The 72089-nt window shown below is 41.3% G+C and overlaps 4 protein-coding genes across 4 annotated transcripts in view; 3 read left to right on the forward strand and 1 right to left on the reverse strand.

The window, feature by feature from the left end:
- LOC122673435 (rho GTPase-activating protein 20-like) overlaps positions 1–2997 on the forward strand; it is a 5240-nt gene extending 2243 nt beyond the window's left edge. Inside the window, exons 2-3 of the mRNA XM_043871227.1 lie at positions 1532–1641; positions 2160–2997. Of these exons, the coding sequence (XP_043727162.1) occupies positions 1532–1641; positions 2160–2397 (348 nt within the window). The 3' untranslated portion in view covers positions 2398–2997. The remainder of the gene's footprint in view (positions 1–1531; positions 1642–2159) is intronic.
- LOC122673214 (rho GTPase-activating protein 20-like) lies at positions 2895–11603 on the forward strand. The gene is made up of 4 exons (XM_043870740.1): positions 2895–2948; positions 3862–4000; positions 9448–9617; positions 11409–11603. The coding sequence occupies exons 1-4, from the start codon at positions 2895–2897 to the stop codon at positions 11583–11585; spliced, it is 540 nt and encodes a 179-aa protein (XP_043726675.1). The 3' UTR covers positions 11586–11603.
- A 9853-nt stretch (positions 11604–21456) lies between these two features.
- Positions 21457–59017, forward strand: LOC122673215. Its single transcript, XM_043870741.1, has 16 exons — positions 21457–21462; positions 24821–24982; positions 28350–28459; positions 28979–29165; positions 30360–30498; positions 35919–36088; positions 37881–38042; positions 41412–41521; positions 42040–42226; positions 43421–43559; positions 49015–49184; positions 50977–51138; positions 54508–54617; positions 55135–55321; positions 56517–56655; positions 58860–59017. Exons 1-16 carry the CDS (start codon positions 21457–21459, stop codon positions 58988–58990), a joined length of 2271 nt encoding a protein of 756 aa, XP_043726676.1. The 3' UTR covers positions 58991–59017.
- A 5700-nt stretch (positions 59018–64717) lies between these two features.
- LOC122673550 (cAMP-regulated phosphoprotein 19-like) lies at positions 64718–66244 on the reverse strand. Its single transcript, XM_043871436.1, has one exon. The coding sequence runs from the start codon at positions 66203–66205 to the stop codon at positions 65867–65869; it is 339 nt and encodes a 112-aa protein (XP_043727371.1). The 5' UTR covers positions 66206–66244; the 3' UTR covers positions 64718–65866.
- Positions 66245–72089: the final 5845 nt, after the last annotated feature.

Here is a 72089-nt window from a genome sequence, read left to right on the forward strand (position 1 = left end):
AGAGATCCAATAGCAAATACCCACAGCATATTCTGCATGAGTCATGTCCTGGCTTAACCATACTCAGTCTCACCAATCGATTCTACAGCACAGGGTCCAGGAGAGAGAAGAGACACACTCTCCAAGTGCATGTAGTTTGGTACACAAGGCAAAGGCCTGCTGCATACTCCCAGACTCCCAGAAGCCAAAGCCAGCTGAGGTGGTTGAATGGCATCACCAACTCAATGGACATGAATTTGAGCAAGACCCAGGTGTTGGTGATGGACAGGAAAGCCTGGTGTGCTGCAGTCCATGGGGTCCCAAAGAGTAGGACACGACTGAACGACTGAATGGAAATGGAGTGCTTCCTCCTTCCAAATGTACTGTGGGCACTCCATAAAAAGCATAGTGAAAACCTAATGACCATGATTGGGTACTGTATACCAATTACAAGAAAAAGTATGAGAGGACTGCGACTTTGTACATTATCTTTGTACTCTGTCCTCAGTACTCAAAAGAGTGCCTGGCACAAACAGCAGCTCAATAAGTACTGAAACAAGTGAACACTGACTGGATTATAATCACGACAGTTGCCCAGAAACACTGCCTGAACAAGATACTATTAAGAGAAGTCAGGCTCTATATTAAGACCAGTGGAAGCAAGTTGTGCCTTTGAAACTGGCAAGGCAATACAATCATTTCCCCTCAGTCTTGCACAACAGTTTACAACTTCAACTATTTTAATAGGCCCCATTCTATGATACTAAGACTTGTTCATCAGTGATGAACTTTCTAGGCCTCCACTTAGGAAGCTTACATTTGCATTTTCTATCCCACAGGTGTGAAGTTGCAATGTATCTAAATTCTCACTTTCCTCTTTGGGGAGGATATATTCCATTCAAAGAGTTGTAAGGGTAACATGTTGTTTACCCTTTGGGGCTTTTGATTTATTTCTAACACCTGCTACTTAAAAGTCTGTAGGACTGAACTTTTATATGGTTTAAAAAAAAAAAAAGATTGAAGCTATTATGAGACTAGCTTTTCCCCAAAGAGCACATATACCTCAAGTTTTCTCTTAATATGTGTATAAGAGCATGTAGGGCTGTACTTTTGTTTGTTTTATTTCAGAACTTCTCTTTCTTGAATTCAGAGCAAGCACTGTGTCTTAAGTAAACAAACAAAATGGGTATGTGCCTTTCTTTTCAAGAAACTAATAGGATTTAGGATGAGTTATCACCAGACCTTGCCAGTTTGTACGAATGTGCTAACATGAACACAAAGAATAAGTTCCAGGTGATAGAAGGAGCTTTAGCTTCATTCTCACTACAGCCCAAACTCTCCTTTTATGCATCTAATTTTAGTTGGGGAAAATCCAACCAGCATTTATGGATGTGCAAGCCTGTGGAGAATCACAGCCAAGCTCTGTGTGAATCAGTCTGCGTGGCTATGAAGGAACCACGGACTGAACTGAATTTGTCAACTAACTATTTTCTTTGCAACTTCTCCATTGAATTTATCATAAGACTAATATATATTTTTTGATCTATCTAAGGATTTTCTTCAAAATATTCCAGGAAGCATATTTTCAGCCACTCTCTATGATAAATGGCTTGATGTTATTGATCAAGGGAATGAGGAGGAGAAAATAACTGCGACCCAGAGGTAATGATGCAATTTTCTCAACTCTGAGAAAATACAACCAACATACTCTTAGGAAAATATCAGCTTATGGTTACAGCTGTGTCCACTAAAATAATGACCAGTATCAAAAGGTTTCACTTGATCATACCCATGGAAGCCAGTTTGAAAAGAGATGCACGCCTTATTGGTGACATTGTAATTGGTGTTTTTCTGCTAATCTTATTAATATGGAATGCTTGACCATTTTACACCTTCTGAATACACGAAATCGTTGGAGATGAAATCCATTGGTCTAAAAAGAGATGATAAAGAACCAATCTGCCAGCGGTATGATCTTAAATACAAACACATAACTAACCAGAGCAGTTCTTACCTGGCTCAGGAATTAAACTCGGTGAAACATTTTTGTGTGCATTCATGCCTGGAACTGTGAGAATGGACTGTGGACATGGTATAAAAAGAAGTATTTTGTTCTCTGTATTTCCACTTACTGAGCAAAATGACTCGCTTTATTGATAAGTGCCTTTTTCTGTCATTAGGCTTCTAGACCAGCTGCCAAGAGCCAATGTAGTTTTTCTGCGATACCTTTTTGGAGTGTTACACAACATTGAGCAACATTCCTCATCCAATCAGATGACAGCTTATATTTTATCAGTGTGTATGACCACAAGCATTCTTGGTCTGCTTAATTCTGGCAGCACAGCATTCGAAAACTTCACCAAGAAGGTAATGAGAGCTCTCATTTTTATGCCTTGCAGGGCAGAGTCCCCATTTTGAACCTGAAGTCTGTGGTATTAACTCTGGTGAACCAGATGTTTAAAGTGCACTTTTTAATTACACTGCCTTGGACTGGCAGAGGCCTGCTCTGGTTGGGCATGGGAAGGTGTGTTGCAACTGAGAACAGTCGAGTCACTTCTCCTTTGCCATCCAAGAGATTAAACAATAGAGAGATAAGAGTAGGATGGTATGATAGAGAAGACCCTGGCTTTGGAGTCTGAGAACCAAGATTCAACTCTCAGCCTAATCACTGAGGGGTGTACAAACCTCCAAACTATGATTTCATCATTACACAATGATGACAACACCCAATACATCTGGTCAGTCTCGGCACATCTTAGGCGGCCTGGGCAATATGAGCACCCAAGGTTCCACACATACCGGCCTCACTCTGCCAGTTCTGGCTCATTCAGGAAAATACTTGGCTTCTATTGTGTCTCTGCTAGAGGATGAGGAGGCTAGTAAAATATTTCAGAACATCCTGACAGAGCCACAACATGCCTAAGAAGATCACAGCTCTTTTCCAAGCTCCCCTGGACAGCAAGTGTGAGGCAAGGCAATGCAGTTAGACAGACAGACATGTTGTCTCTCCAGATGCTTTCTTCCGTCACAAACCCTGCCACCCTACACGGAAACTTCTGCTACCCACGTTTCAGATAGTTCTTCACTGAACTGAATTTCAAAATTTGTGTTGCATTTGATGCTTTATCAAGTTTAATGAGATGGTATATATAAATTCTATCTCAAGAAAACTAGAAAAAAGTTCAATAAAAATAAACAAAACTTAATAAGAAAATATACATTTTTGTCCCAAACATCCTATGTAGGCTACTTAAAAATCATCCTAGTGTTAAGCATGTAGCAATCATTACAAAATTTTAGCTATCAGACTAGGCCACATATTATAACTTTAGTCCACCGACGAAAAGAATTTTAAAATTTGTGTCCCAGAAATACAGAACAGACTTTTGAACTCTGTGGGAGAAGGTGAGGGTGGGATGTTTCAAAAGAACAGCATGTATACTATCTATGGTGAAACAGATCACCAGCCCAGGTGGGATGCATGAGACAAGTGCTCCAGCCTGGTGCACTGGGAAGACCCAGAGGAATCAGGTGGAGAGGGAGATGGGAAGGGGGATCGGGATGGGGAATAAGTGTAAATCTATGGCTGATTCATATCAATGTATGACAAAACCCACTGAAATGTTGTGAAGCAATTAGCCTCCAACTAATAAAAAAATTGAAAAAAAAAAAAAAAATTTGTGTCCAAAGTACTCTTGAAAGGATTAGTTATTTCTTAGAAAAAGCTGATGCATATATAATATATATATATTTTTTAAATCAAGTGAATTTTTCTGACTTCTTTTGCATTTTTTGTGAGAGCCAAGATTCATGTATGAAATGTGATTTACTATTAGGCCATATGTACAGTAATACCCCATTTTTTGCCCCTCTGTGTTACAGATTTCTTTCATACAATTTCTCATTGAAAACTGTCTCAAGATATTTGGAGAAGATATCACGTCTCTCTTTGGACCGAAATCAGTGAGTTGTGATAACAGTGATAGCACTGACATCACTGATAACAGTGAGAAGGTTGCAGGTACGTGAATAATGTAACTGGCTTTGATGCAAAAGACAGCAAGGCTGCCAGGGTCAATGGGAGATCTTGGAGTCCAAAGCACATTCTAAGGGCAGTAATTTCCATCCGCTCCAAGACATGGGAAGTTTCCCACTTGTGAGATCAAAGAAAGGATAAGACTGTTCTGATTTCAAGAAGCTACTAATACAGCTTTAGAAGACATCATGGTTCAGTTCAGTTCAGTTGCTCAGTCGAGTCTGACTCTTTATGATCCCAAGGACTGCACTGACCCCAACTCCTTGGGGTCAAGGGCTGCAGCGTGCCAGGCCTCCCTGTCCATCACCAACTCCCGGAGCTTACTTAAACTCATGTCCATCGAATCAGTGATGCCATCCAACCATCTCACCCTGTCTGGTCCCCTTCTGCTCCTGCCTTCAATCTTTCCCAGCATCAGGGATTTTTCCAATGAGTTAGTTCTTTGCATCAGGTGGCCAAAGTATTGGAGTTTCGGCTTCAGCATCAGTCCTTCCAATGAACACCCAGGACTGATCTCCTTTAGGATGGACCGGTTGGATCTCCTTGCAGTCCAAGGGACTCTCAAGAGTCTTCTCCAACACCACAGTCGAAAAGCATCAATTTTTCAGCACTCAGCTTTCTTCACAGTACAACTCTCACATCCATACATGACCACTGGAAAAACCATAGCCTTGACCAGACGGACCTTTGTTGGCAAGGTAATGTCTCTGCTTTTTAATGTGCTATCTAGGTTGGTCATAACTTTCCTTCCAAGGAGTAAGCGTCTTTTAATTTCATGGCTGCAATCACCACCCGCAGTGATTTTGGAGCCCCAAAAAATAAAGTATGACACTGTTTCCACTGTCTCCGCATCTATTTCCCATGAGGTGATGGGACCAGATGCCATGATCTTAGTTTTCTGAATGTTGAGCTTTAAGCCAACTTTTTCACTCTCCTCTTTCACTTTCATCAAGCGGCTTTTTAGTTCCTCTTCACCCTCTGCCATAAGGGTGGTGTCATCTGCATATCTGAGGTTATTGATATTTCTCCTGGCAATCTTGATTCCAGCTTGTGCTTCTTCCAGCCCAGCGTTTCTCTTGATGTACTCTGCATATAAGTTAAATAAGCAGGGTGACAATGTACAGCCTTGACGTACTCCTTTTCCTATTTGGAACCAGTCAGTTGTTCCGTGTCTAGTTCTAACTGTTGCTTCCTGACCTGCATACAGGTTTCTCAAGGGGCAGGTCAGGTGGTCTGGTATTCCCATCTCCTTCAGAATTTTCCACAGTTTATTCGAGCGTGATCCACACGCTCGAAGGCTTTGGCATAGTCAATAAAGCAGAAATAGATGTTTTTCTGGAACTCTCTTGCTTTTTCGATGATCCAGTGGATACTGGCAATTTGATCTCTGGTTCCTCTGCCTTTTCAAAACCAGCTTGGATATCTGGAAGTTCTCAGCTCACATATTGCTGAAGCCTGGCTTGGAGAATTTTGAGCATTACTTTACTAGCATGTGAGATGAGTGCAATTGTGCGGTAGTTTGAGCCTTCTTTGGGATTGCCTTTCTTAGGGATTGGAGTGAAAACTGACCTTTTCCAGTCCTGTGGCCCCTGCTGAGTTTTCCAAATTTGTTGACATATTGAGTGCAGCACTTTCACAGCATCATCTTTCAGGATTTGAAATAGCTCAACTGGAATTCCATCACATCCACTAGCTCGGTTCGAAGTGATGCTTTCTAAGGCCCACTTGACTTCACATTCCAGGATGTCTGGCTCTACGTGAGTGATCACACCATTGTGATTATCTGGGTCATGAAGACCTTCTTTGTACAGTTCTTCTGTGTATTCTTGCCACCTCTTCTTAATATCTTCTGCTTCTGTTAGGTCCATACCATTTCTGTCCTTTCTTGAACCCATCTTTGCATGTAATGTTCCCCTGGTATCTCTAATTTTCTTGAAGAGATCTCTAGTCTTTCCCATTCTGTTGTTTTCCTCTATTTCTTTGCATTGATCGCTGAGGAAGGCTTTCTTCTCTCTCCTGGCTATTCTTTGGAACTCTGCATTCAAATGGGAATATCTTTCCTTTTCTCTTCTCTTCTTTTCACAGCTATTTGTCAGGCCTCCTCAGACAACCATTTTGCCTTTTTGCATTTCTTTTCCATGGGGATGCTCTTGATCCCTGTCTCCTGTACAATGTCACGAACTTCCGTTCATAGTTCATCAGGCTCTCTGTCTATCAGATTTAGTCCCTTAAATCTATTTCTCACTTCCACTCTATAGTCATCATGGATTTGATTTAGGTCATACCTGAATGGTCTAGTGGTCTTCCCCGCTTTCTTCTGTTGAAGTCTGCATTTGGCAATAAGGAGTTCATGATCTGAGCCACAGTCAGCTCCTGGTCTTGTTTTTGCTGACTGTATAGAGCTTCTCCATCTTTGCCTGCAAAGAATATAATCAATCTGATTTCGGTGTTGACCATCTGGTGATGTCCATGTGTATGTGGTGATGTCTGGCAATGTCTTAGGTTAGGGCTTTTCTCGGGACAGTTCTCTTTCTCTCTCTCTGGCTATCCCACAGTCCGGGTTGCTATCTCACATTAGCTCCCTCAGATTGCCCTCGGGGCATTCAGGCCCGGTCCTTACTCTAAGCAATGCAGCCCATGCTTCCCGGTTCAGCCCCCACTTGCTGGTGGTGGATGCCAGCGTCTGGGCTACTTTTCTGCTGGGAGTTGCCGTTAGGCACATAATCTGTGGGTTTTATTTATTTATATATTTACTTTTCCTCCCGGTTATGTTGTCCTCTGAGATTCCAAAACTCCCCACAGACCCGCTATGAGAGTGTTTCCTGGTGTTTGGAAACTTCTGCTCTTTTAAGACTCCCTTCCCAGGACGGATCTCTGTCCCTGCCTCTTTTGTCTCCCTTTTTATCTTTTATATTTTGTCCTACCTCCTCTCAAAAACAATGGGCTGCCTTTCTGGGTGCCTGATGTCCTCTGCCAGCATTCAGAAGTTGTTTCGTGGAATTTGCTCAGCGTTCAAATGTTCTTCGGATGAATTTGTGAGGGACAAAGTGGTCTCCCCGTCCTATTCCTCTGCAATCGTAGGACCACCCCTGAGACTTGAACTCTCGAGTCTATCTCCACAGCAAGCTCACTTTCCATTCTGCTTCAGAGCCAGGCTGCGAATGGAACTGGACTAAATATTTATGTGTTTGTTTTTTTTGTTTAAATCTTTCCTCTCATTATCCCTGCTACCCTGCTACCATTCCAATATTGTCCCATTTATATTTCTTCCTCTGAATAAAATGTCTCACTAACTTAAGAAGTATTGGGGCCAGAAGAGAATTTCTACTTAAAGTATTTTTATTCTCATAATTGTTATTCTATACCCACAAAGTTTCAACATTTCACTTTTTAACATTCAAACCCTAATTTGACCATGAGGAAACACTAACCTAAATCTTGTTAGGATTGTTTAAAAAAGATGAGGTTATAAAGTTAAACTGTTTACCAGTCCCTGGCAACCCACTCCAGTATTATTATCCGGGAAATCCCGTAGACAGGAGCCTGATAGGCGACAGTCCACAGCGTTGCAAGAGTTGGACACGACTGAACAACTGAGCACCATACTTTTCGTGGCTACAGTATGTACGTTTATTGGTCACAGAGCCAACAAGAACTCTAACACCAACCAATGAGGATTACGAAAGGGCCATCTAGGCCTGAAAATAAAAGTATAGGGCTTAATGTCTATTTTGCTTTCCGTCTATGCTCATAGGGTAGCTGGACGTATAGCTTTGTAGCAACTGATGGAGCGTTCTTCCTGAGCATTCTTATTAAAGCTGAACAATGAATGAATACATTTGGAATCCATGAATACCTTTGGGTGGTTTTAGAAATAATATAATCAGGTTAAGAGCAGGGAAACCAGGATGCATTAAGCAACTCAACCCATATAAACATGTATCCTTTTAACATTTGTACATATTAATTAGGAGAATCTCTTCCTGAATTTAGGAATGCATTTGCTTTCTTCATCATCTCCTTTTAAAATGATGGCGGTATGATGTCAAGGCAGGAAGAGCCTAAGGCAAAGTGATGACATTCCTTCAGGAATGCACACCTTCTGGAGGCTGCAAAATCAAATGGAGAATGGAGGTGGGGTCTGCTTGTGGGGGAGCTGACTGATGTCTAGGCTGCCTTAGGCCCTTTGAAGGAGGGAAATTACCTTTATTAAGGCTGCTATGTGACATGTCTTGCACGGAGTAGTACATTATGTTATGTAGTCCAGCGAGGTGTAAGTAGCATCATTTATGTTAAGTTGGAGCAAACTGAAGCTCAAAGAGCTTCAGGTAACTTATCCCATTAGGAGGCAGAATGGGAGCCTTCTGGTTCTCTCACCCGGCACCACAAGTGGCTCACCCACTTGAATGGACATGGTGATGCACTCACTATGTCTCAGAAAAGCCAAGTGGATGGGCATTTTAAAACATGTGGTTACATTCTTCTGTTTATTTTTCTACAACTTGGCTCCTCTATTGACTTCTGTAGCTGGCTATTTAGGCAGGTTATTTAAGGAAATATTAAGCAGGTTTATTGAGCAAATATCAGGAAAACATTTATGGCTGGGCACGAGAAACTTTGAACTCAATTTTTCATTGCTGATCACTCTTTCTTGGAAAAGCCCTTCATTGCATTCCTTTGACAGGGGCTGTTGGTAGTTAAAATTCATCTTTGGGTTAGCTGAGGAAGGTGTTACAGAAAAATGGCCACCTGTAATCTTACCACATAGTCTGCATTTAATGACTACTTCCCAAGGACCGTGCGGGCAGGAAGTCATCCTTGGAGCTGACTGAGGGGTGTGGCCTCCCAGAGAAGAGGTCCAGAGGCTGACTGAAACACAGGGTCAGGCAGGATGTCTCATGAAAGGCGATTCTTTTCATGATAGAAAATTGGGCATGACTGGGTACTCAGAAAGCCAAACAGGAAATTGAACAGAGGGAGGAAACTTACTACAAAAGTAAATGATAACCAAATGCTGCTTGATTTGAACGTTAAATATGTTTGGCTTTTAAAATGAGATCTGATACCAGAATCCACTGATAATACTGAACATTAGGAAACCTGTATAGCTACAGGTTAAGTGCCTCATGACACAGGGCAAAGGGAATAGACAGCACTGTCTGGGGAACACTGTCACAGGGAGAATCAACCCTGAGTCTGATCCCGCCTCTAGGTTTAACTACTGGTTTGCAGAATATGGGGAAGAAGAACATGTTAACACTACAAGGAGGCAATTAGTCTGTTTCAGAATGTGGGGAATTCTATATAACAAATGGTTCCGTTTCTCTCTTTGAGCCACTGCAATGAACATGCTGCTGACTCTAAGGGGTGGAAATCAGGCTAAATAAGCTAAACTACTACTAGTGAAAATCTCTCTCCTATATTCGATTCAGACAAGAAGACAGTTAGCAAGAGTTCTGTCAAAACCTGGGCCTTTTGGTGTAGCTCCAGGACTCGCGAGGACAACCAACACCCACCTCTACCACCCACAAAGCCAAAACAGCTCTTTGGAGCTCCTCTTGAGGATGTATGTGATAACGACAGCCTGCCCACCCCAATTCTGGTAGGTCTTATTTTGGTTTTCTGTAACCCTCCTGAGGAGGGGAGTTCTGAGAGATCAAGTGTTCTCTTCCAAATCTACCCCCAAATGAAGAAGTCTGGCTTTGTCTGATAAGTTTCATAATATTACTTCAAAGAATAAGGTCTGATTTAGGTACTGCAGAGTTACAAGGCAAATACCAGATGAAAAGGTACTCTCATCCATTCCACTGATTTCAACAAAGACCCACCTATACTGGCTCAGGCCAGTTAAAATGGACTCTGTAAGGTAAGGGAGTCAGAGAAGGCGAGGTTGGGAGAAAGCATGAGACCAGCACTTGACAGGAACAGATCACCTTTAACGAGGCGAGAAGGGGCAGCAGTCAGAGGAGTGAGCTGCTGCACCACCCCAAGAAAAGAGTGAGCATCTACAGGCCTGTATGTGGAAAGCCTCTGTCCTAAGGGGGCCTGTTCGCCAAGGTTGTTCAGAGCAGTTCTCTCTCACACAGCTGGGGCAAGGAATTTCGGAGACCGGCCAGAGGCTGGGACCAGCTGGGATCTGGGCGTAATCAACCTAATGTCCATGTTTTTCTTCGGGTGACAGAGTTCTTTATTTTGCATAGAACGGTGGGGAGGACCTGGAGGGGAGTTTTAACTCCAGGCTATTTTGAGCTGTGTAACTTTCCTTCAGACTCTGTGTGTAAGAATCTCTGAGGGTCCACTTCATCCTCATATGGTCTCCTGGTCTCCTCCCTTGAAGTCGACACTCGTCTCAAGTCTCCTTCAGCTGAGTCTACTCCGCCTTATGACTCAAAATGTCTCACACGGATTTGATTTGTAACTCTAGTGTTTAAGCATAAAGTACTCATCCTCTGGCAAAAAATGAATCATTTGAGCCTGACAGAATGTGTCAAAAGAAAGCCACAGAGTTTGGACTGTGCTTTATCAAATTAGTACATTGAACTGTAAGCATTAACACTTGTTCACTGTCCACTATCTCTCCAAGCACTATACTAGATGCAGGGAATTTTATGGTAGATATGAAGAAATTTGTCATCCAAGTTATGTGCTAGCACTACCCCAGACCTGTGTCTTTCACAGAAAATTTAGGGGGCAGCTATGATTATCATCACCCCCACTTCATAAATGAAAAACAAAAGAGCCTCACCCAAGTATGTGCTATGCCTAAAGTCTCACAGTGGATAAGTAGCAGAACAGATTCCACATTCCTTGAAAAACCTGGCTCCAATATCTGTTATCTCTCTACTCTGCAGACAGCAGAGGATATTAAAGTACAGAAAAAGGAACTAGAAAGGCTGATGAGAAAGAAATGTGGTCAGAGAAGGAGGAGAGGCATATTGAGCCTGATTTTGAGGGGAGGGAATACAGGAAATAGGAATGAATGGGGTGGACAGTCCCTGAAAGGGGAATACACAAATGGAGCATGAATATGGCAAAAAGATTTCCACACTTAGGGAAGAGCATCTATAACAGGGAATAATGAGAAAGGAGCGGTGAAGGAGGAGAGGGTGAATCTACAAAGGCCTCAAAGCAGAGACCTTTAACACGGTAAATTCACTAAAACGGAAGTCTGATTACACAAGTGTTTAAAATGTTTCACGGTATGAATGCCAAATCGATTGTTGGGTAGAAAATATATTTAGAGACACTGAAGAAAAAATTTCAAATTGACTTCGGTCCAGTTCTAGCACTGTACCCTCATACACCACAGCTCTGTCGAAAGAGGAGCAAGCTTGTGCTCTGGGCTTGTAGATATGAAACGTCCCATACTTTTCTTTTCTTTCCTTCCCTATAGGATATGCTTTCCTTTATCAACAAAAACGGGCCGTTCACAGAAGGCATCTTTAGAACATCAGGCAATATACAGTCACGCAGGGCCCTAAAGGAGAAACTAAACTCAGGGGACAAAGTGAACTTGGATGATGAGTCCATTCTTGTGGTAGCATCCACCTTAAAGGTAAGGAACGTTTGAGCCTTATCCACACACAGAGGAAATCTGAAGCTGTATGACTGGTCCTTCATTATGACTGCCCAAGAAACATAAGAGGTGTAAGAGAGGAAGGATTTGAAAAAGTGAAAAACACTTCACAAAGCCAAAATTGAAGGAAGGTACCCCAAATATGATAAGCTCCACATATTAGATATTTTCCTTTTTCATTGCACATCTTGACTCCTGAACACTCCATGCAAAAGAATAATAATAAATTTCAGAATACACACTTACACATAGAGTGTTTACCAAAACAAGCTTCCTGCTTTTGATGACTTCCTCATCATCTTTTAACGAAGGCAGCATTTCCAAAATAAAATTTACATTAAGCTTTTGGAAATACTTAACAGAAGTAACTTCCCAAGGGGCTCAGACAGTAAAGAATCCGCCTGCAATGCGGGAGACCTGGGTTCGATTCCTGGGTTGGAAGGATCCCTGGAAAAGGGACTGGCATACCGACTCCAGTAGTCTTGCCTGGAGAATCCCATGGACAAAGGAGTCTGGCAGGCTATATAGTCCATGGGGTGGCACAGAGTCAGACACGGCTGAAGCAACTCAGCATGGATGCAAGACTGATGGTTACTTACTGTGGTAAACTCGTGTGTGTGTGTGTGTGTGTGTGTGTGTGTGTGTGTGTGTGTGTGTGTGTGTGTTAGTCGCCTAGTCGTGTCCGACTCTCTGTGATCCCATGGACTGTAGCCCACCAGGCCCCTTGGTCCATGGGATTCTCCAGGCAAGAATACTAGAGTGGGCTGCCATGCCCTTCTCCAGGAGATCTTCCTGATTCAGGGATCGAACCTGCATCCCTTGCATCTCCTGCATTGGCAGGCAGGTTCTTTATCACTAGCACCACCTGGGAAGCCCATTTGTCTTACAGGGAATCGAAAAATGCTTAGTGAGGCCACCAGATTCTCTGATCATTCATCATCCTTCCTTCCCCTGTCTCTCAACGCCTTTTACTTTAAAATTAGAGTAGGGATGACTCCACCATTTGTTCCTCCTTTGATCTCTCTTACCATCTTCAACACCCTTTGTTAATATTTGTATGTTTAACCCACCACCCAAGGTTACAGTTACATGGTAACCAGTTTTTATTACATGCCTCATCTTATAAATCTTATTTTTAAAGTGAGTGCAACAGTCAAAATCAGTTTGGAATTTTGAAAATTCAACAGATTCATACAAAAAATAGACTGAGTTTGAAATGATACAGCTAAATCACAAGTGTATAGTTAAATTTCTACCAGGGCAATAATAGAACAGGAAAAAAATTTAATCAATTCATCTTGATACTTGTTAGCAGCTATGAACAAAATTATATTGATGTAGTAATAACTACAGACAGGTTATTAAAATTATCATAGAAACTAAACATATGGTCTTTCCTTGTCCCCTATTAATGTTCGATTCTATGATAACAGCAACACTGCAGATACCACTTAGAGTTGACCCCTACTGCACGTGCACCATAATAACACACACTAGGTGTGCAAACAGCAAGTAGAGTGCTACCCTCTATAAGGTGCACCCTGGGGACTGATTTGAGTTCTGAGCAAGATTTACTAGGCTCTTGCCTATTTCCATGCTCTAAGCACAGACTAGTAAGAGGGTGGCTACTTATGGGTACAGGTCTTACACAATCCCAAAGTGTTCTTTCCCTAAAGTTGATTGATCTTGGTGGGGAATCAGACTTTGCAACCTCAGCCTTGATAATACCATATGTCAAAGCCACCACAGAGTTGGTCTAAATCAGAAATGAATACATAGACAGAACCACATTGAGTTTTCCACTAAACTGTCTATAAACAGAGATCCAATAGCAAATACCCACAGCATATTCTGCATGAGTCATGTCCTGGCTTAACCATACTCAGTCTCACCAATCGATTCTACAGCACAGGGTCCAGGAGAGAGAAGAGACACACTCTCCAAGTGCATGTAGTTTGGTACACAAGGCAAAGGCCTGCTGCATACTCCCAGACTCCCAGAAGCCAAAGCCAGCTGAGGTGGTTGAATGGCATCACCAACTCAATGGACATGAATTTGAGCAAGACCCAGGTGTTGGTGATGGACAGGAAAGCCTGGTGTGCTGCAGTCCATGGGGTCCCAAAGAGTAGGACACGACTGAACGACTGAATGGAAATGGAGTGCTTCCTCCTTCCAAATGTACTGTGGGCACTCCATAAAAAGCATAGTGAAAACCTAATGACCATGATTGGGTACTGTATACCAATTACAAGAAAAAGTATGAGAGGACTGCGACTTTGTACATTATCTTTGTACTCTGTCCTCAGTACTCAAAAGAGTGCCTGGCACAAACAGCAGCTCAATAAGTACTGAAACAAGTGAACACTGACTGGATTATAATCACGACAGTTGCCCAGAAACACTGCCTGAACAAGATACTATTAAGAGAAGTCAGGCTCTATATTAAGACCAGTGGAAGCAAGTTGTGCCTTTGAAACTGGCAAGGCAATACAATCATTTCCCCTCAGTCTTGCACAACAGTTTACAACTTCAACTATTTTAATAGGCCCCATTCTATGATACTAAGACTTGTTCATCAGTGATGAACTTTCTAGGCCTCCACTTAGGAAGCTTACATTTGCATTTTCTATCCCACAGGTGTGAAGTTGCAATGTATCTAAATTCTCACTTTCCTCTTTGGGGAGGATATATTCCATTCAAAGAGTTGTAAGGGTAACATGTTGTTTACCCTTTGGGGCTTTTGATTTATTTCTAACACCTGCTACTTAAAAGTCTGTAGGACTGAACTTTTATATGGTTTAAAAAAAAAAAAAGATTGAAGCTATTATGAGACTAGCTTTTCCCCAAAGAGCACATATACCTCAAGTTTTCTCTTAATATGTGTATAAGAGCATGTAGGGCTGTACTTTTGTTTGTTTTATTTCAGAACTTCTCTTTCTTGAATTCAGAGCAAGCACTGTGTCTTAAGTAAACAAACAAAATGGGTATGTGCCTTTCTTTTCAAGAAACTAATAGGATTTAGGATGAGTTATCACCAGACCTTGCCAGTTTGTACGAATGTGCTAACATGAACACAAAGAATAAGTTCCAGGTGATAGAAGGAGCTTTAGCTTCATTCTCACTACAGCCCAAACTCTCCTTTTATGCATCTAATTTTAGTTGGGGAAAATCCAACCAGCATTTATGGATGTGCAAGCCTGTGGAGAATCACAGCCAAGCTCTGTGTGAATCAGTCTGCGTGGCTATGAAGGAACCACGGACTGAACTGAATTTGTCAACTAACTATTTTCTTTGCAACTTCTCCATTGAATTTATCATAAGACTAATATATATTTTTTGATCTATCTAAGGATTTTCTTCAAAATATTCCAGGAAGCATATTTTCAGCCACTCTCTATGATAAATGGCTTGATGTTATTGATCAAGGGAATGAGGAGGAGAAAATAACTGCGACCCAGAGGTAATGATGCAATTTTCTCAACTCTGAGAAAATACAACCAACATACTCTTAGGAAAATATCAGCTTATGGTTACAGCTGTGTCCACTAAAATAATGACCAGTATCAAAAGGTTTCACTTGATCATACCCATGGAAGCCAGTTTGAAAAGAGATGCACGCCTTATTGGTGACATTGTAATTGGTGTTTTTCTGCTAATCTTATTAATATGGAATGCTTGACCATTTTACACCTTCTGAATACACGAAATCGTTGGAGATGAAATCCATTGGTCTAAAAAGAGATGATAAAGAACCAATCTGCCAGCGGTATGATCTTAAATACAAACACATAACTAACCAGAGCAGTTCTTACCTGGCTCAGGAATTAAACTCGGTGAAACATTTTTGTGTGCATTCATGCCTGGAACTGTGAGAATGGACTGTGGACATGGTATAAAAAGAAGTATTTTGTTCTCTGTATTTCCACTTACTGAGCAAAATGACTCGCTTTATTGATAAGTGCCTTTTTCTGTCATTAGGCTTCTAGACCAGCTGCCAAGAGCCAATGTAGTTTTTCTGCGATACCTTTTTGGAGTGTTACACAACATTGAGCAACATTCCTCATCCAATCAGATGACAGCTTATATTTTATCAGTGTGTATGACCACAAGCATTCTTGGTCTGCTTAATTCTGGCAGCACAGCATTCGAAAACTTCACCAAGAAGGTAATGAGAGCTCTCATTTTTATGCCTTGCAGGGCAGAGTCCCCATTTTGAACCTGAAGTCTGTGGTATTAACTCTGGTGAACCAGATGTTTAAAGTGCACTTTTTAATTACACTGCCTTGGACTGGCAGAGGCCTGCTCTGGTTGGGCATGGGAAGGTGTGTTGCAACTGAGAACAGTCGAGTCACTTCTCCTTTGCCATCCAAGAGATTAAACAATAGAGAGATAAGAGTAGGATGGTATGATAGAGAAGACCCTGGCTTTGGAGTCTGAGAACCAAGATTCAACTCTCAGCCTAATCACTGAGGGGTGTACAAACCTCCAAACTATGATTTCATCATTACACAATGATGACAACACCCAATACATCTGGTCAGTCTCGGCACATCTTAGGCGGCCTGGGCAATATGAGCACCCAAGGTTCCACACATACCGGCCTCACTCTGCCAGTTCTGGCTCATTCAGGAAAATACTTGGCTTCTATTGTGTCTCTGCTAGAGGATGAGGAGGCTAGTAAAATATTTCAGAACATCCTGACAGAGCCACAACATGCCTAAGAAGATCACAGCTCTTTTCCAAGCTCCCCTGGACAGCAAGTGTGAGGCAAGGCAATGCAGTTAGACAGACAGACATGTTGTCTCTCCAGATGCTTTCTTCCGTCACAAACCCTGCCACCCTACACGGAAACTTCTGCTACCCACGTTTCAGATAGTTCTTCACTGAACTGAATTTCAAAATTTGTGTTGCATTTGATGCTTTATCAAGTTTAATGAGATGGTATATATAAATTCTATCTCAAGAAAACTAGAAAAAAGTTCAATAAAAATAAACAAAACTTAATAAGAAAATATACATTTTTGTCCCAAACATCCTATGTAGGCTACTTAAAAATCATCCTAGTGTTAAGCATGTAGCAATCATTACAAAATTTTAGCTATCAGACTAGGCCACATATTATAACTTTAGTCCACCGACGAAAAGAATTTTAAAATTTGTGTCCCAGAAATACAGAACAGACTTTTGAACTCTGTGGGAGAAGGTGAGGGTGGGATGTTTCAAAAGAACAGCATGTATACTATCTATGGTGAAACAGATCACCAGCCCAGGTGGGATGCATGAGACAAGTGCTCCAGCCTGGTGCACTGGGAAGACCCAGAGGAATCAGGTGGAGAGGGAGATGGGAAGGGGGATCGGGATGGGGAATAAGTGTAAATCTATGGCTGATTCATATCAATGTATGACAAAACCCACTGAAATGTTGTGAAGCAATTAGCCTCCAACTAATAAAAAAATTGAAAAAAAAAAAAAAAATTTGTGTCCAAAGTACTCTTGAAAGGATTAGTTATTTCTTAGAAAAAGCTGATGCATATATAATATATATATATTTTTTAAATCAAGTGAATTTTTCTGACTTCTTTTGCATTTTTTGTGAGAGCCAAGATTCATGTATGAAATGTGATTTACTATTAGGCCATATGTACAGTAATACCCCATTTTTTGCCCCTCTGTGTTACAGATTTCTTTCATACAATTTCTCATTGAAAACTGTCTCAAGATATTTGGAGAAGATATCACGTCTCTCTTTGGACCGAAATCAGTGAGTTGTGATAACAGTGATAGCACTGACATCACTGATAACAGTGAGAAGGTTGCAGGTACGTGAATAATGTAACTGGCTTTGATGCAAAAGACAGCAAGGCTGCCAGGGTCAATGGGAGATCTTGGAGTCCAAAGCACATTCTAAGGGCAGTAATTTCCATCCGCTCCAAGACATGGGAAGTTTCCCACTTGTGAGATCAAAGAAAGGATAAGACTGTTCTGATTTCAAGAAGCTACTAATACAGCTTTAGAAGACATCATGGTTCAGTTCAGTTCAGTTGCTCAGTCGAGTCTGACTCTTTATGATCCCAAGGACTGCACTGACCCCAACTCCTTGGGGTCAAGGGCTGCAGCGTGCCAGGCCTCCCTGTCCATCACCAACTCCCGGAGCTTACTTAAACTCATGTCCATCGAATCAGTGATGCCATCCAACCATCTCACCCTGTCTGGTCCCCTTCTGCTCCTGCCTTCAATCTTTCCCAGCATCAGGGATTTTTCCAATGAGTTAGTTCTTTGCATCAGGTGGCCAAAGTATTGGAGTTTCGGCTTCAGCATCAGTCCTTCCAATGAACACCCAGGACTGATCTCCTTTAGGATGGACCGGTTGGATCTCCTTGCAGTCCAAGGGACTCTCAAGAGTCTTCTCCAACACCACAGTCGAAAAGCATCAATTTTTCAGCACTCAGCTTTCTTCACAGTACAACTCTCACATCCATACATGACCACTGGAAAAACCATAGCCTTGACCAGACGGACCTTTGTTGGCAAGGTAATGTCTCTGCTTTTTAATGTGCTATCTAGGTTGGTCATAACTTTCCTTCCAAGGAGTAAGCGTCTTTTAATTTCATGGCTGCAATCACCACCCGCAGTGATTTTGGAGCCCCAAAAAATAAAGTATGACACTGTTTCCACTGTCTCCGCATCTATTTCCCATGAGGTGATGGGACCAGATGCCATGATCTTAGTTTTCTGAATGTTGAGCTTTAAGCCAACTTTTTCACTCTCCTCTTTCACTTTCATCAAGCGGCTTTTTAGTTCCTCTTCACCCTCTGCCATAAGGGTGGTGTCATCTGCATATCTGAGGTTATTGATATTTCTCCTGGCAATCTTGATTCCAGCTTGTGCTTCTTCCAGCCCAGCGTTTCTCTTGATGTACTCTGCATATAAGTTAAATAAGCAGGGTGACAATGTACAGCCTTGACGTACTCCTTTTCCTATTTGGAACCAGTCAGTTGTTCCGTGTCTAGTTCTAACTGTTGCTTCCTGACCTGCATACAGGTTTCTCAAGGGGCAGGTCAGGTGGTCTGGTATTCCCATCTCCTTCAGAATTTTCCACAGTTTATTCGAGCGTGATCCACACGCTCGAAGGCTTTGGCATAGTCAATAAAGCAGAAATAGATGTTTTTCTGGAACTCTCTTGCTTTTTCGATGATCCAGTGGATACTGGCAATTTGATCTCTGGTTCCTCTGCCTTTTCAAAACCAGCTTGGATATCTGGAAGTTCTCAGCTCACATATTGCTGAAGCCTGGCTTGGAGAATTTTGAGCATTACTTTACTAGCATGTGAGATGAGTGCAATTGTGCGGTAGTTTGAGCCTTCTTTGGGATTGCCTTTCTTAGGGATTGGAGTGAAAACTGACCTTTTCCAGTCCTGTGGCCCCTGCTGAGTTTTCCAAATTTGTTGACATATTGAGTGCAGCACTTTCACAGCATCATCTTTCAGGATTTGAAATAGCTCAACTGGAATTCCATCACATCCACTAGCTCGGTTCGAAGTGATGCTTTCTAAGGCCCACTTGACTTCACATTCCAGGATGTCTGGCTCTACGTGAGTGATCACACCATTGTGATTATCTGGGTCATGAAGACCTTCTTTGTACAGTTCTTCTGTGTATTCTTGCCACCTCTTCTTAATATCTTCTGCTTCTGTTAGGTCCATACCATTTCTGTCCTTTCTTGAACCCATCTTTGCATGTAATGTTCCCCTGGTATCTCTAATTTTCTTGAAGAGATCTCTAGTCTTTCCCATTCTGTTGTTTTCCTCTATTTCTTTGCATTGATCGCTGAGGAAGGCTTTCTTCTCTCTCCTGGCTATTCTTTGGAACTCTGCATTCAAATGGGAATATCTTTCCTTTTCTCTTCTCTTCTTTTCACAGCTATTTGTCAGGCCTCCTCAGACAACCATTTTGCCTTTTTGCATTTCTTTTCCATGGGGATGCTCTTGATCCCTGTCTCCTGTACAATGTCACGAACTTCCGTTCATAGTTCATCAGGCTCTCTGTCTATCAGATTTAGTCCCTTAAATCTATTTCTCACTTTCACTCTATAGTCATCATGGATTTGATTTAGGTCATACCTGAATGGTCTAGTGGTCTTCCCCGCTTTCTTCTGTTGAAGTCTGCATTTGGCAATAAGGAGTTCATGATCTGAGCCACAGTCAGCTCCTGGTCTTGTTTTTGCTGACTGTATAGAGCTTCTCCATCTTTGCCTGCAAAGAATATAATCAATCTGATTTCGGTGTTGACCATCTGGTGATGTCCATGTGTATGTGGTGATGTCTGGCAATGTCTTAGGTTAGGGCTTTTCTCGGGACAGTTCTCTTTCTCTCTCTCTGGCTATCCCACAGTCCGGGTTGCTATCTCACATTAGCTCCCTCAGATTGCCCTCGGGGCATTCAGGCCCGGTCCTTACTCTAAGCAATGCAGCCCATGCTTCCCGGTTCAGCCCCCACTTGCTGGTGGTGGATGCCAGCGTCTGGGCTACTTTTCTGCTGGGAGTTGCCGTTAGGCACATAATCTGTGGGTTTTATTTATTTATATATTTACTTTTCCTCCCGGTTATGTTGTCCTCTGAGATTCCAAAACTCCCCACAGACCCGCTATGAGAGTGTTTCCTGGTGTTTGGAAACTTCTGCTCTTTTAAGACTCCCTTCCCAGGACAGATCTCTGTCCCTGCCTCTTTTGTCTCCCTTTTTATCTTTTATATTTTGTCCTACCTCCTCTCAAAAACAATGGGCTGCCTTTCTGGGTGCCTGATGTCCTCTGCCAGCATTCAGAAGTTGTTTCGTGGAATTTGCTCAGCGTTCAAATGTTCTTTGGATGAATTTGTGAGGGACAAAGTGGTCTCCCCGTCCTATTCCTCTGCAATCGTAGGACCACCCCTGAGACTTGAACTCTCGAGTCTATCTCCACAGCAAGCTCACTTTCCATTCTGCTTCAGAGCCAGGCTGCGAATGGAACTGGACTAAATATTTATGTGTTTGTTTTTTTTGTTTAAATCTTTCCTCTTATTATCCCTGCTACCCTGCTACCATTCCAATATTGTCCCATTTATATTTCTTCCTCTGAATAAAATGTCTCACTAACTTAAGAAGTATTGGGGCCAGAAGAGAATTTCTACTTAAAGTATTTTTATTCTCATAATTGTTATTCTATACCCACAAAGTTTCAACATTTCACTTTTTAACATTCAAACCCTAATTTGAACATGAGGAAACACTAACCTAAATCTTGTTAGGATTGTTTAAAAAAGATGAGGTTATAAAGTTAACCTGTTTACCAGTCCCTGGCAACCCACTCCAGTATTATTATCCGGGAAATCCCGTAGACAGGAGCCTGATAGACGACAGTCCACAGCGTTGCAAGAGTTGGACACGACTGAACAACTGAGCCCCATACTTTTCGTGGCTACAGTATGTACATTTATTGGTCACAGAGCCAACAAGAACTCTAACACCAACCAATGAGGATTACGAAAGGGCCATCTAGGCCTGAAAATAAAAGTATAGGGCTTAATGTCTATTTTGCTTTCCGTCTATGCTCATAGGGTAGCTGGACGTATAGCTTTGTAGCAACTGATGGAGCGTTCTTCCTGAGCATTCTTATTAAAGCTGAACAATGAATGAATACATTTGGAATCCATGAATACCTTTGGGTGGTTTTAGAAATAATATAATCAGGTTAAGAGCAGGGAAACCAGGATGCATAAAGCAACTCAACCCATATAAACATGTATCCTTTTAACATTTGTACATATTAATTAGGAGAATCTCTTCCTGAATTTAGGAATGCATTTGCTTTCTTCATCATCTCCTTTTAAAATGATGGCGGTATGATGTCAAGGCAGGAAGAGCCTAAGGCAAAGTGATGACATTCCTTCAGGAATGCACACCTTCTGGAGGCTGCAAAATCAAATGGAGAATGGAGGTGGGGTCTGCTTGTGGGGGAGCTGACTGATGTCTAGGCTGCCTTAGGCCCTTTGAAGGAGGGAAATTACCTTTATTAAGGCTGCTATGTGACATGTCTTGCACGGAGTAGTACATTATGTTATGTAGTCCAGCGAGGTGTAAGTAGCATCATTTATGTTAAGTTGGAGCAAACTGAAGCTCAAAGAGCTTCAGGTAACTTATCCCATTAGGAGGCAGAATGGGAGCCTTCTGGTTCTCTCACCCGGCACCACAAGTGGCTCACCCACTTGAATGGACATGGTGATGCACTCACTATGTCTCAGAAAAGCCAAGTGGATGGGCATTTTAAAACATGTGGTTACATTCTTCTGTTTATTTTTCTACAACTTGGCTCCTCTATTGACTTCTGTAGCTGGCTATTTAAACAGGTTATTTAAGGAAATATTAAGCAGGTTTATTGAGCAAATATCAGGAAAACATTTATAGCTGGGCACGAGAAACTTTGAACTCAATTTTTCATTGCTGATCACTCTTTCTTGGAAAAGCCCTTCATTGCATTCCTTTGACAGGGGCTGTTGGTAGTTAAAATTCATCTTTGGGTTAGCTGAGGAAGGTGTTACAGAAAAATGGCCACCTGTAATCTTACCACATAGTCTGCATTTAATGACTACTTCCCAAGGACCGTGCGGGCAGGAAGTCATCCTTGGAGCTGACTGAGGGGTGTGGCCTCCCAGAGAAGAGGTCCAGAGGCTGACTGAAACCCCGGGGTCAGGCAGGATGTCTCATGAAAGGCGATTCTCTTGATGAGAGAAAATTGGGCATGACTGGGTACTCAGAAAGCCAAACAGGAAATTGAACAGAGGGAGGAAACTTACTACAAAAGTAAATGATAACCAAATGCTGCTTGATTTGAACGTTAAATATGTTTGGCTTTTAAAATGAGATCTGATACCAGAATCCACTGATAATACTGAACATTAGGAAACCTGTATAGCTACAGGTTAAGTGCCTCATGACACAGGGCAAAGGGAATAGACAGCACTGTCTGGGGAACACTGTCACAGGGAGAATCAACCCTGAGTCTGATCCCGCCTCTAGGTTTAACTACTGGTTTGCAGAATATGGGGAAGAAGAACATGTTAACACTACAAGGAGGCAATTAGTCTGTTTCAGAATGTGGGGAATTCTATATAACAAATGGTTCAGTTTCTCTCTTTGAGCCACTGCAATGAACATGCTGCTGACTCTAAGGGGTGGAAATCAGGCTAAATAAGCTAAACTACTACTAGTGAAAATCTCTCTCCTATATTCGATTCAGACAAGAAGACAGTTAGCAAGAGTTCTGTCAAAACCTGGGCCTTTTGGTGTAGCTCCAGGACTCGCGAGGACAACCAACACCCACCTCTACCACCCACAAAGCCAAAACAGCTCTTTGGAGCTCCTCTTGAGGATGTATGTGATAACGACAGCCTGCCCACCCCAATTCTGGTAGGTCTTATTTTGGTTTTCTGTAACCCTCCTGAGGAGGGGAGTTCTGAGAGATCAAGTGTTCTCTTCCAAATCTACCCCCAAATGAAGAAGTCTGGCTTTGTCTGATAAGTTTCATAATATTACTTCAAAGAATAAGGTCTGATTTAGGTACTGCAGAGTTACAAGGCAAATACCAGATGAAAAGGTACTCTCATCCATTCCACTGATTTCAACAAAGACCCACCTATACTGGCTCAGGCCAGTTAAAATGGACTCTGTAAGGTAAGGGAGTCAGAGAAGGCGAGGTTGGGAGAAAGCATGAGACCAGCACTTGACAGGAACAGATCACCTTTAACGAGGCGAGAAGGGGCAGCAGTCAGAGGAGTGAGCTGCTGCACCACCCCAAGAAAAGAGTGAGCATCTACAGGCCTGTATGTGGAAAGCCTCTGTCCTAAGGGGGCCTGTTTGCCAAGGTTGTTCAGAGCAGTTCTCTCTCACACAGCTGGGGCAAGGAATTTCGGAGACCGGCCAGAGGCTGGGACCAGCTGGGAGCTGGGCGTAATCAACCTAATGTCCATGTTTTTCTTCGGGTGACAGTGTTCTTTATTTTGCATAGAATGGTGGGGAGGACCTGGAGGGGAGTTTTAACTCCAGGCTATTTTGAGCTGTGTAACTTTCCTTCAGACTCTGTGTGTAAGAATCTCTGAGGGTCCACTTCATCCTCAAATGGTCTCCTGGTCTCCTCCCTTGAAGTCGACACTCGTCTCAAGTCTCCTTCAGCTGAGTCTACTCCGCCTTATGACTCAAAATGTCTCACACGGATTTGATTTGTAACTCAAGTGTTTAAGCATAAAGTACTCATCCTCTGGCAAAAAATGAATCATTTGAGCCTGACAGAATGTGTCAAAAGAAAGTCACAGAGTTTGGACTGTGCTTTATCAAATTAGTGTATTGAACTGTAAGCATTAACACTTGTTCACTGTCCACTATCTCTCCAAGCACTACACTAGATGCAGGGAATTTTATGGTAGATATGAAGAAATTTGTCATCCAAGTTATGTGCTAGCACTACCCCAGACCTGTGTCTTTCACAGAAAATTTAGGGGGCAGCTATGATTATCATCACCCCCACTTCATAAATGAAAAACAAAAGAGCCTCACCCAAGTATGTGCTATGCCTAAAGTCTCACAGTGGATAAGTAGCAGAACAGATTCCACATTCCTTGAAAAACCTGGCTCCAATATCTGTTATCTCTCTACTCTGCAGACAGCAAAGGATATTAAAATACAGAAAAAGGAACTAGAAAGGCTGATGAGAAAGAAATGTGGTCGGAGAAGGAGGAGAGGCATATTGAGCCTGATTTTGAGGGGAGGGAATACAGGAAATAGGAATGAATGGGGTGGACAGTCCCTGAAAGGGGAATACACAAATGGAGCATGAATATGGCAAAAAGATTTCCACACTTAGGGAAGAGCATCTATAACAGGGAATAATGAGAAAGGAGCGGTGAAGGAGGAGAGGGTGAATCTACAAAGGCCTCAAAGCAGAGACGTTTAACACGGTAAATTCACTAAAACGGAAAGTCTGATTACACAAGTGTTTAAAATGTTTCAGGGTATGAATGCCAAATCGATTGTTGGGTAGAAAATATATTTAGAGACACTGAAGAAAAAATTTCAAATTGACTTCGGTCCAGTTCTAGCACTGTACCCTCATACACCACAGCTCTGTTGAAAGAGGAGCAAGCTTGTGCTCTGGGCTTGTAGATATGAAACGTCCCATACTTTTCTTTTCTTTCCTTCCCTATAGGATATGCTTTCCTTTATCAATAAAAAAGGGCTGTTTACAGAAGGCATCTTCAGAAAACCTGGCAAAATACAATCATGCAGAGCCCTAAAGAAGAAACTAAATTCCGGGGACAAAGTGAACTTGGATGATGAATCCATTCTTGTGGTAGCATCCACCTTAAAGGTAAGGAAAGTTTGAGCCTTATCCACACACAGAGGAAATCTGAAGCTGTATGACTGGTCCTTCTTTATGACTGCCCAAGAAACATAAGAGGCGTAAGAGAGGAAGGATTTGAAAAAGTGAAAAACACTTCACAAAGCCAAAATTGAAGGAAGGTACCCCAAATATGATAAGCTCCACATATTAGATATTTTCCTTTTTCATTGCACATCTTGACTCCTGAACACTCCATGCAAAAGAATAATAATAAATTTCGAAATACACACTTACACATAGAGTGTTTACCAAAACAAGCTTCCTGCTTTTGATGACTTCCTCATCATCTTTTAACGAAGGCAGCATTTCCAAAATAAAATTTACATTAAGCTTTTGGAAATACTTAACAGAAGTAACTTCCCAAGGGGCTCAGACAGTAAAGAATCCGCCTGCAATGTGGGAGACCTGGGTTCCATTCCTGGGTTGGAAGGATCCCTGGAAAAGGGACTGGCATACCAACTCCAGTAGTCTTGCCTGGAGAATCCCATGGACGGAGGAGTCCGGCAGGCTATAGTCCATGGGGTGGCACAGAGTCAGACACGGCTGAAGCAACTCAGCATGGATGCAAGACAGATGGTTACTTACTGTGGTAAATTCCTGTGTGTGTGTGTCTGTGTGTGTGTGTGTGTGTGTGTGTGTGTTAGTCGCCTAGTCGCGTCTGACTCTCTGTGATCCCATGGACTGTAGCCCACCAGGCCCCTTGGTCCATGGGATTCTCCAGGTAAGAATACTAGAGTGGGCTGCCATGCCCTTCTCCAGGAGATCTTCCTGATTCAGGGATCGAACCTGCATCCCTTGCATCTCCTGCATTGGCAGGCAGGTCCTTTATCACTAGCAACACCTGGGAAGCCCATTTGTCTTACAGGGAATCAAAAAACGCTTAGTGAGGCCACCAAATCCTCTGATCATTTCACCATCCTTCCTTCCCCTGTCTCTCAATGCCTTTTACTTTAAAATTAGTGTAGGGATGACTCCACCATTTGTTCCTCCTTTGATCTCTCTTACCATCTTCAACACCCTTTGTTAATATTTGTATGTTTAACCCACCACCCAAGGTTACAGTTACATGGTAACCAGTTTTTATTACATGCCTCATCTTATAAATCTTATTTTTAAAGTGAGTGCAACAGTCAAAATCAGTTTGGAATTTTGAAAATTCAATAGATTCATACAAAAAATAGACTGAGTTTGAAATGATACAGCTAAATCACAAGTGTATAGTTAAATTTCTACCAGGGTAATAATAGAACAGGAAAAAAATTTAATCAATTCATCTTGATACTTGTTAGCAGCTATGAACAAAGATATATTGATGTAGTAATAACTACAGACAGGTTATTAAAATTACCTTAGAAACTAAACATATGGTCTTTCCTTGTCCCCTATTAATGTTCGATTGTATGATAACAGCAACACTGCAGATACCACTTAGAGTTGACCCCTACTGCACGTGCACCATAATAACACACACTAGGTGTGCAAACAGCAAGTAGAGCGCTACCCTCTGTAAGGTGCACCCTGGGGACTGATTTGAGTTCTGAGCAAGATTTACTAGGCTCTTGCCTATTTCCATGCTCTAAGCACAGACTAGTAAGACGGTGGCTACTTATGGGTACAGGTCTTACACAATCCCAAAGTGTTCTTTTCCTAAAGTTGATTGATCTTGGTGGGGAATCAGACTTTGCAACCTCAGCCTTGATAATACCATATGTCAGAGCCACCACAGAGTTGGTCTAAATCAGAAATGAATATATAGACAGAACCACATTGAGTTTTCCACTAAACTGTCTATAAACAGAGATCCAATAGCAAATACCCACAGCATATTCTGCATGAGTCATGTCCTGGCTTAACCATACTCAGTCTCACCAATCGATTCTACAGCACAGGGTCCAGGAGAGAGAAGAGACACACTCTCCAAGTGCATGTAGTTTGGTACACAAGGCAAAGGCCTGCTGCACACTCCCAGACTCCCAGAAGCCAAAGCCAGCTGAGGTGGTCGAATGGCGTCACCAACTCGACGGACATGAATTTGAGCAAGACCCAGGTGTTGGTGATGGACAGGAAAGCCTGGTGTGCTGCAGTCCATGGGGTCCCAAAGAGTAGGACACGACTGAACGACTGAACGGAAATGGAGTGCTTCCTCCTTCCAAATGTACTGTGGGCACTCCATAAAAAGCATAGTGAAAACCTAATGACCATGATTGGGTACTGTATACCAATTACAAGAAAAAGTATGAGAGGACTGCGACTTTGTACATTATCTTTGTACTCTGTCCTCAGTACTCAAAAGAGTGCCTGGCACAAACAGCAGCTCAATAAGTACTGAAACAAGTGAACACTGACTGCATTATAATCACGACAGTTGCCCAGAAACATTGCCTGAACAAGATACTATTAAGAGAAGTCAGGCTCTATATTAAGACCAGTGGAAGCAAGTTGTGCCTTTGAAACTGGCAAGGCAATACAATCATTTCCCCTCAGTCTTGCACAACAGTTTACAACTTCATCTATTTTAATAGGCCCCATTCTATGATACTAAGACTTGTTCATCAGTGATGAACTTTCCAGGCCTCCACTTAGGAAGCTTACATTTGCATTTTCTATCCCACAGGTGTGAAGTTGCAATGTATCTAAATTCTCAGTTTCCTCTTTGGGGAGGATATATTCCATTCAGAGAGTTGTAAGGGTAACATGTTGTTTACCCTTTGGGGCTTTTGATTTATTTCTAACACCTGCTGCTTAAAAGTCTGTAGGACTGAACTTTTATATGGTTTAAAAAAAAAAAAAGGAAAAAGACTGAAGCTATTATCAGACTAGCTTTTTCCCAAAGAGCACATATACCTCAAGTCTTCTCTTAATATGTGTATAAGAGCATGTAGGGGTGTACTTTTGTTTGTTTTATTTCAGAACTTCTCTTTCTTGAATTCAGAGCAAGCACTGTGTCTTAAGTAAACAAACAAAATGGGTATGTGCATTTCTTTTCAAGAAACTAACAGGATTTAGGATGAGTTATCACCAGACCTTGCCAGTTTGTACGAATGTGCTAACATGAACACAAAGAGTAAGTTCCAGGTGATAGAAGGAGCTTTAGCTTCATTCTCACTACAGCCCAAACTCTACTTTTATGCGTCTAATTTTAGTTGGGGAAAATCCAACCAGTACTTCTGGATGTGCAAGGCTGTGGAGAATCACAGCCAAGCTCTGTGTGAATCAGTCTGCGTGGCTATGAAGGAACCACGGACTGAACTGAATTTGTCAACTAAATATTTTCTTTGCAACTTCTCCATTGAATTTATCAGAAGACTAATATACATTTTTTGATCTATCTAAGGATTTTCTTCGAAATATTCCAGGAGGCATATTTTCAGCCACTCTCTATGATAAATGGCTTGATGTTATTGATCAAGGGAATGAGGAGGAGAAAATAACTGCGACCCAGAGGTAATGATGCAATTTTCTCAACTCTGAGAAAATACAACCAACATACTCTTAGGAAAATATCAGCTTATAGTTTACAGCTGTGTCCACTAAAATAATGACCAGTATCAAACGGTTTCACTTGATCATACCCATGGAAGCCAGTTTGAAAGGAGATGCACGCCTTATTGGTGACATTGTAATTGGTGTTTTTCTGCTAATCTTATTAATACGGAATGCTTGACCATTTTACACCTTCTGAATACACGAAATCGTTGGAGATGAAATCCATTGGTCTAAAAAGAGATGATAAAGAACCAATCTGCCAGCGGTATGATCTTAAATACAAACACATAACTAACCAGAGCAGTTCTTACCTGGCTCAGGAATTAAATTTGGTGAAACATTTTTGTGTGCATTCATGCCTGGAACTGTGAGAATGGACTGTGGACATGGTATAAAAAGAAGTACTGTGTTCTCTGTATTTCCACTTACTGAGCAAAATGACTCGCTTTATTGATAAGTGCCTTTTTCTGTCATTAGGCTTCTAGACCAGCTGCCAAGAGCCAATGTAGTTTTTCTGCGATACCTTTTTGGAGTGTTACACAACATTGAGCAACATTCCTCATCCAATCAGATGACAGCTTATAATTTATCAGTGTGTATAACCCCAAGCATTCTTGGTCTGCTTAATTCTGGCAGCACAGCATTCAAAAACTTCACCAAGAAGGTAATGAGAGCTCTCATTTTTATGCCTTGCAGGGCAGAGTCCCCATTTTGAACCTGAAGTCTGTGGTATTAACTCTGGTGAACCAGTTTAAAGTGCACATTTTAATTACACTGCCTTGGACTGGCAGAGGCCTGCTCTGGTTGGGCATGGGAAGGTGTGTTGCAACTGAGAACAGTCGAGTCACTTCTCCTTTGCCATCCAAGAGATTAAACAATAGAGAGATAAGAGTAGGATGGTGTGATAGAGAAGAACGTGGCTTTGGAGTCTGAGAACCAAGATTCAACTCTCAGCCTAATCATTGAGGGGTGTACAAACCTCCAAACTATGATTTCACCATTACACAATGATGACAACACTCAATACATCTGGTCAGTCTCGGCACATCTTAGGCGGCCTGGGCAATATGAGCACCCAAGGTTCCACACATACCGGCCTCACTCTGCCAGTTCTGGCTCATTCAGGAAAATACTTGGCTTCTATTGTGTCTCTGCTAGAGGATGAGGAGGCTAGTAAAATATTTCAGAACATCCTGACAGAGCCACAACATGCCTAAGAAGATCACAGCTCTTTTCCAAGCTCCCCTGGACAGCAAGTGTGAGGCAAGGCAATGCAGTTAGACAGACAGACATGTTTTCTCTCCAGATGCTTTCTTCCGTCACAAACCCTGCCACCCCACACAGAAACCTCTGCTACCCACGTTTCAGATAGTTCTTCACTGAAGTGAATTTCAAAATTTGTGTTGCATTTGATGCTTTATCAAGTTTAATGAGATGGTATATATAAATTCTATCTCAAGAAAACTAGAAAAAAGTTCAATAAAAATAAACAAAACTTAATAAGAAAATATACATTTTTGTCCCAAACATCCTATGTAGGCTACTTAAAAATCATCCTAGTGTTAAGCATGTAGCAATCATTACAAAATTTTAGCTATCAGACTAGGCCACATATTATAACTTTAGTCCACCGACGAAAAGAATTTTAAAATTTGTGCCCAAAGTACTCTTGAAAGGATTAGTTATTTCTTAGAAAAAGCTGATGCATATATAATATATATATATAATTTTTAAATCAAGTGAATTTTTCTGACTTCTTTTGCATTTTTTGTGAGAGCCAAGATTCATGTCTGAAATGTGATTTACTATTAGGCCATATGTACAGTAATACCCCATTTTTTGCCCCTCTGTGTTACAGATTTCTTTCATACAATTTCTCATTGAAAACTGTCTCAAGATATTTGGAGAAGATATCACGTCTCTCTTTGGACCGAAGTCAGTGAGTTGTGATAACAGTCATATCACTGACGTCACTGATAACAGTGAGAAGGTTGCAGGTACGTGAATAATGTAACTGGCTTTGATGCAAAAGACAGCAAGGCTGCCAGGGTCAATGGGAGATCTTGGAGTCCAAAGCACATTCTAAGGGCAGTAATTTCCATCCGCTCCAAGACATGGGAAGTTTCCCGCTTGTGAGATCAAAGGAAGGATAAGACTGTTCTGATTTCAAGAAGCTGCTAATACAGCTTTAGAAGACATCATGGTTCGGTTCAGTTCAGTTGCTCAGTCGTGTCTGACTCTTGATGATCCCAAGGACTGTAGTGACCCCAACTCCTTGGGGTCAAGGGCTGCAGCGTGCCAGGCCTCCCTGTCCATCACCAACTCCCGGAGCTTACTTAAACTCATGTCCATCGAATCAGTGATGCCATCCAACCATCTCACCCTGTCTGGTCCCCTTCTGCTCCTGCCTTCAATCTTTCCCAGCATCAGGGATTTTTCCAATGAGCTAGTTCTTTGCATCAGGTGGCCAAAGTATTGGAGTTTCGGCTTCAGCATCAGTCCTTCCAATGAACACCCAGGACTGATCTCCTTTAGTATGGACTGGTTGGATCTCCTCGCAGTCCAAGGGACTCTCAAGAGTCTTCTCCAACACCACAGTCGAAAAGCATCAATTTTTCAGCACTCAGCTTTCTTCACAGTACAACTCTCACATCCATACATGACCACTGGAAAACCATAGCCTTGACCAGACGGACCTTTGTTGGCAAGGTAATGTCTCTGCTTTTTAATGTGCTATCTAGGTTGGTCATAACTTTCCTTCCAAGGAGTAAGCGTCTTTTAATTTCATGGCTGCAATCACCATCCGCAGTGATTTTGGAGCCCCAAAAAATAAAGTCTGACACTGTTTCCACTGTCTCCCCACCTATTTCCCATGAGGTGATGGGACCAGATGCCATGATCTTAGTTTTCTGAATATTGAGCTTTAAGCCAACTTTTTCACTCTCCTCTTTCACTTTCATCAAGAGGCTTTTTAGTTCCTCCTCACCCTCTGCCATAAGGGTGGTGTCATCTGCATATCTGAGGTTATTGATATTTCTCCTGGCAATCTTGATTCCAGCTTGTGCTTCTTCCAGCCCAGCGTTTCTCATGATGTACTCTGCATATAAGTTAAATAAGCAGGGTGACAATGTACAGCCTTGATGTACTCCTTTTCCTATTTGGAACCAGTCTGTTGTTCCGTGTCTAGTTCTAACTGTTGCTTCCTGACCTGCATACAGGTTTCTCAAGAGGCAGGTCAGGTGGTCTGGTATTCCCATCTCCTTCAGAATTTTCCACAGTTTGTTGTGATCCACACGCTCGAAGGCTTTGGCGTAGTCCATAAAGCAGAAGTAGATGTTTTTCTGGAACTCTCTTGCTTTTTCGATGATCCAGTGGATACTGGCAATTTGATCTCTGGTTCCTCTGCCTTTTCAAAACCAGCTTGGATATCTGGAAGTTCTCAGCTCACATATTGCTGAAGCCTGGCTTGGAGAATTTTGAGCATTACTTTACTAGCATGTGAGATGAGTGCAATTGTGCGGTAGTTTGAGCCTTCTTTGGGATTGCCTTTCTTAGGGATTGGAATGAAAACTGACCTTTTCCAGTCCTGTGGCCCCTGCTGAGTTTTCCAAATTTGTTGACATATTGAGTGCAGCACTTTCACAGCATCATCTTTCAGGATTTGAAATAGCTCAACTGGAATTCCATCACATCCACTAGCTCGGTTCGAAGTGATGCTTTCTAAGGCCCACTTGACTTCACATTCCAGGATGTCTGGCTCTACGTGAGTGATCACACCATTGTGATTATCTGGGTCATGAAGGTCTTCTTTGTGCAGTTCTTCTGTGTATTCTTGCCACGTCTTCTTGATATCTTCTGCTTCTGTTAGGTCCATACAATTTCTGTCCTTTCTTGAACCCATCTTTGCATGTAATGTTCCCCTGGTCTCTCTAATTTTCTTGAAGAGATGTCTAGTCTTTCCCATTCTGTGGTTTTCCTCTATTTCTTTGCAGTGATCGCTGAGGAAGGCTTTCTTCTCTCTCCTGGCTATTCTTTGGAACTCTGCATTCAAATGGGAATATCTTTCCTTTTCTCCTTTGCTTTTCGCTTCTCTTCTTTTCACAGCTATTTGTCAGGCCTCCTCAGACAACCATTTTGCCTTTTTGCATTTCTTTTCCATGGGGATGCTCTTGATCCCTGTCTCCTGTACAATGTCACGAACCTCCGTTCATAGTTCATCAGGCTCTCTGTCTATCAGATTTAGTCCCTTAAATCTATTTCTCACTTCCACTCTATAGTCATCAGGGATTTGATTTAGGTCATACCTGAATGGTCTAGTGGTCTTCCCTGCTTTCTTCAGTTTAAGTCTGCATTTGGCAATAAGGAGTTCATGATCTGAGCCACAGTCAGCTCCTGGTCTTGTTTTTGCTGACTGTATAGAGCTTCTCCATCTTTGCCTGCAAAGAATATAATCAATCTGATTTCAGTGTTGACCATCTGGTGATGTCCATGTGTATGTGGTGATGTCTGGCAAAGTCTTTGGTTAGGGCTTTTCTCGGGACAGTTCTCTTTCTCTCTCTCTGGCTATCCCACAGTCCGGGTTGCTATCTCACATTAGCTCCCTCAGATTGCCCTCGGGGCATTCAGGCCCGGTCCTTACTCTAAGCAATGCAGCCCATGCCTCCCGGTTCAGCCCCCACTTGCTGGTGGTGGATGCCAGCGTCTGGGCAACTTTTCTGCTGGAAGCTGCCATTGGGCACATAATCTGTGGGTTTTATTTATTTATATATTTACTTTTCCTCCCGGTTATGTTGTCCTCTGAGATTCCAAAACTCCCCACAGACCCGCTATGAGAGTGTTTCCTGGTGTTTGGAAACTTCTGCTCTTTTAAGACTCCCTTCCCAGGACGGATCTCTGTCCCTGCCTCTTTTGTCTCCCTTTTTATCTTTTATATTTTGTCCTACCTCCTCTCAAAAACAATGGGCTGCCTTTCTGGGTGCCTGATGTCCTCTGCCAGCATTCAGAAGTTGTTTCGTGGAATTTGCTCAGCGTTCAAATGTTCTTCGGATGAATTTGTGAGGGACAAAGTGGTCTCCCCGTCCTATTCCTCTGCAATCGTAGGACCACCCCTGAGACTTGAACTCTCGAGTCTATCTCCACAGCAAGCTCACTTTCCATTCTGCTTCAGAGCCAGGCTGCGAATGGAACTGGACTAAATATTTATGTGTTTGTTTTTTTTGTTTAAATCTTTCCTCTTATTATCCCTGCTACCCTGCTACCATTCCAATATTGTCCCATTGATATTTCTTTCTCTGAATAGAATGTCTCACTAACTTAAGAAGTATTGGGGCCAGAAGAGAATTTCTACTTAAAGTATTTTTATTCTCATAATTGTTATTCTATACCCACAAAGTTTCAACATTTCACTTTTTAACATTCAAACCCTAATTTGAACATGAGGAAACACTAACCTAAATCTTGTCAGGATTGTTTAAGAAAGATGAGGTTATAAAGTTAACCTGTTTAACAGTCCCTGGCAACCCACTCCAGGATAGACTACAGTCCACAGCGTTGCAAGAGTTGGACACGACTGAACAACTGAGCCCCATACTTTTCGTGGCTACAGTATGTACGTTTATTGGTCACAGAGCCAACAAGAACTCTAACACCAACCAATGAGGATTACGAAAGGGCCATCTAGGCCTGAAAATAAAAGTATAGGGCTTAATGTCTATTTTGCTTTCCATCTATGCTCATAGAGTACCTGGACGTATAGCTTTGTAGCAACTGATGGAGTGTTCTTCCTGAGCATTCTTATTAAAGCTGAACAATGAATGAATACATTTGGAATCCATGAATACCTTTGGGTAGTTTTAGAAATAAAATAATCAGGTTAAGAGCAGGGACACCAGGGTGCATAAAGCAACTCAACCCATATAAACATGTATCCTTTTAACATTTGTACATATTAATTAGGAGAATCTCTTCCTGAATTTAGGAATGCATTTGCTTTCTTCATCATCTCCTTTTAAAATGATGGCGGTATGATGTCAAGGCAGGAAGAGCCTAAGGCAAAGTGATGACATTCCTTCAGGAATGCACACCTTCTGGAGGCTGCAAAATCAAATGGAGAATGGAGGTGGGGTCTGCTTGTGGGGGAGCTGACTGATGTCTAGGCTGCCTTAGGCCCTTTGAAGGAGGGAAATTACCTTTATTAAGGCTGCTATGTGACATGTCTTGCACGGAGTAGTACATTATGTTATGTAGTCCAGCGAGGTGTAAGTAGCATCATTTATGTTAAGTTGGAGCAAACTGAAGCTCAAAGAGCTTCAGGTAACTTATCCCATTAGGAGGCAGAATGGGAGCCTTCTGGTTCTCTCACCCGGCACCACAAGTGGCTCACCCACTTGAATGGACATGGTGATGCACTCACTATGTCTCAGAAAAGCCAAGTGGATGGGCATTTTAAAACATGTGGTTACATTCTTCTGTTTATTTTTCTACAACTTGGCTCCTCTATTGACTTCTGTAGCTGGCTATTTAAACAGGTTATTTAAGGAAATATTAAGCAGGTTTATTGAGCAAATATCAGGAAAACATTTATAGCTGGGCACGAGAAACTTTGAACTCAATTTTTCATTGCTGATCACTCTTTCTTGGAAAAGCCCTTCATTGCATTCCTTTGACAGGGGCTGTTGGTAGTTAAAATTCATCTTTGGGTTAGCTGAGGAAGGTGTTACAGAAAAATGGCCACCTGTAATCTTACCACATAGTCTGCGTTTAATGACTACTTCCCAAGGACCGTGAGGGCAGGAAGTCATCCTTGGAGCTGACTGAGGGGTGTGGCCTCCCAGAGAAGAGGTCCAGAGGCTGACTGAAACCCCGGGGTCAGGCAGGATGTCTCATGAAAGGCGATTCTCTTGATGAGAGAAAATTGGGCATGACTGGGTACTCAGAAAGCCAAACAGGAAATTGAACAGAGGGAGGAAACTTACTACAAAAGTAAATGATAACCAAATGCTGCTTGATTTGAATGTTAAATATGTTTGGCTTTTAAAATGAGATCTGATACCAGAATCCACTGATAATACTTAACTTTAGGAAACCTGTATAGCTACAGGTTAAGTGCCTCATGACACAGGGCAAAGGGAATAGACAGCACTGTCTGGGGAACACTGTCACAGGGAGAATCAACCCTGAGTCTGATCCCGCCTCTAGGTTTAACTACTGGTTTGCAGAATATGGGGAAGAAGAACATGTTAACACTACAAGGAGGCAATTAGTCTGTTTCAGAATGTGGGGAATTCTATATAACAAATGGTTCCGTTTCTCTCTTTGAGCCACTGCAATGAACATGCTGCTGACTCTAAGGGGTGGAAATCAGGCTAAATAAGCTAAACTACTACTAGTGAAAATCTCTCTCCTATATTCGATTCAGACAAGAAGACAGTTAGCAAGAGTTCTGTCAAAACCTGGGCCTTTTGGTGTAGCTCCAGGACTCGCGAGGACAACCAACACCCACCTCTACCACCCACAAAGCCAAAACAGCTCTTTGGAGCTCCTCTTGAGGATGTATGTGATAATGACAGCCTGCCCACCCCAATTCTGGTAGGTCTTATTTTGGTTTTCTGTAACCCTCCTGAGGAGGGGAGTTCTGAGAGATCAAGTGTTCTCTTCCAAATCTACCCCCAAATGAAGAAGTCTGGCTTTGTCTGATAAGTTTCATAATATTACTTCAAAGAATAAGGTCTGATTTAGGTACTGCAGAGTTACAAGGCAAATACCAGATGAAAAGGTACTCTCATCCATTCCACTGATTTCAACAAAGACCCACCTATACTGGCTCAGGCCAGTTAAAATGGACTCTGTAAGGTAAGGGAGTCAGAGAAGGCGAGGTTGGGAGAAAGCATGAGACCAGCACTTGACAGGAACAGATCACCTTTAACGAGGCGAGAAGGGGCAGCAGTCAGAGGAGTGAGCTGCTGCACCACCCCAAGAAAAGAGTGAGCATGTACAGGCCTGTATGTGGAAAGCTACTGTCCTAACGGGGCCTGTTCGCCAAGGTTGTTCAGAGCAGTTCTCTCTCACACAGCTGGGGCAAGGAATTTCAGAGACTGGCCAGAGGCTGGGACCAGCTGGGAGCTGGGCGTAATCAACCTAATGTCCATGTTTTTCTTCGGGTGACAGAGTTCTTTATATTGCATAGAACGGTGGGGAGGACCTGGAGGGGAATTTTAACTCCAGGCTATTTTGAGCTGTGTAACTTTCCTTCAGACTCTGTGTGTAAGAATGTCTGAGGGTCCACTTCATCCTCATATGGTCTCCTGGTCTCCTCCCTTGAAGTCGACACTCGTCTCAAGTCTCCTTCAGCTGAGTCTACTCCGCCTTATGACTCAAAATGTCTCACACGGATTTGATTTGTAACTCAAGTGTTTAAGCATAAAGTACTCATCCTCTGGCAAAAAATGAATCATTTGAGCCTGACAGAATGTGTCAAAAGAAAGTCACAGAGTTTGGACTGTGCTTTATCAAATTAGTACATTGAACTGTAAGCATTAACACTTGTTCACTGTCCACTATCTCTCCACGCACTACACTAGATGCAGGGAATTTTATGGTAGATATGAAGAAATTTGTCATCCAAGTTATGTGCTAGCACTACCCCAGACCTGTGTCTTTCACAGAAAATTTAGGGGGCAGCTATGATTATCATCACCCCCACTTCATAAATGAAAAACAAAAGAGCCACACCCAAGTATGTGCTATGCTTAAAGTCACACAGTGGATAAGTAGCAGAACAGATTTCCACATTCCTTGAAAAACCTGGCTCCAATATCTGTTATCTCTCTACTCTGCAGACAGCAGAGGATATTAAAATACAGAAAAAGGAACTAGAAAGGCTGATGAGAAAGAAATGTGGTCGGAGAAGGAGGAGAGGCATATTGAGCCTGATTTTGAGGGGAGGGAATACAGGAAATAGGAATGAATGGGGTGGACAGTCCCTGAAAGGGGAATACACAAATGGAGCATGAATATGGCAAAACGATTTCCACACTTAGGGAAGAGCATCTATAACAGGGAATAATGAGAAAGGAGCGGTGAAGGAGGAGAGGGTGAATCTACAAAGGCCTCAAAGCAGAGACGTTTAACACGGTAAATTCATTAAACGGAAAATCTGATTACACAAGTGTTTAAAATGTCTCAGGGTATGAATGCCAAATCGATTGTTGGGTAGAAAATATATTTAGAGACACTGAAGAAAAAATTTCAAATTGACTTCGGTCCAGTTCTAGCACTGTACCCTCATACACCACAGCTCTGTCAAAAGAGGAGCAAGCTTGTGCTCTGGGCTTGTAGATATGAAATGTCCCATACTTTTCTTTTCTTTCCTTCCCTATAGGATATGCTTTCCTTTATCAACCAAAACGGGCCGTTTACAGAAGGCATCTTCGGAAAATCAGGCAAAATACAATCATGCCGAGCCCTAAAGAAGAAACTAAACTCTGGGGACAAAGTGAACTTGGATGATGAGTCCATTCTTGTGGTAGCATCCACCTTAAAGGTAAGGAACATTTGAGCATTATCCACACACAGAGGAAATCTGAAGCTGTATGACTGGTCCTTCATTACGACTGCCCAAGAAACATAAGAGGCGTAAGAGAGGAAGGATTTGAAAAAGTGAAAAACTTCACAAAGCCAAAAGTGAAGGAAGGTACCCCAAAGATGATAAGCCCCACATATTAGATATTTTCCTTTTTCATTGCACATCTTGACTCCTGAACACTCCATGCAAAAGAATAATAATAAATTTCAAAATACACACTTACACATAGAGTGTTTACCAAAACAAGCTTCCTGCTTTTCATGACTTCCTCATCATCTTTTAACGAAGGCAGCATTTCCAAAATAAAATTTACATTAAGCTTTTGGAAATAGTTAACAGAAGTAACTTCCCAAGGGGCTCAGACAGTAAAGAATCCGCCTGCAATGTGGGAGACCTGGGTTCCATTCCTGGGTTGGAAGGATCCCTGGAAAAGGGACTGGCATACCGACTCCAGTATTCTTGCCTGGAGAATCCCATGGACAGAGGAGTCCGGCAGGCTATATAGTCCATGGGGTGGCACAGAGTCAGACACGGCTGAAGCAACTCAGCATGGATGCAAGACTGATGGTTACTTACTGTGGTAAACTCGTGTGTGTGTGTGTGTGTGTGTGTGTGTGTGTGTGTGTGTTAGTCACCTAGTTGCTTCCGACTCTCTGTGATCCCATGGACTGTAGCCCACCAGGCCCCTTGGTCCATGGGATTCTCCAGGCAAGAATACTAGAGTGGGCTGCCATGCCCTTCTCCAGGAGATCTTCCTGATTCAGGGATCAAACCTGCATCCCTTGCATCTCCTGCATTGGCAGGCAGGTTCTTTATCACCAGCACCACCTGGGAAACCCATTTGTCTTACAGGGAATCGAAAAACGCTTAGTGAGGCCACCAAATTCTCTGATCATTTCACCATCCTTCCTTCCCCTGTCTCTCAATGCCTTTTACTTTAAAATTAGTGTAGGGATGACTCCACCATTTGTTCCTCCTTTGATCTCTCTTACCATCTTCAACACCCTTTGTTAATATTTGTATGTTTAACCCACCACCCAAGGTTACAGTTACATGGTAACCAGTTTTTAGTACATGCCTCATCTTATAAATCTTATTTTTAAAGTGAGTGCAACAGTCAAAATCAGTTTGGAATTTTGAAAATTCAATAGATTCATACAAAAAATAGACTGAGTTTGAAATGATACAGCCAAATCACAAGTGTATAGTTAAATTTCTACCAGGGCAATAATAGAACAGGAAAAAAATTTAATCAATTCATCTTGATACTTGTTAGCAGCTATGAACAAAGATATATTGATGTAGTAATAACTACAGACAGGTTATTAAAATTACCTTAGAAACTAAACATATGGTCTTTCCTTGTCCCCTATTAATGTTCGATTGTATGATAACAGCAACACTGCAGATACTACTTAGAGCTGACCCCTACTGCACGTGCACCATAATAACACACACTAGGTGTGCAAACAGCAAGTAGAGTGCTACCCTCTGTAAGGTGCACCCTGGGGACTGATTTGAGTTCTGAGCAAGATTTACTAGGCTCTTGCCTATTTCCATGCTCTAAGCACAGACTAGTAAGAGGGTGGCTACTTATAGGTACAGGTCTGACACAATCCCAAAGTGTTCTTTTCCTAAAGTTGATTGATCTTGGTGGGGAATCAGACTTTGCAACCTCACCCTTGATAATACCATATGTAAAGCCACCATAAAGTTGGTCTAAATCACAAATGAATATATAGACAGAACCACATTGAGTTTTCCACTAAACTGTCTATAAACAGAGATCCAATAGCAAATACCCACAGCATATTCTGCATGAGTCATGTCCTGGCTTAACCATACTCAGTCTCACCAATCGATTCTACAGCACAGGGTTCAGGAGAGAGAAGAGACACACTCTCCAAGTGCATGTAGTTTGGTACACAAGGCAAAGGCCTGCTGCACACTCCCAGACACCCAGAAGCCAAAGCCAGCTGAGGTGGTCGAATGGCATCACCAACTCGACGGACATGAATTTGAGCAAGACCCAGGTGTTGGTGATGGACAGGAAAGCCTGGCGTGCTGCAGTCCATGGGGTCCCAAAGAGTAGGACACGACTGAACGACTGAACGGAAATGGAGTGCTTCCTCCTTCCAAATGTACTGTGGGCACTCCATAAAAAGCATAGTGAAAACCTAATGACCATGATTGGGTACTGTATACCAATTACAAGAAAAAGTATGAGAGGACTGCGACTTTGTACATTATCTTTGTACTCTGTCCTCAGTACTCAAAAGAGTGCCTGGCACAAACAGCAGCTCAATAAGTACTGAAACAAGTGAACACTGACTGCATTATAATCACGACAGTTGCCCAGAAACATTGCCTGAACAAGATACTATTAAGAGAAGTCAGGCTCTATATTAAGACCAGTGGAAGCAAGTTGTGCCTTTGAAACTGGCAAGGCAATACAATCATTTCCCCTCAGTCTTGCACAACAGTTTACAACTTCATCTACTTTAATAGGCCCCATTCTATGATACTAAGACTTGTTCATCAGTGATGAACTTTCTAGGCCTCCACTTAGGAAGCTTACATTTGCATTTTCTATCCCACAGGTGTGAAGTTGCAATGTATCTAAATTCTCAGTTTCCTCTTTGGGGAGGATATATTCCATTCAAAGAGTTGTAAGGGTAACATGTTGTTTACCCTTTGGGGCTTTTGATTTATTTCTAACACCTGCTGCTTAAAAGTCTGTAGGACTGAACTTTTATATGGTTTAAAAAAAAAAAAAAAAAGAAGGAAAAAGACTGAAGCTATTATGAGACTAGCTTTTTCCCAAAGAGCACATATACCTCAAGTCTTCTCTTAATATGTGTATAAGAGCATGTAGGGGTGTACTTTTGTTTGTTTTATTTCAGAACTTCTCTTTCTTGAATTCAGAGCAAGCACTGTGTCTTAAGTAAACAAACAAAATGGGTATGTGCATTTCTTTTCAAGAAACTAATAGGATTTAGGATGAGTTATCACCAGACCTTGCCAGTTTGTACGAATGTGCTAACATGAACACAAAGAGTAAGTTCCAGGTGATAGAAGGAGCTTTAGCTTCATTCTCACTACAGCCCAAACTCTACTTTTATGCGTCTAATTTTAGTTGGGGAAAATCCAACCAGTACTTCTGGATGTGCAAGGCTGTGGAGAATCACAGCCAAGCTCTGTGTGAATCAGTCTGCGTGGCTATGAAGGAACCACGGACTGAACTGAATTTGTCAACTAAATATTTTCTTTTCAACTTCTCCATTGAATTTATCATAAGACTAATATATATTTTTTGATCTATATAAGGATTTTCTTCGAAATATTCCAGGCGGCATATTTTCAGCCACTCTCTATGATAAATGGCTTGATGTTATTGATCAAGGGAATGAGGAGGAGAAAATAACTGCGACCCAGAGGTAATGATGAAATTTTCTCAACTCTGAGAAAATACAACCAACATACTCTTAGGAAAATATCAGCTTATGGTTTACAGCTGTGTCCACTAAAATAATGACCAGTATCAAAAGGTTTCACTTGATCATACCCATGGAAGCCAGTTTGAAAGGAGATGCACGCCTTATTGGTGACATTGTAATTGGTGTTTTTCTGCTAATCTTATTAATATGGAATGCTTGACCATTTTACACCTCCTGAATACACGAAATCGTTGGAGATGAAATCCATTGGTCTAAAAAGAGATGATAAAGAACCAATCTGCCAGCGGTATGATCTTAAATACAAACACATAACTAACCAGAGCAGTTCTTACTGGCTCAGGAATTCAACTCGGTGAAACCTTTTTGTGTGCATTCATGCCTGGAACTGTGAGAATGGACTGTGGACATGGTATAAAAAGAAGTACTTTGTTCTCTGTATTTCCACTTACTGAGCAAAATGACTCGCTTTATTGATAAGTGCCTTTTTCTGTCATTAGGCTGCTAGACCAGCTGCCAAGAGCCAATGTAGTTTTTCTGCGATACCTTTTTGGAGTGTTACACAACATTGAGCAACATTCCTCATCCAATCAGATGACAGCTTATAATTTATCAGTGTGTATCACCCCAAGCATTCTTGGTCTGCTTAATTCTGGCAGCACAGCATTCGAAAACTTCACCAAGAAGGTAATGAGAGCTCTCATTTTTATGCCTTGCAGGGCAGAGTCCCCATTTTGAACCTGAAGTCTGTGGTATTAACTCTGGTGAACCAGTTTAAAGTGCACATTTTAATTACACTGCCTTGGACTGGCAGAGGCCTGCTCTGGTTGGGCATGGGAAGGTGTGTTGCAACTGAGAACAGTCGAGTCACTTCTCCTTTGCCATCCAAGAGATTAAACAATAGAGAGATAAGAGTAGGATGGTGTGATAGAGAAGAACGTGGCTTTGGAGTCTGAGAACCAAGATTCAACTCTCAGCCTAATCACTGAGGGGTGTACAAACCTCCAAACTATGATTTCACCATTACACAATGATGACAACACCCAATACATCTGGTCAGTCTCGGCACATCTTAGGCGGCCTGGGCAATATGAGCACCCAAGGTTCCACACATACCGGCCTCACTCTGCCAGTTCTGGCTCATTCAGGAAAATACTTGGCTTCTATTGTGTCTCTGCTAGAGGATGAGGAGGCTAGTAAAATATTTCAGAACATCCTGACAGAGCCACAACATGCCTAAGAAGATCACAGCTCTTTTCCAAGCTCCCCTGGACAGCAAGTGTGAGGCAAGGCAATGCAGTTAGACAGACAGACATGTTTTCTCTCCAGATGCTTTCTTCCGTCACAAACCCTGCCACCCCACACAGAAACCTCTGCTACCCACGTTTCAGATAGTTCTTCACTGAAGTGAATTTCAAAATTTGTGTTGCATTTGATGCTTTATCAAGTTTAATGAGATGGTATATATAAATTCTATCTCAAGAAAACTAGAAAAAAGTTCAATAAAAATAAACAAAACTTAATAAGAAAATATACATTTTTGTCCCAAACATCCTATGTAGGCTACTTAAAAATCATCCTAGTGTTAAGCATGTAGCAATCATTACAAAATTTTAGCTATCAGACTAGGCCACATATTATAACTTTAGTCCACCGACGAAAAGAATTTTAAAATTTGTGCCCAAAGTACTCTTGAAAGGATTAGTTATTTCTTAGAAAAAGCTGATGCATATATAATATATATATATTTTTTTTAAATCAAGTGAATTTTTCTGACTTCTTTTGCATTTTTTGTGAGAGCCAAGATTCATGTCTGAAATGTGATTTACTATTAGGCCATATGTACAGTAATACCCCATTTTTTGCCCCTCTGTGTTACAGATTTCTTTCATACAATTTCTCATTGAAAACTGTCTCAAGATATTTGGAGAAGATATCACGTCTCTCTTTGGACCGAAGTCAGTGAGTTGTGATAACAGTCATATCACTGACGTCACTGATAACAGTGAGAAGGTTGCAGGTACGTGAATAATGTAACTGGCTTTGATGCAAAAGACAGCAAGGCTGCCAGGGTCAATGGGAGATCTTGGAGTCCAAAGCACATTCTAAGGGCAGTAATTTCCATCCGCTCCAAGACATGGGAAGTTTCCCGCTTGTGAGATCAAAGGAAGGATAAGACTGTTCTGATTTCAAGAAGCTGCTAATACAGCTTTAGAAGACATCATGGTTCGGTTCAGTTCAGTTGCTCAGTCGTGTCTGACTCTTGATGATCCCAAGGACTGTAGTGACCCCAACTCCTTGGGGTCAAGGGCTGCAGCGTGCCAGGCCTCCCTGTCCATCACCAACTCCCGGAGCTTACTTAAACTCATGTCCATCGAATCAGTGATGCCATCCAACCATCTCACCCTGTCTGGTCCCCTTCTGCTCCTGCCTTCAATCTTTCCCAGCATCAGGGATTTTTCCAATGAGCTAGTTCTTTGCATCAGGTGGCCAAAGTATTGGAGTTTCGGCTTCAGCATCAGTCCTTCCAATGAACACCCAGGACTGATCTCCTTTAGTATGGACTGGTTGGATCTCCTCGCAGTCCAAGGGACTCTCAAGAGTCTTCTCCAACACCACAGTCGAAAAGCATCAATTTTTCAGCACTCAGCTTTCTTCACAGTACAACTCTCACATCCATACATGACCACTGGAAAACCATAGCCTTGACCAGACGGACCTTTGTTGGCAAGGTAATGTCTCTGCTTTTTAATGTGCTATCTAGGTTGGTCATAACTTTCCTTCCAAGGAGTAAGCGTCTTTTAATTTCATGGCTGCAATCACCATCCGCAGTGATTTTGGAGCCCCAAAAAATAAAGTCTGACACTGTTTCCACTGTCTCCCCACCTATTTCCCATGAGGTGATGGGACCAGATGCCATGATCTTAGTTTTCTGAATATTGAGCTTTAAGCCAACTTTTTCACTCTCCTCTTTCACTTTCATCAAGAGGCTTTTTAGTTCCTCCTCACCCTCTGCCATAAGGGTGGTGTCATCTGCATATCTGAGGTTATTGATATTTCTCCTGGCAATCTTGATTCCAGCTTGTGCTTCTTCCAGCCCAGCGTTTCTCATGATGTACTCTGCATATAAGTTAAATAAGCAGGGTGACAATGTACAGCCTTGACGTACTCCTTTTCCTATTTGGAACCAGTCTGTTGTTCCGTGTCTAGTTCTAACTGTTGCTTCCTGACCTGCATACAGGTTTCTCAAGAGGCAGGTCAGGTGGTCTGGTATTCCCATCTCCTTCAGAATTTTCCACAGTTTGTTGTGATCCACACGCTCGAAGGCTTTGGCGTAGTCCATAAAGCAGAAGTAGATGTTTTTCTGGAACTCTCTTGCTTTTTCGATGATCCAGTGGATACTGGCAATTTGATCTCTGGTTCCTCTGCCTTTTCAAAACCAGCTTGGATATCTGGAAGTTCTCAGCTCACATATTGCTGAAGCCTGGCTTGGAGAATTTTGAGCATTACTTTACTAGCATGTGAGATGAGTGCAATTGTGCGGTAGTTTGAGCCTTCTTTGGGATTGCCTTTCTTAGGGATTGGAATGAAAACTGACCTTTTCCAGTCCTGTGGCCCCTGCTGAGTTTTCCAAATTTGTTGACATATTGAGTGCAGCACTTTCACAGCATCATCTTTCAGGATTTGAAATAGCTCAACTGGAATTCCATCACATCCACTAGCTCGGTTCGAAGTGATGCTTTCTAAGGCCCACTTGACTTCACATTCCAGGATGTCTGGCTCTACGTGAGTGATCACACCATTGTGATTATCTGGGTCATGAAGGTCTTCTTTGTGCAGTTCTTCTGTGTATTCTTGCCACGTCTTCTTGATATCTTCTGCTTCTGTTAGGTCCATACAATTTCTGTCCTTTCTTGAACCCATCTTTGCATGTAATGTTCCCCTGGTCTCTCTAATTTTCTTGAAGAGATGTCTAGTCTTTCCCATTCTGTGGTTTTCCTCTATTTCTTTGCAGTGATCGCTGAGGAAGGCTTTCTTCTCTCTCCTGGCTATTCTTTGGAACTCTGCATTCAAATGGGAATATCTTTCCTTTTCTCCTTTGCTTTTCGCTTCTCTTCTTTTCACAGCTATTTGTCAGGCCTCCTCAGACAACCATTTTGCCTTTTTGCATTTCTTTTCCATGGGGATGCTCTTGATCCCTGTCTCCTGTACAATGTCACGAACCTCCGTTCATAGTTCATCAGGCTCTCTGTCTATCAGATTTAGTCCCTTAAATCTATTTCTCACTTCCACTCTATAGTCATCAGGGATTTGATTTAGGTCATACCTGAATGGTCTAGTGGTCTTCCCTGCTTTCTTCAGTTTAAGTCTGCATTTGGCAATAAGGAGTTCATGATCTGAGCCACAGTCAGCTCCTGGTCTTGTTTTTGCTGACTGTATAGAGCTTCTCCATCTTTGCCTGCAAAGAATATAATCAATCTGATTTCAGTGTTGACCATCTGGTGATGTCCATGTGTATGTGGTGATGTCTGGCAAAGTCTTTGGTTAGGGCTTTTCTCGGGACAGTTCTCTTTCTCTCTCTCTGGCTATCCCACAGTCCGGGTTGCTATCTCACATTAGCTCCCTCAGATTGCCCTCGGGGCATTCAGGCCCGGTCCTTACTCTAAGCAATGCAGCCCATGCCTCCCGGTTCAGCCCCCACTTGCTGGTGGTGGATGCCAGCGTCTGGGCAACTTTTCTGCTGGAAGCTGCCATTGGGCACATAATCTGTGGGTTTTATTTATTTATATATTTATTTTTCCTCCCGGTTACGTTGTCCTCTGAGATTCCAAAACTCCCCACAGACCCGCTATGAGAGTGTTTCCTGGTGTTTGGAAACTTCTGCTCTTTTAAGACTCCCTTCCCAGGACGGATCTCTGTCCCTGCCTCTTTTGTCTCCCTTTTTATCTTTTATATTTTGTCCTACCTCCTCTCAAAAACAATGGGCTGCCTTTCTGGGTGCCTGATGTCCTCTGCCAGCATTCAGAAGTTGTTTCGTGGAATTTGCTCAGCGTTCAAATGTTCTTCGGATGAATTTGTGAGGGACAAAGTGGTCTCCCCGTCCTATTCCTCTGCAATCGTAGGACCACCCCTGAGACTTGAACTCTCGAGTCTATCTCCACAGCAAGCTCACTTTCCATTCTGCTTCAGAGCCAGGCTGCGAATGGAACTGGACTAAATATTTATGTGTTTGTTTTTTTTGTTTAAATCTTTCCTCTCATTATCCCTGCTACCCTGCTACCATTCCAATATTGTCCCATTTATATTTCTTCCTCTGAATAAAATGTCTCACTAACTTAAGAAGTATTGGGGCCAGAAGAGAATTTCTACTTAAAGTATTTTTATTCTCATAATTGTTATTCTATACCCACAAAGTTTCAACATTTCACTTTTTAACATTCAAACCCTAATTTGACCATGAGGAAACACTAACCTAAATCTTGTTAGGATTGTTTAAAAAAGATGAGGTTATAAAGTTAAACTGTTTACCAGTCCCTGGCAACCCACTCCAGTATTATTATCCGGGAAATCCCGTAGACAGGAGCCTGATAGGCGACAGTCCACAGCGTTGCAAGAGTTGGACACGACTGAACAACTGAGCACCATACTTTTCGTGGCTACAGTATGTACGTTTATTGGTCACAGAGCCAACAAGAACTCTAACACCAACCAATGAGGATTACGAAAGGGCCATCTAGGCCTGAAAATAAAAGTATAGGGCTTAATGTCTATTTTGCTTTCCATCTATGCTCATAGAGTACCTGGACGTATAGCTTTGTAGCAACTGATGGAGTGTTCTTCCTGAGCATTCTTATTAAAGCTGAACAATGAATGAATACATTTGGAATCCATGAATACCTTTGGGTAGTTTTAGAAATAAAATAATCAGGTTAAGAGCAGGGACACCAGGGTGCATAAAGCAACTCAACCCATATAAACATGTATCCTTTTAACATTTGTACATATTAATTAGGAGAATCTCTTCCTGAATTTAGGAATGCATTTGCTTTCTTCATCATCTCCTTTTAAAATGATGGCGGTATGATGTCAAGGCAGGAAGAGCCTAAGGCAAAGTGATGACATTCCTTCAGGAATGCACACCTTCTGGAGGCTGCAAAATCAAATGGAGAATGGAGGTGGGGTCTGCTTGTGGGGGAGCTGACTGATGTCTAGGCTGCCTTAGGCCCTTTGAAGGAGGGAAATTACCTTTATTAAGGCTGCTATGTGACATGTCTTGCACGGAGTAGTACATTATGTTATGTAGTCCAGCGAGGTGTAAGTAGCATCATTTATGTTAAGTTGGAGCAAACTGAAGCTCAAAGAGCTTCAGGTAACTTATCCCATTAGGAGGCAGAATGGGAGCCTTCTGGTTCTCTCACCCGGCACCACAAGTGGCTCACCCACTTGAATGGACATGGTGATGCACTCACTATGTCTCAGAAAAGCCAAGTGGATGGGCATTTTAAAACATGTGGTTACATTCTTCTGTTTATTTTTCTACAACTTGGCTCCTCTATTGACTTCTGTAGCTGGCTATTTAAACAGGTTATTTAAGGAAATATTAAGCAGGTTTATTGAGCAAATATCAGGAAAACATTTATAGCTGGGCACGAGAAACTTTGAACTCAATTTTTCATTGCTGATCACTCTTTCTTGGAAAAGCCCTTCATTGCATTCCTTTGACAGGGGCTGTTGGTAGTTAAAATTCATCTTTGGGTTAGCTGAGGAAGGTGTTACAGAAAAATGGCCACCTGTAATCTTACCACATAGTCTGCGTTTAATGACTACTTCCCAAGGACCGTGAGGGCAGGAAGTCATCCTTGGAGCTGACTGAGGGGTGTGGCCTCCCAGAGAAGAGGTCCAGAGGCTGACTGAAACCCCGGGGTCAGGCAGGATGTCTCATGAAAGGCGATTCTCTTGATGAGAGAAAATTGGGCATGACTGGGTACTCAGAAAGCCAAACAGGAAATTGAACAGAGGGAGGAAACTTACTACAAAAGTAAATGATAACCAAATGCTGCTTGATTTGAATGTTAAATATGTTTGGCTTTTAAAATGAGATCTGATACCAGAATCCACTGATAATACTTAACTTTAGGAAACCTGTATAGCTACAGGTTAAGTGCCTCATGACACAGGGCAAAGGGAATAGACAGCACTGTCTGGGGAACACTGTCACAGGGAGAATCAACCCTGAGTCTGATCCCGCCTCTAGGTTTAACTACTGGTTTGCAGAATATGGGGAAGAAGAACATGTTAACACTACAAGGAGGCAATTAGTCTGTTTCAGAATGTGGGGAATTCTATATAACAAATGGTTCCGTTTCTCTCTTTGAGCCACTGCAATGAACATGCTGCTGACTCTAAGGGGTGGAAATCAGGCTAAATAAGCTAAACTACTACTAGTGAAAATCTCTCTCCTATATTCGATTCAGACAAGAAGACAGTTAGCAAGAGTTCTGTCAAAACCTGGGCCTTTTGGTGTAGCTCCAGGACTCGCGAGGACAACCAACACCCACCTCTACCACCCACAAAGCCAAAACAGCTCTTTGGAGCTCCTCTTGAGGATGTATGTGATAATGACAGCCTGCCCACCCCAATTCTGGTAGGTCTTATTTTGGTTTTCTGTAACCCTCCTGAGGAGGGGAGTTCTGAGAGATCAAGTGTTCTCTTCCAAATCTACCCCCAAATGAAGAAGTCTGGCTTTGTCTGATAAGTTTCATAATATTACTTCAAAGAATAAGGTCTGATTTAGGTACTGCAGAGTTACAAGGCAAATACCAGATGAAAAGGTACTCTCATCCATTCCACTGATTTCAACAAAGACCCACCTATACTGGCTCAGGCCAGTTAAAATGGACTCTGTAAGGTAAGGGAGTCAGAGAAGGCGAGGTTGGGAGAAAGCATGAGACCAGCACTTGACAGGAACAGATCACCTTTAACGAGGCGAGAAGGGGCAGCAGTCAGAGGAGTGAGCTGCTGCACCACCCCAAGAAAAGAGTGAGCATGTACAGGCCTGTATGTGGAAAGCTACTGTCCTAACGGGGCCTGTTCGCCAAGGTTGTTCAGAGCAGTTCTCTCTCACACAGCTGGGGCAAGGAATTTCAGAGACTGGCCAGAGGCTGGGACCAGCTGGGAGCTGGGCGTAATCAACCTAATGTCCATGTTTTTCTTCGGGTGACAGAGTTCTTTATATTGCATAGAACGGTGGGGAGGACCTGGAGGGGAATTTTAACTCCAGGCTATTTTGAGCTGTGTAACTTTCCTTCAGACTCTGTGTGTAAGAATGTCTGAGGGTCCACTTCATCCTCATATGGTCTCCTGGTCTCCTCCCTTGAAGTCGACACTCGTCTCAAGTCTCCTTCAGCTGAGTCTACTCCGCCTTATGACTCAAAATGTCTCACACGGATTTGATTTGTAACTCAAGTGTTTAAGCATAAAGTACTCATCCTCTGGCAAAAAATGAATCATTTGAGCCTGACAGAATGTGTCAAAAGAAAGTCACAGAGTTTGGACTGTGCTTTATCAAATTAGTACATTGAACTGTAAGCATTAACACTTGTTCACTGTCCACTATCTCTCCACGCACTACACTAGATGCAGGGAATTTTATGGTAGATATGAAGAAATTTGTCATCCAAGTTATGTGCTAGCACTACCCCAGACCTGTGTCTTTCACAGAAAATTTAGGGGGCAGCTATGATTATCATCACCCCCACTTCATAAATGAAAAACAAAAGAGCCACACCCAAGTATGTGCTATGCTTAAAGTCACACAGTGGATAAGTAGCAGAACAGATTTCCACATTCCTTGAAAAACCTGGCTCCAATATCTGTTATCTCTCTACTCTGCAGACAGCAGAGGATATTAAAATACAGAAAAAGGAACTAGAAAGGCTGATGAGAAAGAAATGTCGTCGGAGAAGGAGGAGAGGCATATTGAGCCTGATTTTGAGGGGAGGGAATACAGGAAATAGGAATGAATGGGGTGGACAGTCCCTGAAAGGGGAATACACAAATGGAGCATGAATATGGCAAAAAGATTTCCACACTTAGGGAAGAGCATCTATAACAGGGAATAATGAGAAAGGAGCGGTGAAGGAGGAGAGGGTGAATCTACAAAGGCCTCAAAGCAGAGACGTTTAACACGGTAAATTCATTAAACGGAAAATCTGATTACACAAGTGTTTAAAATGTCTCAGGGTATGAATGCCAAATCGATTGTTGGGTAGAAAATATATTTAGAGACACTGAAGAAAAAATTTCAAATTGACTTCGGTCCAGTTCTAGCACTGTACCCTCATACACCACAGCTCTGTCAAAAGAGGAGCAAGCTTGTGCTCTGGGCTTGTAGATATGAAATGTCCCATACTTTTCTTTTCTTTCCTTCCCTATAGGATATGCTTTCCTTTATCAACCAAAACGGGCCGTTTACAGAAGGCATCTTCGGAAAATCAGGCAAAATACAATCATGCCGAGCCCTAAAGAAGAAACTAAACTCTGGGGACAAAGTGAACTTGGATGATGAGTCCATTCTTGTGGTAGCATCCACCTTAAAGGTAAGGAACATTTGAGCATTATCCACACACAGAGGAAATCTGAAGCTGTATGACTGGTCCTTCATTACGACTGCCCAAGAAACATAAGAGGCATAAGAGAGGAAGGATTTGAAAAAGTGAAAAACACTTCACAAAGCCAAAAGTGAAGGAAGGTACCCCAAAGATGATAAGCCCCACATATTAGATATTTTCCTTTTTCATTGCACATCTTGACTCCTGAACACTCCATGCAAAAGAATAATAATAAATTTCAAAATACACACTTACACATAGAGTGTTTACCAAAACAAGCTTCCTGCTTTTCATGACTTCCTCATCATCTTTTAACGAAGGCAGCATTTCCAAAATAAAATTTACATTAAGCTTTTGGAAATAGTTAACAGAAGTAACTTCCCAAGGGGCTCAGACAGTAAAGAATCCGCCTGCAATGTGGGAGACCTGGGTTCCATTCCTGGGTTGGAAGGATCCCTGGAAAAGGGACTGGCATACCGACTCCAGTATTCTTGCCTGGAGAATCCCATGGACAGAGGAGTCCGGCAGGCTATATAGTCCATGGGGTGGCACAGAGTCAGACACGGCTGAAGCAACTCAGCATGGATGCAAGACTGATGGTTACTTACTGTGGTAAACTCGTGTGTGTGTGTGTGTGTGTGTGTGTGTGTGTGTGTGTTAGTCACCTAGTTGCTTCCGACTCTCTGTGATCCCATGGACTGTAGCCCACCAGGCCCCTTGGTCCATGGGATTCTCCAGGCAAGAATACTAGAGTGGGCTGCCATGCCCTTCTCCAGGAGATCTTCCTGATTCAGGGATCAAACCTGCATCCCTTGCATCTCCTGCATTGGCAGGCAGGTTCTTTATCACCAGCACCACCTGGGAAACCCATTTGTCTTACAGGGAATCGAAAAACGCTTAGTGAGGCCACCAAATTCTCTGATCATTTCACCATCCTTCCTTCCCCTGTCTCTCAATGCCTTTTACTTTAAAATTAGTGTAGGGATGACTCCACCATTTGTTCCTCCTTTGATCTCTCTTACCATCTTCAACACCCTTTGTTAATATTTGTATGTTTAACCCACCACCCAAGGTTACAGTTACATGGTAACCAGTTTTTAGTACATGCCTCATCTTATAAATCTTATTTTTAAAGTGAGTGCAACAGTCAAAATCAGTTTGGAATTTTGAAAATTCAATAGATTCATACAAAAAATAGACTGAGTTTGAAATGATACAGCCAAATCACAAGTGTATAGTTAAATTTCTACCAGGGCAATAATAGAACAGGAAAAAAATTTAATCAATTCATCTTGATACTTGTTAGCAGCTATGAACAAAGATATATTGATGTAGTAATAACTACAGACAGGTTATTAAAATTACCTTAGAAACTAAACATATGGTCTTTCCTTGTCCCCTATTAATGTTCGATTGTATGATAACAGCAACACTGCAGATACTACTTAGAGCTGACCCCTACTGCACGTGCACCATAATAACACACACTAGGTGTGCAAACAGCAAGTAGAGTGCTACCCTCTGTAAGGTGCACCCTGGGGACTGATTTGAGTTCTGAGCAAGATTTACTAGGCTCTTGCCTATTTCCATGCTCTAAGCACAGACTAGTAAGAGGGTGGCTACTTATGGGTACAGGTCTGACACAATCCCAAAGTGTTCTTTTCCTAAAGTTGATTGATCTTGGTGGGGAATCAGACTTTGCAACCTCAGCCTTGATAATACCATATGTAAAGCCACCATAAAGTTGGTCTAAATCACAAATGAATATATAGACAGAACCACATTGAGTTTTCCACTAAACTGTCTATAAACAGAGATCCAATAGCAAATACCCACAGCATATTCTGCATGAGTCATGTCCTGGCTTAACCATACTCAGTCTCACCAATCGATTCTACAGCACAGGGTTCAGGAGAGAGAAGAGACACACTCTCCAAGTGCATGTAGTTTGGTACACAAGGCAAAGGCCTGCTGCACACTCCCAGACACCCAGAAGCCAAAGCCAGCTGAGGTGGTCGAATGGCATCACCAACTCGACGGACATGAATTTGAGCAAGACCCAGGTGTTGGTGATGGACAGGAAAGCCTGGCGTGCTGCAGTCCATGGGGTCCCAAAGAGTAGGACACGACTGAACGACTGAACGGAAATGGAGTGCTTCCTCCTTCCAAATGTACTGTGGGCACTCCATAAAAAGCATAGTGAAAACCTAATGACCATGATTGGGTACTGTATACCAATTACAAGAAAAAGTATGAGAGGACTGCGACTTTGTACATTATCTTTGTACTCTGTCCTCAGTACTCAAAAGAGTGCCTGGCACAAACAGCAGCTCAATAAGTACTGAAACAAGTGAACACTGACTGCATTAAAATCACGACAGTTGCCCAGAAACATTGCCTGAACAAGATACTATTAAGAGAAGTCAGGCTCTATATTAAGACCAGTGGAAGCAAGTTGTGCCTTTGAAACTGGCAAGGCAATACAATCATTTCCCCTCAGTCTTGCACAACAGTTTACAACTTCATCTACTTTAATAGGCCCCATTCTATGATACTAAGACTTGTTCATCAGTGATGAACTTTCTAGGCCTCCACTTAGGAAGCTTACATTTGCATTTTCTATCCCACAGGTGTGAAGTTGCAATGTATCTAAATTCTCAGTTTCCTCTTTGGGGAGGATATATTCCATTCAAAGAGTTGTAAGGGTAACATGTTGTTTACCCTTTGGGGCTTTTGATTTATTTCTAACACCTGCTGCTTAAAAGTCTGTAGGACTGAACTTTTATATGGTTTAAAAAAAAAAAAAAAAAGAAGGAAAAAGACTGAAGCTATTATGAGACTAGCTTTTTCCCAAAGAGCACATATACCTCAAGTCTTCTCTTAATATGTGTATAAGAGCATGTAGGGGTGTACTTTTGTTTGTTTTATTTCAGAACTTCTCTTTCTTGAATTCAGAGCAAGCACTGTGTCTTAAGTAAACAAACAAAATGGGTATGTGCATTTCTTTTCAAGAAACTAATAGGATTTAGGATGAGTTATCACCAGACCTTGCCAGTTTGTACGAATGTGCTAACATGAACACAAAGAGTAAGTTCCAGGTGATAGAAGGAGCTTTAGCTTCATTCTCACTACAGCCCAAACTCTACTTTTATGCGTCTAATTTTAGTTGGGGAAAATCCAACCAGTACTTCTGGATGTGCAAGGCTGTGGAGAATCACAGCCAAGCTCTGTGTGAATCAGTCTGCGTGGCTATGAAGGAACCACGGACTGAACTGAATTTGTCAACTAAATATTTTCTTTTCAACTTCTCCATTGAATTTATCATAAGACTAATATATATTTTTTGATCTATATAAGGATTTTCTTCGAAATATTCCAGGAGGCATATTTTCAGCCACTCTCTATGATAAATGGCTTGATGTTATTGATCAAGGGAATGAGGAGGAGAAAATAACTGCGACCCAGAGGTAATGATGAAATTTTCTCAACTCTGAGAAAATACAACCAACATACTCTTAGGAAAATATCAGCTTATGGTTACAGCTGTGTCCACTAAAATAATGACCAGTATCAAAAGGTTTCACTTGATCATACCCATGGAAGCCAGTTTGAAAGGAGATGCACGCCTTATTGGTGACATTGTAATTGGTGTTTTTCTGCTAATCTTATTAATATGGAATGCTTGACCATTTTACACCTCCTGAATACACGAAATCGTTGGAGATGAAATCCATTGGTCTAAAAAGAGATGATAAAGAACCAATCTGCCAGCGGTATGATCTTAAATACAAACACTTAACTAACCAGAGCAGTTCTTACTGGCTCAGGAATTCAACTCGGTGAAACCTTTTTGTGTGCATTCATGCCTGGAACTGTGAGAATGGACTGTGGACATGGTATAAAAAGAAGTACTTTGTTCTCTGTATTTCCACTTACTGAGCAAAATGACTCGCTTTATTGATAAGTGCCTTTTTCTGTCATTAGGCTGCTAGACCAGCTGCCAAGAGCCAATGTAGTTTTTCTGCGATACCTTTTTGGAGTGTTACACAACATTGAGCAACATTCCTCATCCAATCAGATGACAGCTTATAATTTATCAGTGTGTATCACCCCAAGCATTCTTGGTCTGCTTAATTCTGGCAGCACAGCATTCGAAAACTTCACCAAGAAGGTAATGAGAGCTCTCATTTTTATGCCTTGCAGGGCAGAGTCCCCATTTTGAACCTGAAGTCTGTGGTATTAACTCTGGTGAACCAGTCATTTAAAGTGCACATTTTAATTACACTGCCTTGGACTGGCAGAGGCCTGCTCTGGTTGGGCATGGGAAGGTGTGTTGCAACTGAGAACAGTCGAGTCACTTCTCCTTTGCCATCCAAGAGATTAAACAATAGAGAGATAAGAGTAGGATGGTGTGATAGAGAAGAACGTGGCTTTGGAGTCTGAGAACCAAGATTCAACTCTCAGCCTAATCATTGAGGGGTGTACAAACCTCCAAACTATGATTTCACCATTACACAATGATGACAACACCCAATACATCTGGTCAGTCTCGGCACATCTTAGGCGGCCTGGGCAATATGAGCACCCAAGGTTCCACACATACCGGCCTCACTCTGCCAGTTCTGGCTCATTCAGGAAAATACTTGGCTTCTATTGTGTCTCTGCTAGAGGATGAGGAGGCTAGTAAAATATTTCAGAACATCCTGACAGAGCCACAACATGCCTAAGAAGATCACAGCTCTTTTCCAAGCTCCCCTGGACAGCAAGTGTGAGGCAAGGCAATGCAGTTAGACAGACAGACATGTTTTCTCTCCAGATGCTTTCTTCCGTCACAAACCCCGCCACCCCACACAGAAACCTCTGCTACCCACGTTTCAGATAGTTCTTCACTGAAGTGAATTTCAAAATTTGTGTTGCATTTGATGCTTTATCAAGTTTAATGAGATGGTATATATAAATTCTATCTCAAGAAAACTAGAAAAAAGTTCAATAAAAATAAATAAAACTTAATAAGAAAATATACATTTTTGTCCCAAACATCCTATGTAGGCTACTTAAAAATCATCCTAGTGTTAAGCATGTAGCAATCATTACAAAATTTTAGCTATCAGACTAGGCCACATATTATAACTTTAGTCCACCGACGAAAAGAATTTTAAAATTTGTGCCGAAAGTATTCTTGAAAGGATTAGTTATTTCTTAGAAAAAGCTGATGCATATATAATATATACCTATTGTTTAAATCAAGTGAATTTTTCTGACTTCTTTTGCATTTTTTGTGAGAGCCAAGATTCATGTATGAAATGTGATTTACTATTAGGCCATATGTACAGTAATACCCCATTCTTTGCCCCTCTTTGTTACAGATTTCTTTCATACAATTTCTCATTGAAAACTGTCTCAAGATATTTGGAGAAGATATCACGTCTCTCTTTGGACCGAAGTCAGTGAGTTGTGATAACAGTCATATCACTGACGTCACTGATAACAGTGAGAAGGTTGCAGGTACGTGAATAATGTAACTGGCTTTGATGCAAAAGACAGCAAGGCTGCCAGGGTCAATGGGAGATCTTGGAGTCCAAAGCACATTCTAAGGGCAGTAATTTCCATCCGCTCCAAGACATGGGAAGTTTCCCACTTGTGAGATCAAAGGAAGGATAAGACTGTTCTGATTTCAAGAAGCTACTAATACAGCTTTAGAAGACATCATGGTTCAGTTCAGTTCAGTTGCTCAGTCGGGTCCGACTCTTTATGATCCCAAGGACTGCAGTGACCCCAGCTCGTTGGGGTCAAGGGCTGCAGCGTGCCAGGCCTCCCTGTCCATCACCAACTCCCGGAGCTTACTTAAACTCATGTCCATCGAATCAGTGATGCCATCCAACCATCTCACCCTATCTGGTCCCCTTCTCCTCCTGCCTTCAATCTTTCCCAGCATCAGGGATTTTTCCAATGAGTTAGTTCTTTGCATCAGGTGGCCAAAGTATTGGAGTTTTGGCTTCAGCATCAGTCCTTCCAATGAACACCCAGGACTGATCTCCTTTAAGATGGACTGATTTCTTTAGAATGGACTGATTCCTTTAGGATGGACTGAGTTCTTTAGGATGTACTGATTTCTTTAGAATGGATTGATTCCTTTAGGATGTACTGATTTCTTTAGAATGGGCTGATTCCTTTAGGATGGACTGATTTCTTTAGGATGGACTGATGGACTGATTAGAAAGAACTGATTTCCTTTAGGATGAACTGGTTGAATCTCCTTGCAGTCCAAGGGACTCTCAAGAGTCTTCTCCAACACCACAGTTCAAAATGGACATCCCAGTAATATATCACATTTTGAAATTTTTAAAATAAAACTTTAAATAAAACTCATATATAAAAGACGTGCTCTGGCTGAACCTGGAGTGAGCGGCCCAGGGCACTGCCTGGTTTATTCCCCTCTCCTTTCTTTTTCTGGTCAGTGGTCCCTGAGGCACTGCAAGTTTCTAGTGCCTTTGCAATAGGTTGAAAAAAACCAGCATCACTGACAAAAAAAGGACTAATGTCAAAAATATTTTCCAGAGTAGAAACTCTCGTACCAGTATTTACCAGTTGCATTAACTTTGGCCAATTATTCTAGATCAGTTTCAGTTCCTTCATCTCTAAGTTGTTAATGAAAAATACCTAAATCTTAGGATTTCTCTAAAGATTAAGATAATTGATGTAAAATAAATCTGTAAAGAAGCAATTAATAGGTCTAGCAGAAGTTCTCATGAGATTAGAGTTAGTACTACTTGAGCCTAGATAATCGCAGCTTCCTGGTAGCAGTTCATTCTTATAAGGCAGCATTTAGCTTCAGAACCTGAGGGCATGAATCATGAGTCCCTTTATATTTTTAATACCTCTTGGTTTTATGACACTTATCTCATTGCTTTGAGGAAATCTTTACGACAATCCATTTAGATGAGTCTATGCTCAACATTCAGAAAACTGAGATCATGGCATCTGGTCCCATCACTTCATGGGAAATAGATGGGGAGACAGTGGAAACAGTGTCAGACTTTTATTTTGGGGGGTTCCAAAATCACTGCAGATGGTGATTGCAGCCATGAAATTAAAAGATGCTTACTCCTTGGAAGGAAAGTTATAACCAACCTAGATAGCATATTAAAAAGCAGAGACATTACTTTGCCAACAAAGGTCCATCTAGTCAAGGCCATGGTTTTTCCAGTGGTCATGTATGGATGTGAGAGTCGGACTGTGAGGAAAGCTGAGCACCGAAAAATTGATGCTTTTGAACTATGGTGTTGGAGAAGACTCTTGAGAGTCCCTTGGACTGCAAGGAGATCCAACCGGTCCATCCTAAAGAAGATCAGTCCTGGGTGTTCACTGAAAGGACTGATCTGAAGCTGAAACTCCAATACTTTGGCCACCTCATGCGAAGAGTTGACTCATTGGAAAAGACCCTGATGCTGGGAGGGATTGGGGGCAGGAGGAAAAGGGGATGACAGAGGATGAAATGGCTGGATGGCATCACCGACTAGATGGACATGAGTTTGAGTAAACTCTGGGAGTTGGTGATGGACAGGGAGGCCTGGCATGCTCCGATTCAGGGGGTTGCAAAGAGTCAGACATGACTGAGCAACTGAATACCTGAGAAACTAGGACTGAACTGAACTGATTACCTAAGAATACGTTCAAACTAAGACAACTGTTTGCTTTCATTTCATCAGTGACAACAGAACAACCTCTTGAATCCAAGCCAGTGAGAGTGACAGTGATTTACAGAAAGGCACAACTGCAGTATAATGCCATGACCTCATCAAGGATGGGTCCATCCACTGACCTGTCTACAGTTTTCTAAGTTCCTGAAGATTACAGTGCCCATAAGCACAGTTTACCCTTCCTTTTTCTTTATCTTATAATATCTTACTTGAGAACACTTTTTTACAAAACATTTGCATGATTTTGTTGAGATTGAATTAAACAATCACATCTCATCCAGAAATAAATGAATTTCCTGGCACAAGAATGAACATGAGGCACTTAAACCAAGAGAACCACTTTGGATCATTCAGTGAAAAATAAGACCTTTCAAGGTCCCAGCTTATACCATTTCAGTTTTTCTTGATCCCATATATCCATATTTGAGAAAATATTCCCTCCAAAATATCTCTTCTTTCATTCCTACCATATTATATTGCATTTTTGTACTGTACTGTACATTTTTATATCGATGCAATAAAAATAGGTTAAACCACCATTTCATTTGCTTATGATTCATTTTAACACTTCGGGAGATGCTCAACTGGCAGTTTGGGTCTCAACTAAGATCACTTACGAACCTGTAATCAGTTGGCAGCTCAGCTAGAGTAATCTACGTGTCTGCTGTTTGAAGCTGGCTCTGGGCTGATCCCCACGTCTTCAACAAGCAAACCGGCCTACTTCATATGGTAGAAGAAGAGTTGCCAACAGCAACAGGGGATTTTCAAGAGTCAATGTAGAAGAGTGCTCCACAGAAGACTACAAAGACAATGAGTTATTCACTATTTACTGAGGAACGTAAGGGAGTTCCAGAAAAACGTCTGTGTCTGCTTCACTGACTATGCTAAAGCCTTTGACTGTATCTATCCATGGTGCTCAGCTGTTTCAGTTGTGTCCAACTTTTTGCAACCCTATGGACGGTAGCTCACCAGGCTCCTCTGTTCATGGGATTTTCCAGGCAAGAATACTGGAGTGGGTTGCCATTTCCTCCTCCAGGGGAATCTTCCTGATCCAGGGATCAAATCCATGTCTCCTGAGACTCCTGTGTTGGAGGTGGTATCTTTACCTGCTGAGCTATCGGAAGCCCTTTGACCATGTGGATCACAACAAACTATGAAAAATGCTTAAAGAGATGTGAGTACCAGACCACCTTACTTGCCTCCTGAGAAATCTGTATGCCAGTCAAGAAGCAACAGTTAGAATTGGACGTGGAACAAAAGACTGGTTCATAATTTAGAAAGGCTGTATATCATCACCCTGCTCAATTAATTGACACGCAGAGTATATCATGTGAAGTGCTGTGCCGGACAAATCACAAGTTGGAATCAAGATTTCTGGGAGAATTATCAACAACCACAGATATGCAGATGATACCACTCTAATGGCAGCAAGTGAAGACGAACTAAAGAGGCTTTTGAAAAGGGTGAAAGAGGAGAGTGAAAAAGCTGGTTTGAAACTAACCATTAGAAAAACTAAGATCATGACATCCAGTCTCATCACTTCATGGCAAGCAGAGGGGAAAAAGTGAAAACAGTGACAGATTTTATTTTCTTGGGCTCCAAAATCACTGCAGATGGTGACTGCAGCCATGAAATTAAAAGATGCTTGCTCCTTGGAAGGAAAGCAATGACAAATCTAGATAGCATATTTAAAAGCAGAGACATCACTTTACCGACAAAGGTCCATATATTCAAAGCCCTGCTTTTTCCAGTACTCATGTATGGATGTGAAAGTTGGATCATAAAGAAGGCTGAGTGCTGAAGAATTGATGTTTTAAATTGTGGTGCTGGAGAAGACTCTTAAGAGTCTCTTGGACTGCAAGGAGATCAAGCCAATCAATCCTAAAGGAAATCAACCCTAAATATTCATTGGAAGGACTGAAACTCCTTGGTTGCTGAAGCTCAATACACAAAGAGCCAATTCACTGGAAAAGACTCTGATGCTGGGAAAGACTGAAGGCAACAAAGGATGGCAGAGGATGAAATAGTTAGACAGCATCACCAATTCTCAGTAGTGAGATAGTGGAGGACAGAGGAACCTGGGTGCTGTAATCCATGGGGTTTCAAAGAGTTGGACACAATGAGTGAACAACAATAATACTGTAACTTACCACACATGAAAACGAAACTCAAGACAGCACAACAGTCACAAACATCCTTTTATTCATCAGCTTTTAACCCTCCATTCTTTAGACTAGCATTTCCCAAAGGGTATTAGGAAGCATGGCAGGGAATATCTTTGAAATAATAATTGATTTTTTTCCCTCAGATATTCCTTAGCTCTTCCTTTCTCCTTGTCTTAAGCTGTCTTAAGGGATAGCTAGATCATTTCCTCAGAAGAGAAGAAATTACAGAAGTATAAGAGAAAAAGAGAGCATTTCATTGCTTACAAGTTTTGAGAACTTAGTTTCCTAGGAAACAAAAACCATGCCTGGCAGAGGGTGAAGATCTCAATAGAGACCACATGGGAAAAGCCTGGATTCACTAGGGGCATGGGATACACGCCACATTCCATAAGTGGAGACCAAGAGGGATTAGGGGGCCCCCACAGAGCAGTTACATAACAGGTCTAAGAAAGACGGTGCACTGTTCATTCATACAGAATTTCTCATACCTCAACAAGGAGCAGATCAGTGAAGTTATTCCCATCAACATGAGAATTACAGTATGGAAGGAACAAAGAGAACCAGTGGATCTGAGTAACACATGTCTCAGGCCCATCACCTGGGACCAGAAAGCAAGTAGGACATTTCAGCAGACATCCAGCATACACAGATGATACAGTGGATACATGTCACACCTCATTCCACAATGACCTAGCTCCTTAGCATTAGTAAACTCCATAACATGGATACATTCATGGAGAAAATGGAAAGATCTTGAATTTCTGCCAATCTGGGAACAAAGGATTAAACTAGAAATAAAACGTACTATTTAAAACTATAGAACAGTACATATCTTAATATATTACAGTTTGCAGACTGAGATTGATACCAATATATATAGAATACTTGATCCATGCACTGTTTCCCTAGCAAGGGTTCCATGGTCAAATAGGTTTGGGAAATGCTGTATTTTCCTACTGGAAATCAAAATGCCCATTAACATATTAATGTCTTAGAGAAGACTCACAGTAAAGAAACTCAGTATTTTCCACATCTGACCTGAGAGATCCTTTTAGAGGAAACTTATTAATGAATGATCCTAGAAACATACATAAATAAACACTGCTCTTAACTTATCTCCTTAGGTCACAGAAGATCCTCTACAATGCAACCTGCTCCAGTAATCCATTTTTTCTTCACTATTTCTCAGTGTAGATCCTTTTCTTTAGCTAGGTCAGACACTTCACTATTTCCTGAACAAGATACACACATGTCTCTAAGTATAATTATCAACTCCTGTTTGTCTCTAAATATATACAAACTAGATAGCTACTTGGGTTCTACTCTCAGAAATTTCACAAAAGACATCTGTGACCATTACAGCTCAAATTGATTGCTCTTTTATAATGCATGAACATTTGACCCCATGAGATATTGGCTCATATGTTGCTTTGCACCATCAGGAATTACACTGGTATTTTTATACATAGCTCAACAATCCAAATTCCTGAGGTAAATGATTATTCCTTGTGTTAAGTTTATATTACTTTTAATGCCTGAGTGAAAATCTACTAAAAAAGGTATAAATGAATCTGTGAAGTTTTCTTAAGAGTACAGAAATTTTACATTAATTGGTAATGACTGCAAATTTTAAAACTGAAGAGGCAGAAAACAGCACAAGTGGAATTTCAGTGAGTAGCAATAAGACATAAGTTTTAGATATGACTTTACAGTCTTTACTGTTCACAAGTTCTGGTAGTCACTGTTTTTACTCATCTTGCAAAAATGGGATATTGGTGTGATACATTTGGGAATAATTGCATGCTTGTGTAAATTTTCTTTTAAATAGAAACAATTCCATAGCAAAAAGGGGTAAAAACATGGCTGGGCAGTTTATCTGTGAGTTTTTGAGCCAAGAAAGATATACAAAAGTCCCTCAAATCTGAAAAAGAGAAATAATAGGAGGTAAAGAAAAGCTGAAAATAGTCTGTCAACTGTAACTCACAGAGGAGATTCTTGCCATGTGGAAATGGCCAATAAATGTTAGCTTTCCCCTAGGATACTCACTGAGAAAGTCAAGTTATTAATTTTAGAAAAGATCCTAGGAACTGACAAAACTATAAAAGGACCCATTTGTCTAATTTAGAATGAATAAAAGGCAATTAGATTTTCTGATATTAGTTTTTACCATAGTTAGTAAGATCTGTGTAATCATCAGACAACCTTCACTTAGTGATGTAATTAAGGTTAAATATTTTCAAAGGAAAGCAAAGATACTAAGGATGAAAATCTTGATTTATTCCAGAAAGAAAGCTATTCAAAGGCTTTAAGAGGAAATGAATTATCTTTACGGTGATTAATAATTACAATATATTGACTAGTATGTTCAATTTTTTATTTCACTGCATTAGCTATATCTCATAAATTATTTTTATTTTTTAATATTTTAGTTTTTTAATTATTCAGTTAATACATGTTATAATTTTCTTTGTGAATTACTCTTTAATCCATACATTGTTTAGGCTTTTTATTTTTTCAGGTTCCCAACCCTGAAGGATTTTCATTACCATTTGTAATAGTTAATTTCTAATTTTAATAGAGTAGTGACTAGATAATACGTGAATGATTGTGATTCTTTATGACTGCAAGTATATAGTAAATTTTAAATTTTCAAATGTTGCATGCATGCTTTAGAAGTGTGTGTATTCTCTGTTGGGTTCTCTTTTGGGTACAAAGATATACATATATTTAAAATCATGCTGTATGTGTTACTCAAATCCTCTCTGTATATTCTCTAAATTAGTTTCTAAGAGAGGTGTTAAATTCTCCCATTATGATAGTAAGTTTGTCAATTTTATTTTGTAATTCTGAGTTTTTATAGCTGTTTTTTTTTGGAGGAGGATTACAGTCTACGTCCATATTAAGCATAGTAAGTTATAATTTTTATACTCTTTCCATAAATATTCTTTATTAATATTAATGCATCTGCTTTATATTCTATTTTGAATAATATTTTTATTCCAGCTCTTCTTTCGGTCCATATATGCCTGGAATATCTCTTTTGTTTTTTCTCTTTTTAAATTTTCTGTTTTAGGGTGGGTGTGCATGGATTTGGTGTGTGTGTGTTTGTGTCAGTGTCTCCTATAAACAGCATATAACTGACTTCTTTTATATCTAAGCTAGTAATTTTATTTTTCATTTAACCAGAGTCATGTAATCTATTTACATTTGTTGTCACTACAATGTGTTTTGAGTTACATCATTTTATTCCATAGTTTAGTTTCATCAGCAGTTTCCAATGGCTTCATTCGTCCTCCTCCTCCTAACTTTTCTTGGATTGGTACACTGTAGATGAGTGTTTTTCCTATTGATTTTTATTTATGCATATTAAAACTTCTCAGACATTATCTCTCTGAATATGCTGCTGTAATATTCTATTATCATTTGTTATCTTTTGCTAGCATCCCATTAAAATTCTATTAAACAAGGATTCTTGAACATCATGTCTCAACTATTTTTCTATTTTTTTGTTTATGCTGCATCCTGGGTACAATTCTTAGTTCTCTCTTCCAGTTTGTTATGTCTTTAACTTTGTCCCATTCCAGAGTTCATGTTTTAAATTTTATGAGTTTTTAAGTGCTGATATATTTTCTAGGGTTACTAACTGGATCTTTTTCCTATCCTTATGATTTTATATATATATATATATTTTTTTTTTTTGGCCACAAGAGGCAAAGTATTTTATTCTAGTGTCCCCCAAATTGACTGTGGAAGTAAAAAGTTTCTACATTAAAAAAGTTTATATAAATTATATGAATAGTAATTTTCATAAAAGTCAAAATGAAACGTTCTGCATAGGACAAAAGATATGCCTAAGCAACATATCATATTTGCACAAGGCCACTGAATGTCATGGGTACTACTAACAAATGAAAAAGCTTAAGTCTATGGCAGTCTGAGCAAAGATTTCAGTTTGGTATTCTATAACCCCAAGACTATAAACTATTCTTACTATACAAAAGCTCTAATGACATACAGAGTTTTTTGTAGGAACTCTTGTGCTTCTGGTTGGCACATTATCTACTCTTCAATATGTGAAAGTAATACAGACAGTTGTGAGAGGTTGTGCAAAACTATTGTATTTACAAAAATGGCACAAAAGTGAATTCAACAGTCGATGCACATGCACACTTCATTCACATCTTCAATGACAGAAGGTATTCTGAACACTATAGAACTGAATAAGAATACTAGCTTCAACAGCAGCTGTTAAGCAATAGAGTCACGTAAGTTACACCGGAATGGGCAAATATTGCCCGAGTAAAATTCTATTGTTAAAGCTGAAACAGATTTAAGGCCATTCAAGTTCAAGCACAGGATACAAATCTTTTGGAGCCCCATTTATTTGTGTTTGAAATATGTGACCTTTCTTCTAACTTGTGGTCTTAAACTTCTGTTTTACAAAACCCAAAAGGAAAATCCAGAAGAAATCAACAGTAGAGGTTATATTAAATAAGAGTAACATACAAAGCTATAATTAAGATGAATTAAAGAAAGCCAACATTAAAACTGCAAAACTTGTTTGTTACTTGTTGGATCCAGCCCTACACTAGGAGTTAGGTAATATATACAATTATTTTCAAGTAGATTACTTTATGTTGCTCTAACGTGTTCTTTTCATCAGTGCACTGTTAAACTAATCAAAACTCTACACATGTATATTCCCTTACAATAGCAGCACACACTACCGCTATCTGCAAAGCCATCACTCTCAAATGACATAGGGAGTAAAAGGAAATAAAAAGCAGAGGAGTAACATATTAAGGAGAAATCATGGGAATTAGAAGATCCATGCAGTTCAGCTCTTTTTAATCAGCCAGCCAGTTTGCTAGCAACAAGAGATGGTTTCCGTTGAGGAAGGTCCTGTGGAGTGGGAATGTGGTCACCAGTGACCTCTGTCTTATCCGGGGTTGCAGTAGGAAGTTGCTTGTTCTTCATTTTTGCTTTAGCCATGTTGTAATCCCCAGAATCAAAATATTTTTGCCCTTTCTGCAATCGTTTCCTTAAAAAATCGGAACCTCCAGGCTTTTGTCCCAGATGAGGATACCTTGCTTTTAATTTTGCTTCTTCAGCTTTCTCTGGGCTAGTCACTTTATCTTCCATTTCCTTCTGCTCCTCCGCGGAGGTTGCCTCGGGGACTTCTGCAGACATACTCCTCCCTCTTCCTCCGCTTCTCCAGCTCTGCGACGCCCAAGCACTTCCTTCTTGCCTTCCTGATTTTATATATATATTTTAATAGAGATCATTCCTTTTCCTTTTTGATTCTGGTACCAAGAAGTAGGCTGCTGCTGTAACAATACCTAAAAATGTGGAAGGGGCTTTGCAAACTGGGTAGTGAGTAGAGGCTTTAGGAGCTTTTGAGAGACATGCTAATAAAAGCCTGAGTTACTGTGAGGACAATATTGGTGGAACTATAGATGTTAGAGGTGATTCTAATACGGATTCAGAAAGAAAAGAGGAGAGCTTGAGAGGCAGTCTATCTTCTTAGAGAACAAACAAATAATTATGAACAGAATGTTGGTAGAAATATGGACATTCAAGGTCATTCTGGTGAAGTCTCAGATGGAAATGAAGAACATTTTGCTGGAAACTAAGAAAAGATAACCACGTGATAAAGGGCAAAGAACTTGGTTGAACCGGTGTTCTAGTTCTGTGAAAAACAGAACTTGCAAGCAATAGAAATGAGTATTTAGTTCAGCAGCAGGGATTTGCACTACTCTTGTCTTCTGGCTCACTTATCTGTTGCCCTGTATCATTCAATCTACTGTTGATTCCTTTGAATGTATTTTTTATTTCAGTTATTGTGCTCTTCACCTCTATTTGGTTGTTTGGCTCTTTGTTAAAAACTTTTAACTTCTCACTTAGTGCATCCATTCATACTGTGGAAAACAGTATGGAGGTTTCTAAAAAAAAAAACTAAAAATAGAATTACCATATGACTCAGCAATCTCACTCCTGGGTACATATCTGGAAAATACAAAATTCTACTCGAAAATATACATGCACCCCAATGTTCATGGCAGTATTATTCAACTTTGAAGACACAGAAGCCACCTAAGGGTCCATTGACAGATGAATGGAATGCACATATATACAATGGAATACCACTCAGCCATAAAAAAGAATAAATTGTTGCCATTTCCAGCAGTATGGATGGACCTGGGCAGAGCTCTATGCTAAGTGAAAAAAGTAAGACAAAAACACTGTATGATATCACTTATATGAGGAATCTAGTGAATAAAAGACAAAAGAAGCAGACTTAGAGATATAGAGAACAAGCCAGTGGTTACAAACTGGGAAAGGGGAAGGGCATGATAGAATAGGGGATTAAGAGGTACAAGCTTTAAGTGTAAAATAAGCTACAAGGATATATTGTACCACATGGAAATAACAGTAGATATTTTATAATAACTATAAATGGAATATAACCTTTACAAATTGTGGATTACTATATCAGACACAACATATAGCAACTATATTTTAAAAATTGGTTTTTATAATAAAATAAAATGGAATATAAAAAATGGGTTTTTAGCTGTAGAGGTTGCTCATTAAAGTTTTAAAGGAGCAGTGTGGTTCCTCCTGACTGCTTATAATAAAATGCAAGAAGAGGGAGCTGAACTGAAGAAGGAGTTGTTGAGCAAAAAGGAAGCAGCACTTGAATACTTAGAAATTTTTCAGTCTACACATTTTACAAAAAAAAAAAAAAAAAAAGAGTAAGCTTTTTCTAAAGAAAACACAGGGTATTTCAACCATTGAAAATAAGACTAATAGGGGTTGGAATCAAAAAATTATCCACCACCTCAGCAAAAACCAGGAATAGATATAGGATTTTATTAGCAGAAACATTGCCAATCAGGGGTACTGAGACAGGATGAAATGAAAGAAGGCTGTTAAACTGCTCAGATTTTATAAGAGGGACACATAGAGCTATTTGGCTGCAAATGTACACTATTCTTTAAGAAACAGAAAGACTCCAAAGGCCATTCACAGATCATCAGATTGCTTCTTAAGCTTCGAAGCATGGGCCATCACCTTTGTTTCAACAGGCCATATGGCCTCCAACTGAAGCCTTGGGGATGAGACCTCCATCTGGCAAAGCCACAGGACTGCCACCCCAGTGGGTCCAGAAGGTGGAGAATGGAGCCAAAGAGGATTATTCCCAAGAAAATTTATAAACAATAAATGCTGGAAAGGGTATGCAGAAAAGGGAACTCTCTTACATTGCTGGGGGGAATGTAATTGATACAGCCACTATGGAGAACAGTAGAGAGGTTCCTTAAAAAAGTAAAAATAGAACTATCATGACCCAGCAATCCCACTCCTGGGCATACACCTGGAGAAAACCATAACTGCAAAAACACATGGCCCTCAATGCTCAAGGCAGCACTCTTTACAGTAGCCAGGCCACGGAAGCAACCTAAACATGCACCAGCAGAGCAATGGACAAAGCATGGACGTGTATGTATGTATGTATGTATGCAAGCATGCGCGTTAGGCTGCCTTAGTTGTCTTTGACTCTCTGCAACCCTATGGACTGTAGCCCACCAGGCTCCTCCGTCCATGCAATTCTCCAGGCAAGAATACTGGAGGGGGTTGCCATGCCGTCCTCCAGTGTCACTTCCAGACCCAGGGATGAACCCACATTTCTAACACCTCCTGGCAGGCAGGTTCCTCACCACTAGTGCCACCTGGGAAACCTAATTGTGTCTCTGTGTGTGTGTGTGTGTGTGTATCAGTTCAGTTCAGTAGAGTTGCTCAGTCGTGTCCAACTCTTTGCGACCCCAGGGACTGCAGCACAGCAGGCTTCCCTGTCCATCACCAATTCCCAGACCTTGCTCAAACTCATGTCCATCAAGTCGGTGATGCCATTCAACCATCTCATCCTCTGTCGTCCCCTTCTCCTCCTGCCCTCAATCTTTCCCAGCATCGGGGTCTTTTCAAGTAAGTCACTTCTTCGCATCAGGTGGCCAGAGTATTGGAGTTTTAGCTTCAACATCAGTCCTTCCAAAGAATATTCAGGACTGATTTCCTTTAGGATTGATTTGTCAGATCTCCTTGCAGTCCAAGGGACTTTCAAGAGTATTCTCCAACACCACAGTTCAAAAGTATCAATTCTTCGGCACTCAGCTTTCTTTATAGTCCAACTTTCACATCCATACATGACTACTGGAAAAACAATAGCTTTGACCAAACAGACCTTTGCTGGCAAACTAATGTCTCTGCTTTTTAATATGCTGTCATAACTTTTCTTCCAAGGAGCAAGCATCTTTTAATTTCATGGCTTTAGTCACCATCCGCAGTGATTTTGGAGCCCAAAAAAATAAAGTCTGACACTGTTTCCACTGTCTCCCCATCTATTTCCCATGAGGTGATGGGACCAGATGCCATGATCTTAGTTTGCTGAATAGTGAGTTTTAAGCCAGCTTTTTCATGCTCCTCTTTCACTTTCATCAAGAGGCTCTTTAGTTCAGAAGAACTAAACTTTCTGCCATAAGGGTGATGTCATCTGTGTATCTGAGGTTGTTGATATTTCTCCTGGCAATCTTGATTCTAGCTTGTGCTTCATCCAGCCTGGTATTTCACATGATGTTCTCTGCATATAAGTTAAATAAGCAGGGTGACAATATACAGCCTTGACGTACTCCTTTTCCTATTTGGAACCAGTCTGTTGTTCCATGTCCAGTTCTGACTGTTGCTTCCTGACTTGCATACAGATTTCTCAAGAGGCAGGTCAGGTGATCTGGTATTCCCATCTCTTTAAGAATATTCCACAGTTTGTTGTGGTCCACACAGTCAAAGGCTTTGGCATAGTCAATAAAGCAGAAGTAGATGTTTTTCTGGAACTCTCTTGCTTTTTTGATGATCCAACAAATGTGGGCAATTTGATCTCTGGTTCCTCTGCCTTTTCTAAGGGCAGTTTGAACATCAGGAAGTTCAGTTTACATACTGTTGAAGCCTGGCTTGGAGAATTTTGAGCATTACTTTGCTAGCGTGTGAGATGAGTGCAATTGTGTGGTAGTTTGAGCAGTCTTTGGCATTGCCTTTCTTTGGGATTGGAATGAAAAGTGACCTTTTCCAGTCCTGTGGCCACCGCTGAGTTTTCCAAATTTGCTGGCATATTGAGTGTAGCACTTTCATAGCATCATCTTCTAGGATTTGAAATAGCTCAACTGGAATTCCATCACCTCCACTAGCTTCATTCGTAGTGATGCTTCCTAAGGCCCACCTGACTTTGCATTCCAGATGTCTGGCTCTAGGTGAGTGATCACATCATCAGGATTATCTGGGGGATGAAGATCTTTTTAGTACAGTTCTTCTGTGTATTCTTGCCACCTCTTCTTAATATCTTCTGCTTCTGTTAGGTCCATACTGTTTCTGTCCTTTATTGAGCCCATCTTTGCATGAAATGTTTCTTTGGTACCTCTAATTTTCTTGAAGAGATCTCTAGTCTTTCCCATTCTATTGTTTTCCTCTATTTCTTTGCACTGATCTCTGAGGAAGGCTTTCTTATCTCTCCTTGCCATTCTTTGGAACTCTGTATTCACATGAGTATATCTTTCCTTCTCTCCTTTGCCTTTCGCTTCTCTTCTTTTCACAGCTATTTGTTAGGCCTTCTCAGACAACCATTTTTCCTTTTTGCATTTCTTTTTCTTGGGGTTGGTTTTGATCCCTGCCTCCTGGACAATGTCATGAACCTCCATCTATAGTTTTTCAAGCACTCTGTCTATGAGATCTAATCCCTTTCATCTATTTCTCACTTCCACTGTATAATGTATAATGTATATAAGTGTGTGTATGTGTGTGTGTGTATGTGTGTATCTATCTATCTATCTATCTATCTATCTATATATATATATATATATATATATAGACAAAGGAATATGAAACATAACAAGGAACAAAATCAAGTCATCTGTAGAGATGTGGATAAATCTAGAGACTGTCATACAGAGTGAAGTGAGTCAGAAAAACAAATACTGTATATTAACACACCTATGTGGAATCTAGAAAAAATGGTACAGCTTAACCTATTTGCACCAGGGTTTCTCTGGTGGCTGAGCTGGTAAAGAATCCTCCTGCAATGCGAGACCTGGGGTCAATCCCTGGGTTGGGAAGATCCCCTGGAAAAGGGAACGGCTACCCACTCCAGTATTCTGACCTGGAGAATTCCACGGACTGTATAGTCCATGGGGTCACAAAGATTCAGACATGACTGAGTGACTTTCACTTTCACCTATTTGCGAAGAAAGAAACAAACACAAGTATACAGAACATACATATGAATGTGAAGGGGTGAAGAGGAGGGCTGGGTGAATTGGGAGATTGGGACTGAAATACATTACTATGTGTAAAACAGAAGACTGATGAGAACCTACTGCATAGCTAGGGAACTCTGCTCAGTGCTCTGCGGTCACCTAACTGGGAGGGAAATCAGAGAGTGGGTACATGTACACATATAACTGATTCACTTTGCTGTACGGCAGAAACTAACGCAACACTCTTCAGCAGCTACACTGAAGGAAGCTGCCTCGCTAGGTTTGGGTTTGCCTGGGACCCGTCACCCTGGCCTTCTTTCCTGTTCCTTCTGGAGTGGGACTGTCTGTGCCTGAACCACCACTGCATCTCAGAAGCACATCATTGTCTGATGTCGCAGGTTCACAGCCAGAGAAGAGTTTTTGTCTCAGAATGAAATGTACCTTGAATCTCATCCATATCTGGTTTATATGGTCTGTAGATCAGACTCTGGACTTCAGCGTTGATGCTAGAATGAACTGAGGCTTTGGGGGCTGTGTGGACAGAACGATGTATTTTGCACATGATAAAGACATGAATTTTGGGCAGCTAGAGGCACACTGCTTTGAACCGAACTGTGTCACCTCCCCAAATTCGTATACTGAAACCCTCATCGCCCGTGTGACTGTATTGGAGATAGGGTTTCCAAGATATCAGGGTTAAAAGAAGTCAAAAGGGTACTAATCTGATATATTGGAACTGATGTCCCTATAAAAGTGGAAGAGTCATCAGCTCTCTC

Source organism: Cervus elaphus, chromosome 17 (genome assembly GCF_910594005.1).
Source record: "Cervus elaphus chromosome 17, mCerEla1.1, whole genome shotgun sequence".
NCBI lineage: Eukaryota > Metazoa > Chordata > Mammalia > Artiodactyla > Cervidae > Cervus > Cervus elaphus.

Coding starts and splice junctions, on each gene's coding strand:
- LOC122673214 (XM_043870740.1), top strand. CDS start 2,895: ATGCCTAAGAAGATCACAGCTCTTTTCCAAGCTCCCCTGGACAGCAAG. Junction 2,949..3,861: donor CCCTGGACAGCAAGTGTGAG/GCAAGGCAATGC, acceptor TCTGTGTTACAG/ATTTCTTTCATACAATTTCT. Junction 9,618..11,408: donor GCCTGCCCACCCCAATTCTG/GTAGGTCTTATT, acceptor CCTTCCCTATAG/GATATGCTTTCCTTTATCAA.
- LOC122673215 (XM_043870741.1), top strand. Junction 43,560..49,014: donor TAACAGTGAGAAGGTTGCAG/GTACGTGAATAA, acceptor TATTCGATTCAG/ACAAGAAGACAGTTAGCAAG. Junction 49,185..50,976: donor GCCTGCCCACCCCAATTCTG/GTAGGTCTTATT, acceptor CCTTCCCTATAG/GATATGCTTTCCTTTATCAA.
- LOC122673550 (XM_043871436.1), bottom strand. CDS start 66,205: ATGTCTGCAGAAGTCCCCGAGGCAACCTCCGCGGAGGAGCAGAAGGAA.